Source organism: Salvelinus fontinalis, chromosome 28, assembly GCF_029448725.1.
Source record: "Salvelinus fontinalis isolate EN_2023a chromosome 28, ASM2944872v1, whole genome shotgun sequence".
Classification (NCBI taxonomy): domain Eukaryota; kingdom Metazoa; phylum Chordata; class Actinopteri; order Salmoniformes; family Salmonidae; genus Salvelinus; species Salvelinus fontinalis.
The window spans coordinates 30,415,578-30,467,305 of record NC_074692.1 but is presented as its reverse complement, the minus strand read 5'-3'; the positions used below and the strand labels follow the sequence as shown (position 1 = coordinate 30,467,305).

Here is a 51,728-nt window from a genome sequence, read left to right as displayed (position 1 = left end):
TTTGACAAACATGAGCGCCGCTACTGTGTCACCCGGCGGGAGCTCTTGGCTGTTGTGGCTTCCGTCAAACACTTCAAGTACTACCTGGGTGGCCTGCCCTTTACTGTAAGGACTGACCACTCTGCTCTCCAGTGGCTCATGTCTTTCAGAGAGCCAGAGGGGCAGGTGGCTCGCTGGTTGGAGGAGCTTCAGCCGTATGACTTCACAGTGGTGCACAGGGCAGGGGCACGCCACTCCAACGCCGGCGCCATATCCCGTCGGCCCTGTACTGCAGACGGCTGCCGCCACTGTGAACGGAGAGAGGGACGGGAGAGAGCTGTGTGCAGAGGAGGGGGTCTGTGCCACAGTGTGTCGGGCGAGCGGGTCTGTCTGCTGTGAGCTGCAGACTGTCGACGTGGCTGAATGGTGGCAGCAGCAGGGACGGGACTCAGACCTACAGCCAGTGCTACAGTGGGTAGAGGCGCAGGTGAGGCCACCGTGGGAAGAGGTGACAGCGCTCTCACTCGAGACCAAAGGGTTGTGGTCAAAGTTTGCGGCTGGCTGATGGCGTGCATGGAAGGAGTCAGCTACGGGAGAGGAGAGGTGGCAGGTGGTGGTCCCGAAAGGACTGCGGGAGGCTGTGCTCCAGAGTACTCATGGGGGGGTGGGGACTGGACACTTTGGGGTCCCAAAAACACTGTGCCGCCTCCGTCAGGGCTTTTACTGGGGGCAGCACAAGAGGGATGTGGAGGACTTTTGCCGCCGCTGTGACAACTGCACAGCGAGAAAGGGCCCCCCAGGCCGCTCTCATGCTCAGCTCCAACAGTTCCCAGTGGGGGCTCCCATGGAGAGGGTGGGAGTGGATGTAGTTGGGCTGTTCCCCACCACAGACAGTGCTAACCGCTGGGTGCTCACGGCAATGGACTATTTTACAAAATGGCCCGAGGCTTATGCTCTGCCTGACCAGGAGGCAGAGACCATCGTCGACGCCCTGACAGCGGGGATGTTCAGCAGGTTTGGAGCCGCGGAGTCCATTCACAGCGACCAAGGCAGAAACTTTGAGTCCCGTGTGTTCGCCACCATGTGTGAGAGGCTGGGTATGCACAAGACCTGCACTACTCCTCTCCATTCTCAAAGTGATGGCCTTGTGGAGCGCTTCAACAAAACGCTTGGACAGCAGCTGGCCATCGTTTCTGCCAAACACCAGCGTGACTGGGACAAGCACTTGCCTATGGTCCTCATGGCATGCCACTCTGCTGTTCAAGACTCCACCTCCTGCACGCCTGCCCTCCTCATGCTGGGGAGAGAGATCCGCACCCCTGTGGAGATGGCGTTTGGTCGGCCCCTGGATAACCCTCATGTTCCCCCGGGGCCGGAGTATGCCTGGAGACTCCAGGACCGCCTGGAGACAGCCCACACCTTCGCCAGAGAGCAGCTGGTGAATGCAGGTGTGAGGCAGAAGAGGAACTATGACGTGCACACCCGGGGAAGGCACTTTGTGGCTGGGGAGCTGGTCTAGGTCTACAGCCCCCTAAGGAAAAAAGGCAGATGCCCCAAGTTGGACAGTCACTGGGTGGGATCCTGCAGTGTCCTGGAGAGGGTAGGGGAGGTTGTTTACTGGGTGCAGCTTCCTCCCAGGTGGAGAAAGGTGGCACTGCACCGGGACAGGTTAGCCCATACAGAGGGGCCTCTTCACCCCAAACCCCAGGGACCCCCACAATTCCCCTCTCTGGCAATGACATTATCCAGGCACCCACCCCCAGGTGCCGCAGACAAGGCTCCAGACAGCCCACTCCCCCTGTCTCCCTCCCTGTGTCACCGCGTGGTTCCCAAGAACCACGGACTGTATTACCCGTTCCCGCTTCCTTGCCCCCCATATCCCTGCCTTCATCCCCTGGTTCCCAGAGGGGCACTCTGCGACCATCACGGCCACGCAGGCAAAGGAGACCTCCGGGTCGCTTCAGAGACTTTTTTTGTTCCCTCGGGGTCGAGGGACTTTGTGGTGGGGGGGCTGTGTAGCAACCCGCACAGACAGCTGTGTGTTATGTGTTAGTAGGTGATTGTGTTGTACTTACCAGTACCCAGTGTTCGCGGGGTTCGACATGCCAATCAACCTGCTATCTGCCAATCACGGGAATGCCTGGAATGTTCTGATGCCGGGCATCCTGGCGGTTGGCGGAGTGGCGTGGAGGGGGGTTGGGCAGGGGGATGGAGCATTGGAAGTTAAGACCAGGTTTAGCCTTTGTTCTCTCTCTTATGTCTGGTCTTCACAAGAGAAGGTCATGGTTGGCTTGTGGTTATCTTTCATTTATTTGGCGTAGGCTACGGCCAAACAGTAGCCTGTGTAAAGTAGGGTTAATAAACCGTCAATTCGTAAACTCAACCTTCTGTCTGGACAATTGTTCTTTTATGATCTAGTCAGGTCATGACAGTATATTTTAGCAATTAAATGTATTGTTGATACTTAAGTATATTTAAAACCAAATACTTTTAGACTTTTACTCAAATAGTATTTTACTTGGTGACTTTTACATGAGTAACTTGTTATTAACGTATCTATACTTTTACTCAAGTATGACAATTGGGTACTTTTTCCACCACTGCTGGGTGCACGTTTTGGTTTTTAGCCTAGCACTAAACAGCTGATTTAAATGTGGGCAGGACCGAGTTTTGGAAACCCTGCAATAAAAAACATTTCCTCAAGTTCTATATACTACCAACAAAAGGTTACACCCCTTTTTGGGACTATGACCCTTTTTTATGGTTCTTTATAGAACCTTTATGGAGAATGGCTCTCTAAATAACTTTTCTCAATCTCAAAGGTTTTTTATAGAACCATACAGTTTTTAAATTCTGGTTTAATCAAAACAAATAACATTTTATTTGTCACATGCGTCGAATACAACAGTTACAGTGAAATGCTTACTTACAAGCCCCTAACCAACAATGTAGTTTTAAGAAAATACCCCCAAAAAAGTAAAAGATAAAAATAACAAATAATTAATAAAGAGCAGCAGTAAAATAACAGTAGAAAGGCTATATACAGGGGGTACTGATACAGAGTCAATGTGCGGGGGCACCGGATAGTCGAGGTAATTGAGGTAATATGTACATGTAGGTAGAGTTATTAAAGTGACTATGCATAGATAATAACAGAGAGTAGCAGCAGCGTAGAAGGGGGCAATGTGAATAGTCTGGGTAGCCATTTGATTAGGTGTTCAGGAGTCTTGGGGGTAGAAGCTGTTTAGAAGCCTCTTGGAACTAGACTTGGCGCTCCAGTACCGTTTGCCATGCAGTAGCAGAGAGAACAGTCTATGACTACGGTGGCTGGAGTCTTGGACAATTTTTAGTGCCTTCCTCTGACACCGTCTGGTATGGAGGTCCTGGATGGCAGGAAGCTTGGCCCCAGTGATGCACTGGGCCGTACAAACTATCCTCTGTAGTGCCTTGTGGTCGGAGGCCGAGCAGTTGCCATAGCAGGCAGTGATGCAACCAGTCAGGATGCTCTCGATGGTTCAGCTGTAGAACCTTTTGAGGATCTGAGGACCCATGCCAAATCTTTTCAGTCTCCTGAGGGGGAATAGGTTTTTATCTTGCCCTCTTTATGACTGTCTTGGTGTGCTTGGACATGTTAGTTTGTTGGTGATGTGAACGCCAAGGAACTTGAAGCTGTCAACCTGCTCCACTAGAACCCTGTCAATGAGAATGGGGGCTTGCTCGGTCCTCCTTTTCCTGTAGTCCACAATCATCTCCTTTGTCTTGATCACGTTGAGGTAGAGGTTGGTGTCCTTGTACCACACGGTCAGGTTTCTGACCTCCTCCCTATAGGCTGTCTCATTGTTGTCAGTGATCAGGCCTACCACTGTTGTGTCATCGGCAAACTTAATGATGGTGTTGGAGTCGTGCCTGGCCGTGCAGTCATGAGTGAACAGGGAGTACAGGGGGGGGACTGAGAACGCACCCCTGAGGGGTCCCCGTGTTGAGGATCAGCGTGGTGGATGTGTTGTTACCTACCCTTACCACCTGGGGGCATCCCGTCAGGAAGTCCAGCATCCAGTTGCAGAGGGAGGTGTTTAGTCACAGGGTCCTTAGCTTAGTGATGAGCTTTGAGGGCACTATGGTGTTGAACGCTGAGCTGTGGTTAATGAATAGCATTCTCACATAGGCATTCCTTTTGTCCAGGTGTGAAAGGGCAGTGTGGAGTGCAATAGAGATTGCATCATCTGTTGGGGCGGTATGCAAATTGGAGTGGGTCTAGGGTTTCTGGGATAATGGTGTTGATGGAGCCATGACCAGCCTTTCAAAGCATTTCATGGCTTCAGACGTGAGTGCTACGGGTCAGTAGTCATTTAGGCAGGCTACCTTAGTGTTCTTGGGCACAGGGACTATGGTGGACTGCTTGAAACATGTTGGTATTACAGACTCAGACAGGGATAGGTTGAAAATGTCAGTGAAGACACTTGCCAGTTGGTCAGCGCATACTCGGAGTACACGTCCTGGTAATCCGTCTGGCCCTGCGGCCTTGTGTATGTTGACCTGTTTAAAGGTCTTACTCACATCGGCTGCGAGAGCACGTGATCACACAGTAATAGCTACATTGTATTGTTAAAATCCCATAGGTTTCATTATTATGTTTATTAATAAGTTGAATCAGATGTGCTATCTCTGGAACAGCTGGGGATCCCTGAGGAGAGAATTGAGAACTACTGATTTAATAAACCATCCTCAACAAGGCCATACATAAGTCTTTCACAAAACACCATCATTGGCCATAATCATATATAACATGAAAAAGCATAACACAACAGATTAGAGAAACTGGAATGACACTCTCACTGATGGCTGCACAAAAAGAGCTGTGCACAAACAACGCCCCAAAATATTATAATGAGCCACCGCCCCTACATTTTACTTATCACATAATCAGGAAATAACCCTTTTTTGAAATGTGAATAACCATTAAAGGGCTCAAAGGGTTCTTTGGGTCAGTATGGTTCCACATAGAACCACCACCCTTCCCAAAGAACCCTTGAGGAACCCACATGTTTTAGTGTGTAGAGGTTGATCTGATATAGGCATATACACATATAGATATATTTGATTTCTAAAATGTTTATTTGTCTAATTTGGAACGTCTTACTTTAGGAAATATTTTAAAGGTACTAAGGTAGGCTACTAGCATTTTGGAGCGCACACGCTCATGCATGTCTCACTCCACCACAATAGATGGCGGCATTGGCATTGAGTTGCGTTAGAGTTCACTGCCGTAAAAAAAGTAGAACAATTATAAGATTCGGGTCACATCCTGTTTCTCCTCAGCTGGAGGAAATAACAAAACAACGAGACTTTTCATTGTTCTCATCTTTGAAATACGCTACGGATATATCGGTATGATGTGAAACACTAATAAATTCAATCTGTATTAGCCAACCTATTCGACAGGAAACTGTTAGATTGCGATCAGATATTATCTTCGTTCTGTTAGCGTGTTAGCTAGCCAGCAAGCTAGTCATTGCTTTCTAACAGACGATTTTTCCAATCTAATGTAGCCAACAATCTAGCACGCTAACTAGCTATAACATAGCCGCAGTTCAATCAAAGTTGAGAAGATGGCTAGGATTTCACTTAATTACATTCTGATGTGCGGGCAAGTTCTCTTGCTATTGTCAGTGTTGCTTTTGCAATGTTTGGAAGGAATATACTCCCAGAATTCATCAGACTCACCCGGACAGAGGGCAACAACAGCTGCATTCAGTTCCAGTGAGCAGCCGCAAGATAACGTGACGACGTATCACATCATACCAGTTGAACGCGTGAATTATACTGAACTGTATGAATACAGGCCTCCGTCACCAGTTGTCCTCTGTAGCTATCTGTAAGTATTTTATTTGTGTTTCAATAACAACAGTGCAACATCAATTTGCTTTCAGAGACTGCCCTCTCAAAATTGGTGTGTCACCCTCTTGGTTTTATTTTTCGGGGGGCTTAGGGCACTGTTCACCCTGCCTGTTTTCTAAACGCCCATATACAGTTCTTCACGTGCTACACAAAATACACAGAATAAATACGTAATTTCACCTTTTTCTGTGCATGTGAAGACCAGAGGAGTTCATCCACTGTCAAGATCCAGTGGACCATGCACAGAACTCCACTGCCATTCTGGAGATGGGACACGGTTGTTGGAAGGTATGTCAAACCGTAGTGGATAGGCCCCCCACCCCGCTCTGTGGCCTTACATTATGATCATTTGATAACTAGTCATACACAGATAGAATACAGGCGTAGTTGAACATTCAGGTCAGATTCTTGCTATTTCATGTGTAGACTTTGTGTCATCTCATCTGTCGTTTTTCTAAATCACCACCTTTATTTAGTTTGGCGGGCAGGTACACAAAGACGTGAATCACACACCAGTCATCTGCACGGCACTGGAAGACATTGAATGTGCTGGACCAAGGGAGTTCCTGAGAGGGAATGAGCCCTGCATCAAGTAAGGGAGAATCTAGCTACTGTACTTGACTCTGCAGTTTCTGACAAGCTCATGCATCATTGATTGTTGTTATATGACAATAGTCAGTCCCAGTTTACGGTACGGATATACACCATGCCTGACTTCACTAGCATTCAACAGGTTTGAAATACCTGCTTGGAGGTCAATACTATATACACTGCTCAAAAAAATAAAGGGAACACTTAAACAACACAATGTAACTCCAAGTCAATCCCACTTCTGTGAAATCAAACTGTCCACTTAGGAAGCAACACTGATTGACAATAAATTTCACATGCTGTTGTGCAAATGGAATAGACAAAAGGTGGAAATTATAGGCAATTAGCAAGACACCCCCAATAAAGGAGTGGTTCTGCAGGTGGTGACCACAGACCACTTCTCAGTTCCTATGCTTCCTGGCTGATGTTTTGGTCACTTTTGAATGCTGCCGGTGCTTTCACTCTAGTGGTAGCATGAGACGGAGTCTACAACCCACACAAGTGGCTCAGGTAGTGCAGCTCATCCAGGATGGCACATCAATGCAAGCTGTGGCAAAAACGTTTGCTGTGTCTGTCAGCGTAGTGTCCAGAGCATGGAGGCGCTACCAGGAGGCAGGCCAGTACATCAGGAGATGTGGAGGAGGCCGTAGGAGGGCAACAACCCAGCAGCAGGACCGCTACCTCCGCCTTTGTGCAAGGAGGAGCAGGTGGAACACTGCCAGAGCCCTGCAAAATGACCTCCAGCAGGCCACAAATGTGCATGTGTCTGCTCAAACGGTCAGAAACAGACTCCATGAGGGTGGTGTGAGGGCCCGATGTCCACAGGTGGGGGTTGTGCTTACAGCCCAACACCATGCAGGACGTTTGGCATTTGCCAGAGAACACCAAGATTGGTAAATTCGCCACTGGCGCCCTGTGCTCTTCACAGATGAAAGCAGGTTCACACTGAGCACCTGTGACAGACGTGACAGAGTCTGGAGACGCCGTGGAGAACGTTCTGCTGCTTGCAACATCCTCCAGCATGACCGGTTTGGCGGTGGGTCAGTTATGGTGTGGGGTGGCATTTCTTTGGGGGGCCGCACAGCCCTCCATGTGCTCGCCAGAGGTAGCCTGACTGCCATTAGGTACCGAGATGAGTTCCTCAGACCCCTTGTAAGTCCATATGCTGGGTTCCTCCTAATGCAAGACAATGCTAGACCTCATGTGGCTGGAGTGTGTCAGCAGTTCCTGCAAGAGGAAGGCATTGATGCTATGGACTGGCCCGCCCGTTCCCCAGACCTGAATCCAATTGAGCACATCTGGGACATCATGTCTCGCTCCATCCACCAACGCCACGTTGCACCACAGACTGTCCAGGAGTTGGCGGATGCTTTAGTCCAGGTCTGGGAGGAGGTCCCTCAGGAGACCATCCGCCACCTCATCAGGAGCATGCCCAGGCGTTGTAGGGAGGTCATACAGGCACTTGGAGGCCACACACACTACTGAGCCTCATTTTGACTTGTTTTAAGGACATTACATCAAAGTTGGATCAGCCTGTAGTGTGGTTTTCCACTTTAATTTTGAGTGTGACTCCAAATCCAGACCTCCAAGGGTTGATAAATTTGATTTCCATTGATCATTTTTGTGTGATTTTGTTGTCAGCACATTCAACTATGTAAAGAAAGAAGTATTTAATAAGAATATTTCATTCATTCAGATCTAGGATGTGTTATTTTAGTGTTCCCTTTATTTTTTTGAGCAGTGTATATACTTACCTGTCCTGGACTTGGAAATTGTTTTGGAAGCTAACATGGATTTACCACTAGAGAGCAGTATTTACAAACCAATAGGACACATTCCTTTACATCATGTTACACTTAATGGCCCATGGCTGGATGGGATACCGCTTATGTCAAATTGACAGTTGTTTTTTGTGGGGCATTTTAGCTAACCCTAACCCCTTTCCTAACCTTTTTAAATTATCATAACCCACTATATTAATTATCCTTACCTACTGCGTACGTTTTCCTAACCTGATACGTAAAGTCAATTTTGGTCAATTCTGACATAAGCTGTGTCCCATCTGATCAGAATAATTTTAATTGGCTCCTAATTGTCTAATTGTCTTTTCTTCCGGTTATTGACACCTCCTCTCTGCCTTGTTGTAATTTCAGATACACTGGCCACTATTTCATCACCACCCTGCTGTACTCATTCTTCCTGGGTTGCTTTGGAGTGGACAGGTTCTGCCTGGGGCATACAGGCACAGCCGTGGGCAAGCTGCTGACCCTAGGAGGCCTTGGCATCTGGTGGTTCGTGGACCTCATCCTCCTCATCACTGGAGGCCTCATGCCCAGTGACAACAGCAACTGGTGTACCTTCTACTGAGACCAGAGAGCATGGGTTGAAGACCTTTCAAAGGCATACTTCGAGATTTTGGCAGAGAGGCCCTTTATCCACTTCCTCAGTCAGATTAACTCGAGGATACCATTTTTATGACTGTGTCCAGTATGAAGAAAGTCAGAGGTAGTTCTGCGAGCCAATGCTAACTAGCATTAGCGCAATGACCTGAATTCTATGGTTATCTACTAGCATGTTAGCATTGGCTCGCGAAACTACCTCTGACTTCCTTTATACTGAACACAGACATAACAATGGTATCCACAAGTATATTTGACTCTGCGGAAGTAGATAAAGGGCCTTATTGCGAAATCCCAAAGTATCCCTTTAAGGTGGGTTTGCGTTGCGGAGATGCGGGACGACTAAGTATCATCGCTTATATGTGAATTACAGGTCAGAGCAGTCTGACCACGTGTCGGAGGCCTTTATCTCCGATTCTCCTAGAGAATCATGTCACCTGACGGGGTATCACTTTATGCTTGCACACGCCATAGATGGCAATTATTCGCTTGTCTGCTGTTTCCGCAATTTCAATCCAGCTTTAGTCTTTCATCAGTCTTTCGTCTCTCATCATGGCATGACAAGAGGAGTATTTGTGAAAGATGTGTGATGTGGACCAGGGGCGTGGTTGGCGTGTGGCTGGTGGAGGTTTTATTTTGTTATAAAGGTTAGAGCACTGAACTGTTGAAGCAAAGGAAATGGGTTGTTGCTATGTTATCTATATGAAAGCTTAAATCTAGGCTATAAGTTTCATTATGCGATTTATACGTGCACAAACTGCACAACGTCTGAGATAATACCATGTCTGACCATCTGATGAGGAGTCTAAAAACATTTGTGTTCAATCCAATCACTGAAGCTTTGTAATGGCGTATAAATCAACCATTTGAGCTATTCAGTATTTGTCACATACGTTTAAGACTTTTCCAAGTCTCATCAAACCATTGTTGTGTTATAGGATTGAATTCCACTCTTGATTCCTAATAATTTACCCCACTTAACTAAAGGCCAAATTTCACATTTGACATTATATGTACATAGTACCTGTATACATATTGTTATTTTGGCCTCACCTTTTAGCTTTTGTACCCGTACTGGTTATAGAGATTACATCTCACCTACAGATACTGCTCACATAGCTTACTCCAAATTTAGTTCTGATTTAGTGTTCCAAATGAAAACAATTAGATTAAAATACATTTAGACGGAGTAATGCTGTATGTACCCTCAATTCTGTGATTGTTTTTTATTATTTTGTTATGCATTGAAATGTTTAACTTTATTTTCCCTATGTCCTTTCAATATAGGAAAAATGTGAAATGAGTCTTCTGTAAATATGGTCAAAGTCTACCAGTTAATTTTATGATATGTGTCTTGCAAAACTATGTAAAATGACAGGTTGAGAAAAACGGAAGAAGGAACGCAAACTGTCTGTGTGCTATCCCTGCACATCAAGTATTTGTAGTTCAACAAAATGTTTGGTTAAATGTATTTCTACTTGAATCTGATTTGTTGTCTGACATGCTAAGTGGAAAGATGGTTCCTTTTTTCTGTGCATGCTTCCATGTTTTTCAGATCGATTGTGTTTTTTCTGTACACTTTGACAAGCTAGTGCTACTATTAAAAATTCCAGTACACAGAAGAAAATAAAGGTTTCAAAGCCAAACACTATAAAGATTTTAGTTTAAGTGCCCACAAATGTCATTCACCACTTTGAGGTAAGGATGTTATTGTACATTAATAAAAACACAATTGGTACTTGCCTCTAACTGCCTATACAAACTGTATAGCTGAATATCCTCTCTAAACACATTGAATTCAATAGTTTTGGTCGAAAAATAGGCGCAGCACAGTTTAAAAGAAATGTTTTTTAACTTTATTTAGCAGACGCTCTAATCCAGAGTGACTTACAGTAGTGATTGCATACATTTTAGTACTTGCTCTACCAACTGAGCCACAACTATGGACTCCCATTACAATGTTGCATATTGTAACTACATATATTTTTAGGGCAGTATATCATCGCTAACATACAGTGCATTTGGAATGTATCCCAACCCCTGGACTTTCTCCACAGTGTTACGTTACAGCCTTCTAAAATTGATGAAATAGTCCCCCCCCCCCCCTCTCATCTATACACAATACCACAATGACAAAGCAAAAACAGGTTTTTAGAAATTCTTGCATATAAAAAAGGAAATATCACATTTAAATAAGTATCCAGACCCTTTATTCAGTACTTTGTTGAATCACCTTTGGCAGCGATTACAGCCTCAAGTCTTCTTGGATATGACGCTACAAGCTTGGCACACTGTATTGGTAGTTTCTCCCATTCTTCTCTGCAGATCCTCTCAAGCTCCGTCAGGTTGGATGGGGAGCGTCGCTGCACAGCTATTTTCAGGTCTCTCCAGAGATGTTCGATCTGGTTCTAGTCCGGGCTCTGTCTGGGCCACTCAAGGACATTGAGAGACTTGTCCCAAAGCCATTCCTGCGTTTTCTTGGCTGTGTGCTTAGGATCATTGTCCTGTTGGAAGGTAAACCTTCGCCCCAGGCTGAGGTCCTGAGCACTCTGGAGCAGATTTTCATCAAGGATCTCTGTACTTTTCTCCGTTCATCTTTCCCTCGATCCTGAATATCCTCACAGCGTGATGCTGCCACCAGCATGCTTCACCATAGGGATGGTGTCAGGTTTCCACCAGACGTGACGCTTGGCATTCAGGCCAAAGAGTTCAATCTTGGTTTCATCAGAATAGAGAATCTTGTTTCTCATGGCCTGAGAGTCTTTAGCTGCCTTTTGACAAACTCCAAGCGGGCTGTCGTGCCTTTTACTGAGGAGTGGCTTCTGTCTGGCCACTACTATAGAGGCCTGATTGGTGGAGTGTTGCAGAGATAGTTGTCCTGCTGGAAGGTTCTTCCATCTTCACAGAGGATCTCTGGAGCTCTGTCAGTGACCATCGGGTTCTTGGTCGCCTCCCTGACCAAGGTCCTTTTCCCCTGATTACTCAGTTTGGCTGGGCTTCCAGCTATTGGAAGAGTCCTGGTGGTTCCAAACTTCTTCCATTTAAGAATGATGGAGGCCACTGTGTTCTTGGGGACCTTCAATGCTGCAGACATTTTTTGGTAGCCTTCCCAAAAATCTGCGCCTCAACACAATCCTGTTTCGGAGCTCTACGGACAATTCCTTTGACCTCATGGCTTGGTTTTTGCTCTGACATGCACTGTCAACTGTGGGACCTTATATAGACAGGTGTGTGTATTTCCAAATCATGTCCAATCAAATGAATTTATCACAGGTGGACTCCAATCATTGTAGAAACATCTGAAGGATGATCAATGGAAACATGATGCACCTGAGCTCAATTTAGAATCTCATAGCAAAGGGTCTCAAATACTTATGTAAATAAGGAATTTTTATTTTTTAATATATTAGCTAATAAATCATTTATTTAAAACATGTAAAACCTGTTTTCTCTTTGTCATTATGGGGTATTGTGCGTAGATTGTTGAGGGAAGAATTATTTCATCAATTTTAGAATAACGCTGTAACGTAACAAAATGTGGGAAAAGTCAAGGGGTTTGAATACTTTCAAAATGCACTGTATGTGCATTTATGGCATGAAAAACATTTATTTGCATTCACCAGCAACATACAGAGTGTAGAGGGACAGCTACTTAGTGCCGGCTCTAGAGGGGTGCAGGGTAGGGCATTGCTAACCCAAAGTGATAAGTGAGTCAATGTTAAACTAAGATTGCAGGATATTACCTTAGAAACAACCAAAAGTGTTCTGTCTGCTCATCCATAAATATCATCCTGGAACCGACCCTGCAGCCACTCAGTACATTTTCTCAGGGACGACCGTTAGCATGACGTCTTCGTTAGCTCGCCGCACCACCATGGACAGCGTACTGCCTGACTGGACAGCATCACTCACCTCCTCTGTGGTCTGGATGTCCTGCCCGCTGATGCTGATTATAACATCATGGTTAATCATGCCAGCACTGTATGTGAAACATACAATGGAGACAACAATTAACATACTACACACCACCTAACCTGGTCCCAGACCTGTTTGTGTTCTTGTGCACTCTATTATACAAAACTCAACCTCAAAACCATTCTCTGACTTCTCATTTCATGCCCTGGAGAAACATGCATTGATTTTTAGACTAAGCTGTACATGCTGTGCCATTTTCAAGAGAAAGAGCGACAAAGAGAGAAAGAGTGAGAGAAGTCGGTGGCTTCAAATCCAACAGATCATAATTATTTCTGCACCATTCTCTACTTTTGTAGCGTTAGCCAGGCTAGCTTATTATTGGACCACTGGAACAAAATCTATTAGCCTTTGTTTGAGAGGGCTGCTGCATGCAGGTTTGTGTTCCATAGCTGTGGGGGCTACTTAAGGTTATGACCAACAACAACACAGCACACAGCCATTGAGACAGATGTAAGCTCCTGGCTGGCCTTTCTGCATGGTGTAAGAGAGGTTGCGTCCCAAATGGCACCCTATTCCCTATATAGTGGCAGGTTAACATTTATTGTGAGCAATTTCTGCTAGAAAGGACAGCTGCAAAGTCAACATTGGCTTTATTGTAACAATTCATGAATTCTTTCTTAGCTTTTTGGTCTTAATTTAAGGTTAGGCATTAGAGTTAGCATTGTGGTTACGGTTAGAGTCAAGGTTAGGTTTAAAATCAGATTTTATGCCTTTGTAGCAGTGCCAGCTAGTGACCACTCTGCAGAGCTGCCTCCACGACAAAAAACGCGAACCTGCGCCATTTTGGGTGAAGCCAGGAAGAGGAAGTAATCAGAAACCTGCTTGTGGGTGGCTGCTGGCTGGAGTGTAGAAGAGGTCTGGACCAGAGTTTAGAAAAACAGCCTTGATATTTTCCTTTGAAAATATCCTGATGCCTCCAAACCCCTTTGTGCACAGCACAGCTGATAATTCATTTGACCAAGACTCAATGGGTCTACAGACAAGTATCCAACTGCGCAGCAGATATCATACAGATTTGTTTCAAGTTTAGTCTAAAACCTTTTAATAGTGAGTATTGCTACTCTATTCCTATTATGCTAATACTTACTATTTACCCCATTTAAATTGCTTTGTTAATCTGAATTTCATAACTTTACAATTTCAAAAAGTGCAATGTGACTGTCAGATTCAGGTCAGTAGGCCACTCAAATTGACTATTTATTAACATAATACACAAAACTATTATCATCTGTGAATAACATAGTTATGGTGATATAATCATTTAATTAGGCCTACTAGGGATATAGGTCTTCGCACTATATGCCAATAATGAGAAATTGTCTAAACTTGACTCAGCTTGTGTACTAAATAGCACCCTATTCCCTAATAGTCCACTACTTTGACCAGGGCCCATTGGGTTCTGTTCAAAGTAGTGCACTATATTGTGGAATATGGTGCCAATTGGGACTCACCCCTGGAAAGGTGATACCTTCTGACCAAAAGCAGGTGTTTACTCACAGAGCTGAGAGTTAAAGCATCCACTCAATACATTTTTTATACAATACCAAATCATCAGAAATCTGAATGAGAAAAGCTATCACTAAATGCACATTAGGTGGTATATTAGTGAAATAGGTAGTGAAGAATTAAGTCATACAAACCCTTGATTTTTCTGTCGTATGAATCGGTAAGGAACTGGTGTACTCTGTCTGCAGGAATTGCAAAGGATATTCCTGCTCTGACCTTCAGAGTATTTATGCCGATGACATCCCCATCCTTGAAACACAAGTACAAATTGAAAATAACAAAGTTTGAATATAAACAGAACTGTAGCATTAAAATATTACATTTTAATTGAAAAGTTACTTTGAAAATGGCAAACATTTTCTGTTGTTCTGTTCTGTCATTTCCTGCTGTTCCAATAATTTGATGTTTTCATGTGTGACACTAAGCATAGTAATTCTTATTGAGTGAATAAACCGAATGGGACATTTGTATCCTTTGGTGAATTTGAAAGGAAAGCAGTATTTTTACAACATAAAGCTTGAGCCCACTGCCTTGATATGTAAGTATTTGTGAAGAATTGTGTTTCATATAAATGCACTGCACCATTGCAATGTAGTGTATTAGTCTTCTTTTTATATTCCACAAGGACTGGAAACATAATAATAAAGGGGGCAAAAAAGCCCTTAACCTTCGTCAAGGGCGACTGTAGGAGTATTTTTCTGCTTTGAGATCAATAGTCAAACATAAGTCTGCAAAAATCTAAGAATGACTTCCGTGGCAGATTTTAAAACAACAGAGATGTCGCAGCAAAACATAGAATAATGACCTTGAGCATAAAGCCCTATATAGAAAACATAGAATAATGACCTTGAGCATAAAGCCCTATATAGAAAACATAGAATAATGACCTTGAGCATAAAGCCCTATATAGAAAACATAGAATAATGACCTTGAGCATAAAGCCCTATATAGAAAACATAGAATAATGACCTTGAGCATAAAGCCCTATATAGAAAACATAGAATAATGACCTTGAGCATAAAGCCCTATATAGAAAACATAGAATAATGACCTTGAGCATAAAGCCCTATATAGAAAACAGAATTATGGCCTCCCGGGTGGCGCAGTGGTCTAGGGCACTGCATCGCAGTGCCCTAGACGCCACCAGAGTCTGCGCCACCAGAGTCTCTGGGTTCGCGCCCAGGCTCTGTCGCAGCCGGCCGCGACCGGGAGGTCCGTGGGGCGACGCACAATTGGCATAGCGTCGTCCGGGGTAGGGAGGGTTTGGCCGGTAGGGATATCCTTGTCTCATCGCGCTCCAGCGACTCCTGTGGCGGGCCGGGCGCAGTGCGCGCCAGCCAAGGGGGCCAGGTACACGGTGTTTCCTCCGACACATTGGTGCGGCTGGCTTCCGGGTTGGAGGCGCGCTGTGTTAAGAAGCAGTACGGCTGGTTGGGTTGTGCTTCGGAGGACACATGGCTTTCGACCTTCGTCTCTCCCGAGCCCGTACGGGAGTTTTAGCGAAGAGACAGGGTAGTAATTACTAGCGATTGGATACCACGAAAATTGGGGAGAAAATGGGATAAAAAAAAAAGAAAAAAAGAAAAGAAAAAAAAGAAAACACAATTATGACCTTGAGCATAAAGCCCTATATAGAAAACATAGAATTATGACCTTGAGCATAAAGCCCTATATAGAAAACAGAATTATGACCTTGAGCATAAAGCCCTATATAGAAAACAGAATTATGACCTTGAGCATAAAGCCCTATATAGAAAACAGAATTATGACTTTGCAAATCTCTTTCCTAAATGAAAACATAAAAATACTCAGCATATGTTGATTACATATTACATACCTCTCAAATACAATCTAAAGCAGTAAGTCCCCCAACAAGTGGTCACCCTGAGTTGCCATAGTGTAAAAGAACAGAGCAGTAAACAAAAGTTAATGGCCATTGTATTGCACTGCAATGTTTAATTCAAAACAGAGACAAGAAGAGACAATGGAGACATACACTCTTAGAAAAAAAGATTCCAAAAGGGCTCTTTGCCTGTCCCCATAGGAGCACCCTTTTAGGGGGCACCCTTTTTCTACCAGGAACCAAAAGGGTTCTTCAAAGGGTTCTCCTATGGGGACAGCCGAAGAACCCTTTTAGGTTCAGTATGTATAGTATGTACAGTATGTAATGATATGTAAAGAGATGCACATGCGGTAATATAATGCTCCAAATACTGCTGCTTGGCTGCCACATTTCACATGTGCATCCTAAATTGCACCCTATTTCCTATATAATGCACTAGTTTTGAACAAGGCTCTAGTCAAAAGTAGTGCACTATTCATGGAATAGGGTGCCATTTGAGTTGCAAGCCTATGACCTACATTGATGATGACGTCCGTCTGGATGTACTCCATGTGAGTCTTTGAGTGCCAGTTCCAGGCCGTTCCAATGGGCCCTGCTGATTCATGTCATGACAGTGTTCTGCAGGGAGAATAACGGTTAACCAAAGCTTCAATTTCAACTTATATCCAGTGCTGGCCTTTTTCATGTTTTTGTGATCTATTTGTGGTTCCAATCATTCTTTCATTTGTTCACACAAGAGGATAAGATTTGAGCATGTTCTCTCTCTTTACCTGCAGGGAGAAGGGACTGTCCACCGCCACCACAATCTCCCTCAGCCACAGGTCAGACGAGTTGCCCAGCAGGACTGGCAGTGTACTCTACAGAACAAGATAAACATAGAGATCATATAACTTCTAGAATTCATGTTTTTACTGACCAAGATGGCTGAGTTTTTCCTCATGCTAGGATATACATTCTAGTGTTATTTTTAATTCTGTAAAGATTCACACAATGGGAAAGACTTTTAGACCGCTCTGTTAATACATTGGCCCTTTAACAGAAGACAGTCCCTTCAGCACTGCATCATCAGTAAGGCCAACAAGGCACTCTCAATTTAACCTTCACACCCAGACTAATCCGGTCTCTGCCTACCTTCTCTTGTCGTGGGTTGAAGTATTTTTATTGCTGGAATCTGACACGTAGTGTTTATTGCCATTGCCAGCCCTTCTAGGGAGTAAAGCCTTGTTCTATCACAGCCTCAATTTGAAGGCAACTTTTAGGCTCTGCTACTCCCTATAAAGGCTTAACGTCTACCATCACAAATCCATCCTATCTAATCCTCTGCGTTTGTATTCCACACAAAAGTTTATAGTCTTCTATAGTATAGTGTGCAGAGTGATGGGCTGAATCAAAATGGTTGTCTTCCTTGCGTGTTTTGGCCCTGGCCTGGAGTGGGTTTTAGTTGACTGTGTTTTGGTCAGGGATCCCATAATGCCACACAGAGGAGCTGTTTACACAAGCGGCTGTCATCGCGGTGACAAATGTTTTAGTTACAGCAACATTTGCGAATACTGGAAGAAGAAAAAAGGCTGAAGCTTTGAATTTATAAGACCAGAACCAATAGCCCCTACAGGGAAACCTGACAACAAATTGATCATGTCAAGGAGTGGAATCTGATTTTAGTCAGGCGAAAGGCCCTCGCTCGCTGACTTTCCCCCTGTAGAACATCTGCCAGACTGTTTCTGTAGGATTAATTAACTCTCTGCCATTTCAATGCTAGTCAATGATTTCAAGCCAGCAGGCCAATGGAAAATACCAAGCAGAATTTAGCATGAGGACCTGTGGGATGAGAGAGAGGGCCGTTGGAACAGCCTCATTTTAGGAATGAGGAGGAGGAGAGAGAGGACTCACATTCGACTCAATTTTGATTCCATTTCCTTGACGGAGGCATCTTATTGAACACAGCTCTTCAGCTCCACTTTGATTCTCTGCTTGTAGGAGAGGACATGGGCTTTGGTGACTATCCAGCAATTCTCTGACACGATGAACTCTGAACCACTTGACACAGGGACCTCCTGGTATAAAAATGGGAACCTGAGTGATAAAGACACCAATCATGTTGCTGTCTAAAGTTACAACAACCATCATATGTTGCTCTCATGATACCGAAACACAGAGGAATCAGTTCCAACGAAGGGTTTAAAGGGTTTAAGAAAGAAAAAATCCATTATTGACTGTAACTGTGTTAGAGGAGTCACTTCAATATGTTGCTGCTGAACGCATTGAAGATTACATTAATGACAGAAAGTGTAAAGGACTCCAATACCAAGCTGCTTGTACCTTTTGAAAAGCTTTAGGTGTACAACAGCTGGGGCTATCTTATCCACCCCATCAGCAATGAAGCTGAATTTGTTCAGGGCACCTGAGGGGGAAAAATACAGAGAGACAGAAAGAAAGATTTATTCATGTGAAACAGAATTCCGGCGTAGACATTCACCTTGGAGGTAGAAATGACATACATTTCATACATGAGTATGTTAAAGCTGTAAACATTTCATATTTATTGGGATAATATTACTATATGGCATTTTTTAAATACAAAAACGCATAAATTCTGTCTGACTTTTTCAAGTTATAAAGTAGTGGCCGGGCAGGGCAAAGTGGTAGGCTGAAGCCCTCTGAGCCTGACATATGGGTATGCACATTTTGAGATAATGTTTTTATTACAGCTTCTTAAACATCTTTGGCAAAACAAATGGCGTGTTCACCACAAAAGTGCATAGCGTAAACGTACATGCCAGGGTAAGTCACTATCCTTCTACCTGTTTGCTGGCATGGCTTGTCAGGTTGGTTATCAGCCTCCAAATCAGCATGCTTGGCTGGCGGCAGACCACATGTGGAGCTACCTCTATAGGCCACCTTGCTCTCCTTTTCCACTTAAAGGTTCATTATGACTCTCTGTTACATCAGGGGAATTGTAAATCCTTGCCACCCATAGCTATTCCCCTGCAGTATCTTCTCCTCCTGTTATAGGGCATGTGTTCTCACATGAAGGCTACAACACGCTGCTCTCACACGCACATTCACATGTAGGCTACTTTTCCTAAAGCTTCTGTGCACTACACAGTTTTCTTTAATACATTCAGACACATGATTTTGAGATTGATATTTACATTGCAGAACAATGAAATAATCTCTGTGGAAATGCTAATTTGGACAGGTAACGTTACTCCTTTTGACATAGAACTGGATTGGCAGGACATCAAAAAAAATTCACACCACAAAACAACATCATCAAAGTTAATACTATACACTCTCTAATCTCTATGCCATTTTACTACCAGACCAAAATGTTGAACACTTTCTCCATAATATGACTATCAAAAGTTGGAGAACCTGTCCTTCCACTGGTGCTGTCAGAGACCTGGGCCCGTTGGGAGCCTGAGGTTGCGTCCAAAATGGTGCCCTATTCCCTTAGCAAAGCGCATGTCCTCCTGCCTGAGGATCTATCTATTTCAGCCATCTATTTCAGCCATCTATTTTCCACTTATAGAGGGGGCTGGTGGGAGGAGCTATAAGAGGACAGGCTCATTGTAATGGCTGGAATGGAATAAATAGAACGGTGTAAAACATGTGGTTTACATATGTTGGATACCGTTCCATTAATACCATTCCAGCCATTACAATGAGCCTGTCCTCTTATAGCTCCTCCCACCAGCCTCCACTGACCACTTGTCACTTAAATCTCGTTGGATTGATTGCTTTCATTTTACTCCTGCTACTCTTTCATACTCTTGTTTTTGCCTGTTGTTTTTCCCCGTTAACGTTCAATGACCCGTCAAACACACCTCGGTAATGGCTGAAGTGGGCTCAGTGGAATACATTGTCTTTCCGTTGCATCTATAAGAACACTTAAGCTTTGTCTGAGATTAAACACATCCTCTCGACGCTTACATCACAAGAAAGAGATGAAAGATAATTTTATTTTGATAAGTGTTCATTTTTTGTGGAATTGAAAAAGTAATAATTTTAATAGAGTGAATTCGGACTAACATCTATCCAACATATTGGCCTAACACACAATACATTTCTGAAATCCCCAAATGTTACCTTATCACACATAAAAACAAATGTTGATATCGTATTCACAGGAGACATGACACACCCATTTGTGTACAATGAGTCAAACATATATTTTCTGTTTACATTTGGAACAGCAGGTTAAAAAAACTGGCACACCATTATTATAGTCCTCATGGTAGCCCACTGACAATTCATTTAGGTTTTGTGTGACTAGGAAACATAGGAGGATTTCAGAAATGTTATCATGTGTTGGGCTAATATGTTGCATAGATGTCTGAAGAAGTTACAGAGACGGAAATGCAAAAGGTGTCCCATGTTTTCTGAATTCACTCAAACAGTACTAATAACAGTACTACAAGAAAACAACTAACAGGATATAGTACAACAAGAACCAGAGCCCTGCCTAACCTAACTACAGGGGGTCCCCAATATAAACTGGATCTCTATCCTCTGTTGGAAAAGCCTATAAGACTGTTCCACTTTAGTTACTCCATGCTGTCATACTTTAGCTAGCTATGGTTGGTAAAGCAGGACACCTAAAAACTGACTGGATTACAAAATGTAAACATAAAATTGGCAAATTTTTTATAACAGTTTTATAACCTTAACATTAAAAAACAGAAAATAAACTATGTCACTGATCTTACCTTGTGCTTCGCAGGGTCACACCAATGAAGTGATTTGATTTTGATCATGTTGGTTCTCTACAAGGGATTAGTAACAATAGTTTTGGTTTTCTCTTGTCACACCAAGAAATAAACGTGTCAGGATTACATTGTCCCCCCAAAAATTAAATATAATATTTTTTTAAATTAAAAAAGATGACATTGTCCCAGTTGATATGATGTCCCACCAGGGGTGAAAGTAGATTTAATTTCTTACCGGTCCGCGAGCGTCTAAGACACTCATCTCTGCCTTGACAAAATGTAAGTGTTCTCCTCAAACCACAACGCAATTTGGACCGTATACCACCCGGTTTCCAGTCAATTCACAAATGTTTTTTGTGGCTGACATGCAGTAATGTTTCATAATGGTGTAGTAGACTACAGTTTTTTGGGCATGTTGTAATAATTGTGATAGACTCACGTTTTACTGGTCCGGCGTACCCCCACTATTTATTTTACCGGGACGCCTTACCGTCTTACTTTCACCCCTGTGTCCTACTCTTTCCGAATTCACCCAACAGTTGAAATGTTTACAAATTAGACGCTCTGATTTGAAAGCAACTTCTGAAAATGAACACTGATTATAGTGATATTATGTATGATCTTGCAAACAATGTAAAATATGTATAGATATGTGTAATCTAGAGCGAAACTTTTAGATTTTTAATCCGAGGGTATCCTGCTATTGCCACACTTGTTGAATTATGCAGCAGAACATGACACCAACATTAATTAATGAGGCAGTCTAGACAGCACAGGTGAGTTAGGCCTAGACAGAGCAAGTTTTTGGTGGTTACAGCCCTGTCTCACCCCTAAATTATTCATATATGCAAATACATACATACTGTCTCCCTAGGGTCCACTGCCAAACCCTGATAGATGGCCAGAACTTGGAATGCCTTGTAAAATACGAAAATGCTGGGTCCACTGCACACATCACAAACAGAGCATTTCAGATGACATGCTCTTTGAAAGGATTCCTCTAGATATTATTTGGAAAAGGTTCTCAGCTAGTTTATTTGGCCATTTTGAAATATAATTATATTCAAATTTGTTATTTAACTTTAGTGAATGTGCCATCCATTACTGTGATGTTAGGCCATATTAAAAAGTTATACTCCTGTTTGTTAGGCTAATACTAAACTATAACCTCTGTAACAACCCATAGAGATATAAGCATAACAAAAACAGCTTTTGTACAGTGAGCACAAAACAGCACAAAAACAGTCAATAGATTCAGTGTGGCTACTTTTGTATGCTGGTGCTATTACTTCGAAATGCTCAGGAAAGGTGATTAAATAATGTGTTAACACCTTCCTTGCCTGTAGTGTACATATGAGGCTGTGTGGACTGTATCAAGCATCTTAGAGTAGGTGTGTTGATCTAGGATCAGGTCCCCCCTGTCCATTCTTATTCATTGTGATGTAAAAGGAACATCTGATCCTAGACCAGCATTCATACTCTAAGATACTATGAATTCAGGCTCTGTTTTTTTTACTGAATAAAGTGTTGAATGTTGCTGCAAAGGTACACAGCTCTGTTTTGTATGCAACTCTGGCTCCCATGTGGAGGAATCCTGTCATGCAGTGAAGTCTTTATCTTAACCCCTCCACAGAAAAGTACAATAATGCAACCATCTGCAATAGGATTGTGAGTTTGCTCAACAACATTTTCACACACAAAACTTTTTGTTTTACAGTGTATGGGCTGCTTCTCATTTTGGTGATTACTCAGTCCAATCACCTCATTGTTGTCCCAGTCTGTTAAACATGATCTGATACCTTCCAAAGCGTACAGTAATTGGAAGCCATGTGGTTTGCACACCTGCTTTTCTCAGAAGCCATGTGGTTTGCACACCTGCTTTTCTCAGAAACCAGGAGGGGATCTAATGCATGATGCATTTCTTTATTTCTCCATCCACATTCCACTGTGGCTATAGCAACAATAAGTAACCACTTGTTATTAGTAACAGGCCTAGATTGTGTTGCAATGGAGACATTTCCATATAGGCTTTCTTTCTTTCATATAGGCATAACAACAGTTTTGTTGAAAATAATGAAACCATCACAATGTTTACCACTTTTGTTACTTGGCTATTACAGAATGGAACAGCAAACTTTCATTGGTTATCCTCTCAGATGCGCCTGGTATGCGCCAATCCATACCAGATCATTCACTTCTGCTCTCTTTGACTACTATGACTGTGTCCAATTCACCCCAAACAGTGCTAGTAAGTAATAGTGTTCACCCCAAAATGCCACCCTATTCCCTATCTAGTGCACTACTTCTGACCATGGACCATGTAGGCCTGTAACAATGACCAAATATCAATTTAATATGCTCTGGATGCATGCTAGATGAGGCAAGAAAGAAACAGGGATTGTCTGATCATATTGTAAAGAAGACGCTAATCTGCCCCTACACGCTTTGTATTTCCTTATCATACGCTATGTTAACACAATCAACCGTAATCAAATATAGTTAAGCCCTCCTTTATTCAATGAAATACAATTTTATTGGTGCCCACTTGGCACAGGACGTCAGTTCAATGTCTACGTCGGTACAACAGAGCTGATTCAGCCCGTGTGTGCCCAGTGGGTGGGCTTGGTTGGCAGTTATGTAATGTTGTAAAGTTCTGCCAAGGGTCTGGCAGAGGTGTTTTTTCTCCATTGGAGAATAAAAACGGAATCAAGCTTTTCCTTACAAATTGGATCACAGAGCGAATGAAATGTGAAGTATTCCTCAGTAGACAGTAAGATAAGATGATGTCTTGACCTTAGAGAGAAGCAGCAGCAGTTTAGCCTTCATGCTTTATTCTGAAATAGGCTAATTACAATCTCTGACAGACAGGGCATAGGCTACATGCAGCATGGCTTACACATTGCAGCAGAGCATAAATACCCATGTTGGGCCATCTTGACAGGCAATTAGGGCTGTAAAATCCAGTCATTCAACAAGATATTAAGCAGCGTAGCAACTAAATATCTGTATATAATTTGACATACTTCTTAGAGCCTGCAAGAGTCTTATTCAGGAATAATATTTTATTTTTCTCCCTCATCCTATCAGTGCAAGGTGCAAATCTGAAAAAGGAACACTATCTGTCTCATATAAACGCCCAAATGAGTTGTGCATGTGACCAATTTAGATAGCAGTACTTGTTTTGGTTGTTAGGCCTATAACAAAATAACAAAACCATTCCAATAGCCTAATTATTCAAATTATTTGAAGTAGTTTATAAATGAAGTTGCGCTAAGCAGAAATCGCTCTGCCATTTCCTAGTTGCAAAATGTTAATAGTTTGCCTAATTTCAGTTTATGTGACAAAATAAGATCGTATAGTGCAGAGAATCATTGTACCATCTAAACCGCTGTGAAATATATTTTATGTAAACAAAAATATTGTATTTTAAGCTGTTGGAAGCTGGTGTACAAAACCAAAAGTAGAAGATGCAAAAATGAAATTTAAGAACGGGAAGCATAGAAATAGCGCAGATAGAACAGATCTAAAGCTTCAATGAGAATGACAGATCTATAACTCACATTTCTATGTGAAGATGGTCAGGTCAACAAAAAGTTACATATTGCCACTGAAACACACATGAGAAAATACAGAAACACATAAACAAATGTCTTTAGGCTACTTTGTATGATTGACTGGAAAATAAGAAATGTAGCCCTGGGCTATGAAACATTTCTTCCTTTGGCCCTAACCCACCACTAGGCTACTTACCCGCATCACAGTGACCTTTCTGAATCAATATGACTGAGGGCTTTTTACTGAGTTCTGCCAGATTGTTTTTAGTTCTCAAGCAGCACATACTGGGGTAAGTCCTTCCATCACTCCCACACACAGGCTCTGCAAGGGTGCAAACACATGAACCGCGAACTCCCTCTGGATATTCGCATGTCATCCCTTTGTCACAAATGTAAATTCCACGCTCCACGCCCAAGGTCACCTTCTCCAGACGCAGCTGTCCTTCAGGACATCGTAGTATTACCGCGACTCAGTTGCGGCAGGTCAACGGGAGGCATCACAGATCTCAGGATGCGAAGTATATACATTTGCATATAGTGTTATATTTGTTAATAAAAAAACAATATGCAAAAACTTATCATACAAAATAGTATACCAAATAACACATACAAACTTTATACACAGGAGTATATACATTTAAACAAAATCCAAAAGGCTTCACAGGCATTTAGGGTAGAGGTCGACCGATTATGATTTTTCAACGCTGATACCGATACCAATTATTGGAGGACCAAAAAAAGCAGACACTAATTAAATCGGCAGATTTGTATATATATATTTGTTATAATGACAATTACAACCATATTGAATGAACAATGAACACTTTTATTTTAACTTAATATAATACATAAATTAAATCTATTTAGGCTCAAATAAATAATGAAACATGTTCAATTTGGTTTAAATAATGCAAAAACACAGTGTTAGAGAAGAAAGTAGAAGTGCAATATGTGCCATGTAAAAAAGCTAACGTTTAAGTTCCTTGCTCAGAACATGAGAACATATGAAAGCTGGTGGTTCAATATTCCCAGGTCTTCAATATTCCCAGTTAAGAAGTTTTAGGTTGTAGTTATTATAGGAATTATGACGCGTCAACTATTTCTCTCTATACCATTTGTATTTCATATACCTTTGACTATTGGATGTTCTTATAGGCACTTTAGTATTGCCAACCTAATCTCGGGAGTTGATAGGCTTGAAGTCATAAACAGCACTGCGCTTCAAACATTGCTAAGAGTTGCTGGCAAACGCAGTAAAGTGCTGTTTGAATGAATGCTTACGAGCCTGCTGCTGCCTACCACCGCTCAGTCAGACTGCTCTATCAAATATCAAATCATAGACTTAATTATAATATAATAAACACAGAAATACAAGCCTTTGGTCATTAATATGGTCAAATCCGGAAAACTATAATTTCGAAAACAGAACATTTATTCTTTCAGTGGAATACAGAACCGTTCCGTATTTTATCGAACGGATGGCAACCTTAAGTCTAAATATTGCTGTTACATTGCACATCCTTCAATGTTATGTAATAATTATGTAAAATTCTGGCAAATTAGTTCACAGTTCGCAACGAGCCAGGCGGCCCAAACTGTTGCATATACCCTGACTTTGCTTGCACTGAACGCAAGAGAAGTGACACAATTTCCCTTGTTAATATTGCCTGCTAACATGAATTTCTAAATATGCAGGTTTAAAAATATGTACCTCTATGTATTGATTTGAACAAAAGCATTGATGTTTATGGTTAGGTACATTTGTGCAAAGATTGTGCTTTTTCGGCAATGCACTTTTGTTAAATCATCATTGGCGAAGTTGAAGTAGGCTGTGATTCGATGATAAATTAACAGGCACTGCATTGATTATATGCAACGCAGGACAAGCTAGTTAACCTAGTAATATCATCAACCATGTGAAGTTAACTAGTGATTATGTGAAGATTGATTGTTTTTTATAAGATAAGTTTAATGCTAGCTAGCAACTTAACTTGTCTCCTTGCAGCCACAAGGTCCTTTTGACGCTGCACTCGCGTAACAGGTGGTCAGCCTGCCACGCAGTTTCCTCGTGGATTGCAATGTAATTGGCCATAATCGGCGTCTAAAAAGGCAGATTACCGATTGTTATGAAAACTTGAAATCGGCCCTAATTAATCGGCCATTGCTTTATCGTTTTTCAGACTATGCAGGACACGGATATTGTCTCTTTCGAAGTAACCTCGCATTAAGTGCAGAGGCTAAGAGAATCCAAACTTTGTCATGGCCCCAAAAAGTTGATAGCCCCTGTACATTCGTAACAATTAATGAAAATGTTCAAGTAATTCTTCTGTTCTTGTTGCTTACGCCTGTCTATATCACCTACTTCCTGTCTTATCTAAATTGAACAATTGTGCCTTCTTTGGAAAGAACTCACTAGATTCAGACGTCAATTCAACATCTATTCCACTTTGGTCCATGGAAACATTGTTGATTCAACCAGTGTGTGCCGTTGGGAAAATGTCAAGGTCCAGCTTCCAGTTGGTCTATTTTGCAATTTAAATGTAATTGAAATTATGTTTCCAGTGGCAGCCTGATGATGTTGAGCTCCCTCTGTGTTGTTCAGTCCTCTGGTCGGTCCCCCCAGGTAAGCTCCCTAGAATGCAGCTGCGTGAGTATATGTAGAGCATTTGGAGAAGAGATCCACAAGAAAGAACCCTCTTTCACCACAGCAGTCTTCTGTGTGAATGATCAACAACATTTATAGTACTGTAACTCACGTGATGACATATTACAACCTAGGCCAACTTTTTTGGGATTGATGATTGATGATTTCAGTGGGTTTACTTAAACCTTTCTGCTTGAGTTATTGACCGGCATATCAGTATTAGATTATGTTTGATTGATCAGGACAAGGTATGGGCTGCATGATATCTGGACTTAAAAAAGGCAAACAAATACAAAAGCTTAAATAAAGTAAATTAATAATGCCAGTAACTTTACGTTATATTTTTCCACATAAAGCTCTCACTTTACCACTAATAGCCATCTATCAAATGTCACCAACCAAACAACATCATCAATCCATCATACACATCCACATGCATATTCTAACATGAGCAAGGACTATGTATTTATCCTAGCCTGAGGTACCTGCAGTGTCATTCAGCACAGGGCTGGGTTTTATCTACTAGGCAGCTGAAGATGGGTGTGGGTAGTCTTCGTCCTGTGTATTGTAGGAGACCCTTTACTCTGCAATAAAAATACACAGTCCTGGGTTTGATGAAAAGGAGCGAAACCCACCTGGTGTATTCTAAGCATGTAATCTTTCATGCCGTCCCTAGGAGGGGTGCGTCACTTGAGTGGGTTGAGTCACTGACATGATCTTCCTGTCTGGGTTGGCGCCCCCCCTTGGGTTGTGCCGTGGCGAAGATCTTTGTGGGCTATACTCGGCCTTGTCTCCGGATGGTAAGTTGGTGGTTGAAGCTATCCCTCTAGTGGTGTGGGGGCTGTGCTTTGGCAAAGTGGCTGGGGTTATATCCTTCCTGTTTGGCCCTGTCCGGGGGTATCATCGGATGGGGCCACAGTGTCTCCTGACCCCTCCTGTCTCAGCCTCCAGTATTTATTCTGCAGTAGTTTATGTGTCGGGGGGCTAGGGTCAGTTTGTTATATCTGGAGTACTTCTCCTGTCTTATCCGGTGTCCTGTGTGAATTTAAGTATGCTCTCTCTAATTCTTTCTTTCTTTCTCTCTCTCGGAGGACCTGAGCCCTAGGACCATGCCTCAGGACTACCTGGCATGATGACTCCTTGCTGTCCCCAGTCCACCTGGCCGTGCTGCTGCTCCAGTTTCGACTGTTCTGCCTGCGGCTATGGAACCCTGACCTGTTCACCGGACGTGCTACCTGTCCCAGACCTGCTGTTTTCAACTCTCTAGAGACCGCAGGAGCGGTAGAGATACTCTTAATGATCGGCTATGAAAAGCCAACTGACATTTACTCCTGAGGTGCTGACTTGCTGCACCCTCGACAACTACTGTGATTATTATTATTTGACCATGCTGGTCATTTATGAACATTTGAACTTCTTGGCCATGTTCTGTTATAATCTCCACCCGGCACAGCCAGAAGAGGACTGGCCACCCCTCATAGCCTGGTTCCTTTTTAGGTTTCTTCCTGTGTTTTGGCCTTTCTAGGGAGTTTTTCCTAGCCACCTTGCTTCTACACCTGCATTGCTTGCTGTTTGGGGTTTTAGGCTGGGTTTCTGTACAGCACTTTGAGATATCAGCTGATGTAAGAAGGGCTATATAAATAAATTTGATTTGATTTGATAATCCTTGGAGCAGATGCATAATTAGGAGACAAAACAATGCTGCATAGAGAGATCAGCTCAGTCTATGATTTTTATAAATATAGCCTGTTTCAGTTGTCATTGACAACTGGACAACAAATATTAAATTTTTTGTGTTATTATTTTTCACATTATTACATTTTAAAGAGGAAATGTATGATGGCGAAAGGAGTGCCTCTGCCTATCACACTCGAGCTCAAGTTCAAGCCCTGCTCTACCTTGCACGCTCTTGAGTAGCCTAAATTGTAATTGCAATATGCCTACTTGTGTAGGCCTGTAGCACGTGTCAAACTCATTCCACAAAGGGTTCGAGTGTCTGTGGGGTTTTGCTCCTCCCTTGTACTTGATTGCTGAATTAAGGTCACTGATTGGTAAGGAACTCCCCACACCTGGTCGTCTAGGTCTTAATTGAAAGGTAAAACCAAAAACCAGCAGACACTAGGCCCTCCATGGAATGAGTTTGACACCCCTGGCCTATAGAATACAAGGTCCCATGTTGCTAAGTAGGTAACCTAGCTTACCCGTAGCCTGTTTCCTTAGACCAAATACTGATATCCTGATGCCTAGTCATCTTACCCCTATACATATTTACCTCCATCACTCGTGTCCCTGCACATTGTAAATATGGTATTGGAACTGATCCTGTATATACAGTAGTATGCTTACTTACTTATTGTGTTCTTTATATTTCTTCTTATTTCTCTTTTTTTTAATAGTATTACATTGTTATTGATTATTGCATTGTTGGGTTTTGAGTTTACAAGAAATGCATTTCACTGTATTTTTGCATGTGACTTTAAAACTTGAAACTTGATAAAGTTCAGTTTGATTAAATTCATCTTTCCATTTTTTTGTGTCTTTTGACGACATCGTCAGAGAAACGGGATGTGAGTCATCTGATGTGTTTGCTGTGCCTGACTTCATCATACTAATACAGATCTGCGATTTGCTGGAAATCCTGCTGACCCAAATAGCACCGCAGGGAAACTACCAGCTTGGTCCAGGATGTTAACCATAGATATTACGCTTTTTCCATGTACATAAACCGCTGAAGACAGATTTTGGATTAAGACAAGTCAGAGCTGACCTAAATTCATGTCCCCCACACACCATGTATGCTACTGTACTTTTCTGCACCTACAATTAAATGTATATATTTTTATTTAAAATGTATACATGAATGTTGGATTATCTTGGTGATCTACAACATAACATTCTGTATAAAATGTGTGTGTGCACTGACAGATAATGTATAATTTTGACAGAGTGAAGCTTACTTTGCATAGAAACACATCACAGAATTTTTCGTCTTACAATTTGGCTTATAGATGAGCAGAGGTTGCGCTTGTATTTTCACATGGTAACCAATGGCCATATAGTTGTGTGTGTGTGTGTGTGTGATGTGAGGGCCCAGACAAAGGTGAATTTGGCTCCTATTACTGTCTACAGTGACTGTGCTGTGAGCAGGAGATAATTGGCTTAGTCATGGCACTGGCACGGTGGGTCATGTTCAAGGCTGAGTGCTCACATCGGGGACAGTTGAATTCAATTGTTTCAGTGTCAAAATACTGTACCGTGACCAAAAAAAATCACAATTTATACTTTCTGAAGGCACTGTACTGTAGCAGGGCTTTCTTTGTCAACAGATGAAGTCAAAACAGACAGTTACCACCAGCCAATGATCTAGTCAAGTCACTAAACCTCAAGACCGAGTCGTGTCCAGTCCGAGTCCTTTATACTCGAGCCACGAGTCGAGTCACAAGTCCCTTGGTAGTGCTAAAAGCTGTGGTCCAACAATTGTTGAAGCTACATTTCGTTACATTCGTGTTGAACATTTGTAAAGCATGACTCAGGCACATACTCTACACAGACCGGTGGCCATAACCAATCAGAGCTGCAGTAGGCCTATAATAGACTATTGCCATATATGGATTTGTGCCATTCACTTTGAACTGGACTCAGTATGATTACAGTATGAGCGGTTGTGAGTAGATGAGCTTGTTTTGAGATCAAAGCAAGAGCTGCATCTAGCCAAGTGTGCAAATTTGTTCATATTCTTTGCTAGTTAGTGAGTTATTAGCCCAGTGTCAAGAATGGGGGAGTGATTGCTTCCTACAAGAGCACAAAACGTGTACATTTCTAGACATCTTTGAAGTAAAAATAGCTTTTTTATCTTAAAGGGGAAGTGTTGTATTTTGAGACAAGCTTGAATAAGCTAAGTAGCCAATAGGCAGAGGGTAGCATAATTTGTCTGATTCTCTGTAATAATCGTATAGGAATGATAATGAATTTTATTTTGTAATGTTGTTTCTTGCATCAAACAACACAACATCATTTTAAATCACCTTGTCTGAAGGACAAGTGGACAAACAGGTTAATGTCAAGCCCTGCATGTTTTTTCTTTTTAAGTCTCATGGAATGTAAGCCTACATTGAACACCACACATTGTCTGTTACTGTAGGCTGAATGATAGAACAGCTATTTCCATGTTAAAATGTTATGGGATGCATTTTCTCCATTGTTTTTGATGGTAGGCTAATCTGGTAAGCCTACATTATGATCAAATAGCCACGTAGCCTACTTGGCCACGTAAAACTGTAACTTCAAGTGGGTAAAGGCTCAGAATTTTCACATTGTTCAAGTTAGCGCTCAGCAGACCTGAAAATATGCCCAGTGCCGAAAACAATTAGAGGGAACATTGCTAGTATGTAAAATTGTTCAACAAAGAGAGATTTCCTGACAATAAACTCACTACCAGTCGAGTCCAAGTTCGAGTCTCCACTTGTCGAGTCCGAGTCGAGTCACGAGTCATGAAAATCCTCCTGGACTCGAGTACTATAACACTGACATCAGCTAAGTATAGCTGAAAAACGTGATATTGTACATAAAATACTGTAGGCTTGCTAACTTAGTTGATTCCATCAGCAATAATGAAGAGAGGTTTAAGAATGTGTGCTGCTGTAAAGGGTGTCATGTTGGTTGCTTAGCGAGTACCACTTTTCCCTGATTCGGCTTATACCGAGGCTTGAACTCAGGACCTCTGCCTCGCAAACACACGTGACCGCCCTCCTGAAGCATCTCTACCCGTCGCACAAAAAGGCCTTCTTCATCTGCGCAAGGTGCAACTCTTCAGGCTTAGGAATTGAGTTTTACAGATCCCCATCTTCTACACTATTTGTTAGTCTCTTGCTGCATCATCATATGGTCAGACACAATATCATCCACACAACTGTCTGGTTGTGTAGGAATTAGGAGATTGACCCAATGGAGGATAGGAGTTAGTTCTATCCTTATACAATTTTGATTGGTCAGAAGACATTATAAGACGTTGCTTATTACTTTTATTATTCCGTGTTATTACTTTCCTATTATATCTACATTTTCTTTCTCTCTGCATTGTTGGGAAGTCAGCATTTCACTGTTAGTCTACACCTGTTGTTTTACGAAGCATGTGACGAATACAATTTGATCAGATTATTTTTTCATCGTTTGATGTAATTTCATCTTTTTTGAAGTAAGTAAACACTAATATAGACAGACACATGCTCTTCAAGGAGCTCCACTTTAAAGGCCCATACTCAATCGAGAGACTTTGATCATGTCCAGACATGGTTAAAAGGGGGAGACATGAAAAGCTAGATACTTGAAAAGGTTCTATTGAGACATGGGGTGGCAACAAAACCTGTCACAATGCCCTTCAATTTCACTTTGCCACAACCATAGTTTAGAAGTTCCTCTAACTTGTGTCTACAACACTAAGCAGGGGATGCATTATGCAAGAAATACATTACAATGGGGTGTAGATTTCTGTACAGTACAGTTATTCTTGTTAATCATGTTTATTGTGTGAATTTCTCAATTCGCCATACAATTGCGTGCGTTGAGTCTTAAGTTCATAACTATTTGAACTTGATTTGAACTTCTCTGGCTAGCAAGATGTCCAACATCATCAATATGATCTTCAAACCTCTGATAAATCAATGACAACAAGGATCAAATAAGTCCTTTTAACATGAATGATTCAGTATGCGCTGAGAAACATCTTTGATTTTGTGGACAATCATTATGACACGCTGTACTTCAGCTGTACACCTTTGAAGTACAGAAGCTTTCAACACTTTAATTTCCCCTCAACTTTTTCAGTAGGCTAAGCATATGATATGTGTGATGGCAGGCTTGTGATTTAACAATAGAAAGCAGTCACGCAACAGTTTTTAAATGATCAAATTGTTTGTCTGTTTGATGCTGAAAAAACGTAATTTAACTATTTACAAGTATATATATATACTGCTGTCTGAAGAAGAGTCGGTTGATACGTGACACTGCTCATTCTCTTACAGCTCTTTGTTCACTTTACCTATTTTGTACATAATGTATGCAAACTTTCTGTAAATTCCTCTGTCTTTAAATGTTGTCTATCATTAGCAGCACCATATCTTCAAGTACAATTTTGAGTATGTGTGAATGTACTTGGCGAATGAAGTTGATTCAGATTCTAAATATACCTATCATAGGCATGTCTGCTTCTATATGTATTCTCTGTATACAGTGCATTCGGAAAGTATTCAGACCCCTTGACTTTTTCCACATTTTGTTATGTTACAGCCTTATTCTAAAATTCATGAAATCATTTTTTCCATCAGCAATTTACAGACAATACCCCATAATGACAAAGCGAACAGATTTTTTTGAAATTTTTGCAAATGTATTAAAAATAAAAAACAGAATTACCTTATTTACATAAGTATTCAGACCCTTTGCTATGAGACTCGAAATAGAGCTCAGGTGCATCATTAAGAACCCACAGTTGACACTGCATGTCAGAGCAAAAACCAAGCCATGAGGTCAAAGGAATTGTCCGTAGAGCTTCGAGACAGGAATATGTCGAAGCACAGATCTGGGGAAGGGTATTAAACAATTTCTGCAGCGTTGAAGGTCCCCAAGAACACAGTGGCCTCCATCATTCTTAAATGGAAGAAGTTTGGAACCACCAAGACTTCCTAGAGCTGGCCACCCGGCCAAACTGAGCAATCGGGGGAGAAGTGCCTTGTTCAGGGAGGTGACCAAGAACATTGATCACTCTGACAGAGCTCTAAAGTTCCTCTGTGGAGATGGAAGAACCTTCCAGAAGGACAACCATGTCTGCAGCACTCCACCAGTTAGGCCTTTATGGTAGAGTGGCCAGACAGAAGCCACTCCTCAGTAAAAGGCACACGACAGACCTCTTGGAGTTTGCCAAAAGGCACCTAACGACTCTCAGACCATAAGAAACAAGATTCTCTGGTCTGATGAAACCAACTGTACTCTTTGGCCTGAATGCCAAGTGTATCGTCTGGAGGAAACCTGGCACCATCCCTACAGTGATGCATGGTGGTGGCAGCATCATGCTGTGGGAATCTTTTCAGCGGTAGGGACTGGGAGACTAGTCAGGATCGAGGGAAAGATGAACGGAGCAAAGAACAAAGAGGTTCTTGATGAAAACCTGCTCCAGAGTGCTCAGGACCTCAGATTGTGGTGAAGGTTAACCTTAGCGTTAACTTCACTAGGGTAGGGGGCAGAATTCTGAATTTTGGATGAAAAGCATGCCCAAATTAAACTGCCTGCTTCTCGGGCCCAGAAGATATGATATGCATATAACTGGTAGATTTGGATAGAAAACCATCTAAAGCTTCCAAAACTGTTACAATAGTGTCTGTGAGTATAACAGAACTGATTTGGCAGGCGAAAACCGGAGACAAATCCATTCAGGAAGTAGTTTGTTTTGGGGTTTTGTAGTTTTCTATTCAATGCCATTACAGTATCCATTGACTTAGGACTCAAATTGCAGTTTCTATGACTTCCACTAGATGTCAACAGTCTTTAGAAATGGTTTCAGGCTTGTATTCTGAAAAATGAAGAAGTAAGAGCATTCTGAATGAGTGGACCCTAAAGTGTCACAGAGCTTTTTCATGCGCGCCACCGAGAGAGTGCCTTTCTTGTTTACCTTTTAAATTTAAGACGTTATTGTCCGGTTGAAATATTAGCGATTATTTCGTCTAAAAACAACCTGAGGTTTGAATATAAACATTGTTTGACATGTTTCTATGAACTTTACGGATACAATAAAAAAAAAAATGTCTTCCTGTTTTGACTGCGTTTGAGCCTGTGGATTACTGAAGAAAATGCGCGAACAAAACGGAGGTTTTTGGATATAAAGAGACTTTATCGAACAAAAGGAACATTTATTGAGTAAATGAATGTCTGCTGAGTGCAACCATATGAAGATCACCAAAGGTAAGGGATTAATTTTATCTCTATTTCTGACATGTGTAACTGTTCTACTTGGCTGGCTACTGTCTGTAATGATTTGTCTAGTGGGCTATGTTCTCAAATAATCGTAAAGCATTTTTAAAATCTGACACCGTGGTTGGATTCACAAGACGTTAATCTTTAAACCTATGTAAAATATGTTTTGTTTTCTGAATTTTTATAATGAGTATTTCTGTATTTGAATTTGGCGCCCAGCAGTTTCACTGGCTGTTGAAGAGGTGGGATGCTAACGTCTCACGTGCCCAAGAGAGGTTAACCTTAAGGACAACAACCCTAAGCACACAGCCAAGACAACGTAGGCGTGGCTCCGGGACAAGTCAGAGCCCGGACTTGAACCCGATCGAACATCACTGAATAGACCTGAAAATAGCTGTGCAGCAACGTTCCCCATCCAACCTGACAGAACTTGAGAGGATCTGCAGAAAAGAATGAGAGAAACTCTCCAAATACAGGTGTGCCAAACTTTTAGCGTCATACCCAAGAAGTCTCAAAGCTGTAATCGCTGCCAAAGATGCTTTAACAAAGTACTGAGTAAAGGGTCTGAATACTGATGTAAATGTGATATTTCCTTTATATATACAGTTGAAGTCGGAAGTTTACATACACCTTAGCCAAATACATTTAAACTCCGTTTTTCACAATTCCTGACATTTAATCCCAGTAAAAATTCTGTGTCTTAGGTCAGTTGGGATCACCACTTTATTTTAAGAATGTGAAATGTCAGAATAATAGTGGAGAGAATTATTTATTTCAGCTTTTATTTCTTTCATCACATTCCCAGTGGGTCAGAAGTTTACATACACTCAATTAGTATTTGGTAGCATTGCCTTTAAATTGTTTAACTTGGGTCAAACATTTCGGGTAGCCTTCCACAAGCTTCCCACAATAAGTTGGGTGAATTTTGACCCATTCCTCCTGACAGAGCTGGTGTAACTGAGTCAGGTTGGTAGGCCTCCTTGCTCGTACACGCTTTTTCAGTTCTGCCCACACATTTTCTATAGGATTGAGGTCAGGGCTTTGTGATGGCCACTCCAATACCTTGACTTTGTTGTCCTAAAGCCATTTTGCCACAACTTTGAAAGTATGGTTGTGGTCATTGTCCATTTGGAAGACCCATTTGCGACCAGGCTTTAACTTCCTGACTGATGTCTTGAGATGTTGCTTCAATATATCTACATAACTTTCCTTGCTAATGATGCCATGTATTTTGTGAAGTGCACCAGTCCCTCCTGCAGCAAAGCACCCCCACAACATGATGCTGCCACCCCCGTGCTTCACGGTTGGGATGGTGTTCTTTGGCTTGCAACCCTCCCCCTTTTTTCCTCCAAACATAACGATGGTCATTATGGCCAAACAGTTCTATTTTTGTTTCATCAGACCAGAGGACATTTCTCCAAAAAGTATGATCTTTGTCCCTATGTGCAGTTTCAAACCGTAGTCTGGCTTTGTTATGGCGGTTTTGGAGCAGTGGCTTCTTCCTTGCTGAGTGGCCATTCAGGTTATTTTGATATAGGACTCGTTTTACTGTGGATATAGATACTTTTGTAGCTGTTTCCTCCAGCATCTTCACAAGGTCCTTTGATGTTGTTCTGGGATTGATTTGCACTTTTTGCACCGAAGTGCGTTCATCTCTAGGAGACAAAACGTGTCTTCTTCCTGAGCGGTATGGTGGCTGCGTGGTCCCATGGTGTTTATACTTGCTTACTATTGTTTGTGCAGATGAACGTGGTACCTTTAGGCATTTGGAAATTTCTCCCAAGTATGAACCAGACTTGTGGAGGTCTACAATTTATTTTCTGAGATCTTGGCTGATTTCTTTTGATTTTCCCATGATGTCAAGCAAAGAGGCACTGAGATTGTCTTTAAAAAGCTTGGGAAATTCCAGAAAATTATGTCATGGCTTTAGAAGCTTCTGATAGGCTAATTGACATAATTTCAGTCAATTGGAGGTGTACCTGTGGGTTTAGTTCAAGGCTTACCTTCACAGTCAAGTTAGTGCATGGTTACTTCTGACCCACTGGAATTGTGAAACAGTGAATTATAAGTGAAATAATACTTTTGTAAATAATTGTTGGAAAAATTACTTGTGTCATGCACAAAGTAGATGTCCTAACCGACTTGCCAAAACTATAGTTAGTTAACAAGAAATTTGTGGAGTGGTTGAAAAACAAGTTTTAATGACTCCAACCTAAGTGTATGTAAACTTCCGACTTAAACTGTATATATAAATTATCAAACATTTCTAAAAAAAAGTTTTTGCTTTGTCATTATGGGGTATAGTGAGTAGATTGGCGAGGGGAAAAAATGATTTAATACATTTTAGAATAAGGCTGTAACCTAACAAAATGTGGAAAAAGTCTAAGGGTCGTAATACTTTCCTGAAGGCACTGTATATTAGATGTAATAAGTTAACTAACGTTTTTCTGCATCGTAATGGCCGCCTACTTGCTTTCTTTCAATGCATTATATTTTACATTTTATTGTCGACATCCTGGTCAAATTAAGGTTAAGAGGAAAAAATATATTGCATTTATTTGACCAGGAAAGTCACATTGTATTTTACAACAACTACCTGAGACGACATATGGTTAAACATATTGTTTGTTTGATGAGGTCTATAGACTACACAGCTAGCTGATGGTGATTCTGTCAGGAAGAGTTTTATTCTGGGCTAGTTTTTAATGACATTGATGTGCTAAAAGGCATACAGGGAACTAGATATCCTCTTCATTAGGCCGCACCAGATGGACAGGATATTTTAATCTTCATCCGGTTCTAATTCGTCTATCAGGAGAGTTCTTTGATTGTGGTCTTGTGGTGAGTGGTCTCACTCTACACAAGTCATGACATGTTATAAATAGCCCGTTGGGCAGAACACTAAGATAAGCCTGCATTGGCTAAGTAAATTAGTATTAAATAAGTTTTTGAAATATCAAACTGTGCAATATCTCTTTCTCTGTTTGTTGTGTCTGAAGCACCGCTATAGCCCTAATGGAATTCCCCTAGGGCAGGCCTGGGCAAATGGAATATGGCCGCGGAATCATGCTCAGATCACATAAAGAATTTGCGATAGTAAAGTTTTAAAAACGTATTTGTTATTCAAATTAAATTTGTTTTTCAAAGAAAAGGAAAGTTAACAATGAATGTAGGGTGTTCCAGCAAGAGTGGACATCGACATATTTATTTATTGAGGCATCAGGGAAAGCTGTGTGCTTAGTGTGCAAAGAGGGCATTGCTGTCTTGAAAGACTACAACTTGTCCCGAAACTTCCAGACGAAGCATGCAGAGAAATATAGGAATATGACCCGCCAAGTAGAAGCCAACACTCTCACCCACCTTCCGACACTACTAGTCTGTTCCCTATCAGATGACCAACAGGAGAAGTATACATCTCCTCTGCGTGCTTTGAACGGTGACTTTTCTTGTCGTTTTGAATATTTCAAAATGCTGGAAAATTACATGCTGTTGGTTTCCTCCCCTTTCACCATCAATGTGGATAACGCTCCCACTGACCTGCAACTTGAGTTTATCAAAACAATGTCACTGACAAGGTTCTACCGAGTTAAAGACAGTTTCAAGTTGGATATTCCACGGATATTCGCACTTTCAAACCTCAATAGCTGTCAAACCACTTGAGCCACAGACTCCAAATAAGTGTCATGATGTTGTAAAATTGCGCACAACATTGCATAGGTCTTATTTTCACGATTTTGACATTAATTCACTTTCCAAAGCTAATAAACATGTGGAAATGTGAGCAGCGTTTTGTATTCCTAGTTGAATTAGTTAGGGAGCGTAAACAAAGTACCTTCTTGTTTTACATTCAAATTTCAATAGCTCCTTGGGCATGTTACCTACTTGACTCAAACAAAGTCCAGAATGTCCACTGACTACCCTTCTATATTGCACACCCGTTGGTTTGTCCATTTTCATCTCACACGTTTTTACATTAATATTTCAAACATTCTAATTTCAATAGCTCCTTGGTCATGTGACCTACTGACTTCAAACAAGGTTGAGAATATCCACCCAGTGGGCCTACACATTGCGCACCCTTTAGTTTGTCCATTTTCATCTTACAAGATTTGACATACATTTTTCCAAATTTCAAAAGCTCCTTGGTCAAGTGACCTACTGAAATCGAACAATGTTCAGAATGTACACTGACTACCCTTCTATATTGCACACCCTTTAGTTTGTCCATTTTCATCTCACATGATTTTACATACATTTTTCCAAATGTAAATTTCAATAGCTCCTTGGTCATGTGACCAACTGACTTCAAACAAGGTTCAGAATGTCCACTCAGTGGGCCTACACATTGCACACCCTTTAGTTTGTTTAGTTTGAGCTATGGAAATTTGGAAAAATGTATGTAAAATCTTTTGAGATGAAAATGGACAAACTAAAGGTTGTGCAATATAGAAGGGTAGTCAATGGACATTCAGAATTTTGTTTGAATTCAGTAGATCACATGACCAAGGAGCTATTGAAATGTAAAATTTGGAAAAATGTATGTAAAATCTTGTCAGATGAAAATGGACAAACTAAAGAGTGTGCAATGTGTAGGCCCACTGAGTGGACATTCTGAACCTTGTTTGAAGTCAGTAGGTCACATGACCAAGGAACTATTGAAATTTTAAAAAATTCATGTAAAATCATGTGAGATGAAAACGGACAAACCAAAGGGTGTGCAATATAGAAGGGTAGTCAGTGGACATTCGGAACCTTGTTTGAAGTCATGTAGGTCATATGACCAATGAGCTTTTGAAATTCAAAAATGTAAATAAATAATTTAAAATAGTGCGAGATGTAAATCAACAAAAACAAGTGTGTGCAATGTGTGTCTATGCCATCGGGTTAGCTACAACCAGTTTTGAAAGTTTTAGGAGTAATGGTTAAAGATCTATTGAAATTAGAAAAAATTGATTTGTCACTATGTCCCTAACTGCTGTTGGTGGACGTAAGGAAAACTACAGGCGAATATCCGTGGAATATCCAACCTGAAACTGTCTTTACCTCGGTCAAGGTTCTATGCATCTCTCGATGAACAAACTTTGCAAAGATTAGGAATCACGCTCAGAAGATGTTTGTAGTGTTTGGGTCAATCTATGTATGTGAATATACATTTTCAGTGATGAAATATATCAAGTCAAGGCACAGATCATCTCTCACTGACTTTCACCTCTCAGCAATCCTGCGCATAGCGACGTCAGCAACTATACCTGACTTCACTGCTCTAGTCAATGCCCATCAGAGACTTCACTCCTCACACTGATTGAGTAGTTTAAATGTAATGTTGAGCTCTCTCTCTTTCTTGTGTTTTGGTGTATACCCGTTAACAAGAGTTCTGTACGTGGTGCTGAATGCACAGTGTACTTTTCCTTCCGTGTAGTTCATTGCATGTTTAATAATGAAAATACCTACCAAAAGGAGAACATGGATGTGGTTTATTTCTGTGCATGTTAAAAAAGTAAAATAAGTAGCATATCTGGATGTGATTTACAGTAGATATATCTGTTAACACAGTCATACACATGATGTATAGTCCTGTAATATGATTCTGAACCGTGATGGCAAACATATATTCTATATTCGACTCTCTCTCTCTACCGCACCTGCTGTCTCTAACTTTGAATGATCGGCTATGAAAAGCCAACTGACATTTACTCCTGAGGTGCTGACCTGTTGCACCCTCTACAACCACTGTGATTATTATTATTTGACCCTGCTGGTCATCTATGAACGTTTGAACATCTTGGTCATGTACTGTTATAATTTCCACCCGGCACATCCAGAAGAGGACTGGCCTCCCCTCAGAGCCTGTTTCCTCTCTAGGTTTCTTCTTAGGTTCCTGTCTTTCTAGGGAGTTTTTCCTAGCCACCGGGCTTCTACATCTGCATTGCTTGCTGTTTGGGGTTTTAGGCTGGGTTTCTGTATAGCACTTTGTGACATCGGCTGATGTAAAAAGGGCTTTATAAATAAATGTAATTGATTGATGTGCCCCTCCATGGGAAATAATTGCCCAGGCCTGCCCTAGGGGGACAAATAAAGTTGTTTGAATTGAATTGAATGGAATTTACAGATTTTACTGTATTTGACATTAGTTTGGCCTGACAGGATGATTTTCAAGCACTTAAATATGTCCATGGATGTAGTCAGGTGTATTAAAGCCTACTCATTTCGCTGTTCTACATCCACAGTTTACATAAGCAAACTAACACAGGTTTGAAAGCTTGTACTGCGCATTATTTTTATGCTGATTGGAAGATGAGCCATAAAAGCCTACCGGGATGGAATGACATTTTATGATTATTTTGTAATGATTATAATTACTGTGTGTCCACGCTGGATAAAGGGTGGGTTACAGTTAAGAACATTAAAGCAGAAATCCGCAGTTGAAACTAAAGTGTTTTCCCCACCACTGTTTCGGTAAAAAGCTGAGGGATGGGGCTAGAGAAATGTAACCCCTCTCAAATTTATAGACAGAGCTTTGGATGCAAGATAACAGTTGTAACCATGTTTTGAGGCTATACAGTGTTTGTTTACATTTACTTTGTTTACAAACATTGGAGTAATACAAGCTTATATTTTGGGTTCGACAGTTGAACTACAGTTGAACGACAGTTGAACTAAACTCACGAGGCCTTTATAAATTATATTATTTAAGACCAGTGGATACATATAATTTACTTATATATTCCAAAATGTATGTAGCAACTGCAGATTCCCCCATTGACATCTGAGAGGAATGAAATGACATGACATTTCCAAAATGGGGGAGTGTGACTGCATAAGTCATTTTTTCATTTATAGCTGCTGTCATTCTGCCTGCTCGTTCTGCATACCAATCCATTATTTCCTCTAGAAAACTCATAATTCATAAGCTCATTATGGACGTTGTGGATTAAAAAGCTGTAAGAGGCCTTTGTAATGCAATTTCCTGATCAGAAGTGGCCTAGTTTAAAAAGTCAAGAACATTTTGAAATAAGTTTCTGTCTTTCTTCTGCTGTGGTACTTTTACTTTTAAAGTGGGTTTAAGTAGCCAAGGTTGTCCGTGTTAGTAAATGGACAGTTCAGATCAGAGCTTGGTACGCTCGGCTACATAACCTGTTTCCCAATGCATTTGGTATGTTACACAGCTCTGCTGTGGAGTTATCATGGAAGCCTTTTTCCCAAAATAGCTGTATCCTGTAGGTCAGGGCTGCCCAATCCTGGTCCTTGAGTGGCAAAACACTTCTGGTTTTCATCCTCTCCTTCTAATTAGGGACCTGGGACACCAGGTGAGTGTAATTAACTACCAGGTAGAACCCAAAAACAGAAGTGTTTCTGCCCTCCAGGATCAGAATTGGGCAGCCGTGCTTTAGGGCCTATTTCATTATCCTGGGTTGTTGCCTTTGCTTCAGATCCAGACCTGACTCGTTAGGTACATTGTTATCTCAAGCCACCAGTCACCAGTAGGGGTCAGAAGTAGTCCATGTTGTCATGCTTCTCCTTCTATTGCTCTCCTGGTGTTTCATTTATGAATTTGGGGACAAGGTGCAGAGCGGTGAAGTGAAAGCCTTTGACCTCTACTGGCTACACCTCTACAGGCATACATGCATGAGGGAAAGGCTACTGCTCCCTGCTAGTCCCCTGGTCAGCCATCTGGGGACTCTAACCTCTTTCTCTCTTTCTATCTTCCTGCAGCAGTGATGACCGCAGGACTAATTTGCTATGCGTTGCCTTGACACCCGGTATGAATCTGAACCCAGATGACTCAGCTGAGCTTGAAGGTCTATAGAATAGAACATTTGTATGTGTTATGGATGTCACGTTGCATGCTTAGCGAGGCAACTTCCCCTCGATTCGGCTCATACCTGGCTGCAACTCGGGACCTCTGCTTTGCTAACACACGTGACTGCCCTCTTTGACAACGTTCCAACGGATTCAGTCACCCAAAAGTTGCCACTTGCTTCAATCTATAGCTAGAGGAGTCCTGATATCTCCAGGAATGACACGTATAATCTTTGTCTTAATCTGTTGTTGTCTAGTACTGTCTTTTTGCTAGCTAGGGCCATCTACTTTAAGTCCTGTCTCTCTTCCCAGTAGCCTACTTGGTGTGTGAACTTGCAGATGATTGTTGACACATCAACCAGGTTTAAGGGGCAGGGAAATTTGTGACTTGTTGTTATCGTAATCAGTGGCTGCATTGGAGGGGGGAGTAGTTTCTCCTCTGCTAGGAAATTAGTGTTAGTACTTCACTCGCCCCTGTTTTCTCAGTGGCAGCTGTAAGCGTCGAAGACGGTTCTGCTTAGTTGGAGGAAGGAAAGAGAGGAAGGCTCCCCACCACTCTCTCACTTGAGTATCTTACCTAGTTATTTTCAGATTTCCTTTTTCTCTTTTGTAGCTTTGTGTGTTTTCTATACCTGTTCATGCCTGTCCCTGTAGGCTTTACAGATGCTCCCCACCTCTTGGCTGCAACCCTTCTAATTTAGTGTACCCTGCACGCACAACCCATGTGGAATTCCTGTTCTCTGACAATGTTTGGAACCGCGTTAAAGAACACTGAGTTCATCTCAAGCTGTGTTGCCCTTCAGTCCTTAGACTTTTTGGCCCTAAAGGAGAGATGGATCACCTCAGAGAACACTGCTACTCTCTTCATCTGACTATGTTTTCTCTCATAGTCTGAGAGCATCTGGTTGTCGCAGTGGTGGGACAGGGCTACTAATTTCTCCTAAATTCAGATTTTCTCCTTTCTCCCTCACTCACTTGTCCATCGCCTTATTTGAATTCCATGCTGTCACTGTCACTTGTCTGCTCAAGCTTAACATTGTTGTCATATATCGCCCACCAGGTGCCCTTAGAGAGTTCCTCAATGAGATTGACACCTTGATAAGCTCATTTCATGACGACGGCTCACCGCTCTTCGTACTGGGTGACTTCAACCTCCCGATGTCTGCCTTCAATTAATTTTCTTTCCCCTCGTCTTTTTTAACCTCACCCTTTCACAGTCCCCTCCCACTAACAAGGCAGGCAATATGCTTGAACTCATCTTTACTAGAGGCTCTTCGCCTACCACTCTCACTGCAACTCCCCTCCAGGTCTCTGATCACGACTTTGTTTCCTTTTCTGTCTCCCTCTCCTCCAACCTAGCCACTCAGCCCCTACCCAGATGGTCATGTGCCTTGTTGAGATCTTCACTCTCTCTCTTCCACTACTCTCTCCTTGTCTATCCTATCATCTCTCCCTTCTGCAAAAAATCCATCTCCCTTCTGTCTCCTGATTCTGCCTCTTTGACCCTACTCTCCTCCCTTTCCGCATCTAACCCTAGGAAACCCTTTCACCACTTCTGCCTCTAACCCTAGGAAACCCTTTTCCACTTCTGCCTTTAAACCTAGGAAACTCCTCTCCACTTCTGCCTCTAACCCTAGGAAACCCTTTCCACTTCTGCCTCTAACCTTAGGAAACCCTTTTCCACTTCTGCCTCTAACCCTAGGAAACCCTTTTCCACTTCTGCCTCTAACCCTAGGAAACCCTTTCCCACTTCTGCCTCTAACCCTAGGAAACCCTTTTCCACTTCTGCCTCTAACCCTAGGAAACCCTTTTCCACTTCTGCCTCTAACCCTAGGAAACCCTTTTTTCCACTTCTGCCTCTAACCCTAGGAAACCCTTTTCCACTTCTGCCTCTAACCCTAGGAAACCTTTTCCACTTCTGCCTCTAACCCGAGGAAACCCTTTTTTCCACTTCTGCCTCTAACCCTAGGAAACCCTTTCAAGACGGATTTCAAGATGGGTCACTCAACCGAGACTGCTCTCCTCTGTGTCACGGAGGCTTTCCTCACTGCCAAAGCTGACACTCTCTCCTCTGTTATCATTCTCCTAGATCTATCCGCTTCCTTCGACACTGTGAACCCTCAGATCTTCCTCTCCACCCTCTCAGGGCTGGTTGTCTCAGGGTCTGCATACTCTTGGATTGCATCCTACCTGGCAGACTGCTCCTACCAGGTGACGTGGAGAAGATCTGTGTCTGCACCACGTACTCTCACTACTGGTGTCCCCCAGGGCTCAGTTCTAGAACAAAAGGGAAAGACAACTGAAAGAATGATTATGGAAAACAGTATTCACTGAGTATACACACAGTTAAGAGCTTTACAGTGGCAGGTGCTGTATGCTCTTCCACAATCTGCATCCCAAACCATATCCCCTATTTAGTGCACTACTTTTGACCAGAGCCCAATGTATATGGCACAATTTAGGGAATATGGTGCCATTTGGGACACAGACACAGTCTACCTGATCACAGGGTTGATTTATGGCGGTCATAGTTCTGGTGACTTTTGTCCTTCCTGACTCGTCCTCTTCTTAAATGATCTTTGTTTATTACATATTTTGTATATGAGTATGTCAATTTAACAATCTCACTAGGCTAAGACATGGACTTGCAGTGTGAAATACTGGCCGCCGAGCAACTTGTAGGTTTCCTTTGGTAAATTTACAGGGAAAACCTTGAGCTCCAACAAGCAGAATTTATGTCTGAAATCATTTTATCTGACAAGCGGATGACTGAAGATTCATCTTTGTTGTTCCGTGGCTTATTGAATTTCACTTCATTTTATGTGAAAGGGTTCTGAACTGTTGGCTCCTAGACTTTGGTGGCTGTTTGATAAGGGGCAGCGATAATGATTTTGAGCTGCAATTACTCTTTGAGACTTGGCAACCCTGACAGCTGTAAAAGGACAAGAGAAGCCCCCCCCCCCCATTAATTTTGCTGCAATGCCAAGACATTCTGGCGTTTGTGGCAGAAGATTTCTGTAAGGAGGGCAGGACATCACTTGTAAAGAGGCAGGACCATAGAATTAGAATCAATAGAACGGAAAAATTCCCTCAGACCATGTCAATTTGACAGATTTATTCTATTGCTAGGATGTCACTGAGGGAAAGGGAGAGACTGCTCCAGTCAAAATGTCTCATTTACCAACAATTTAGTCCATGAATGGGGTACTAATGGAGGAGAATTAGCGTGCTTGTGAACTAGATGCACAAGTGACAATGGGCTCCTGAGTGGTGCAGCGGTCTAAGGCACTGCATCTCAGTGTGATAGGCATCACTGTAGTCCCTGGTTCAAATCCAGGCTTCATCACATCCGGCTGTGATTGGGAGTCCCATAGGGCAGGTCACGATTGGCCCAGCATCATCCAGGTTTGGCTGGGGTAGGCTGTCATAAGAATTTGTTTTTAACTGACTTGCCTAGTTAAATAAATAAATAAAAAACAGTGCTGGATGCAGCCCTATGGGCCCTGGTCAAAAGTAGTGCACTATATTGTGAATAGACTGGTATTTGGCATGCAACCTCAGAATTATAACTTTTGCTCCTGCATTCCAGTCTTTTTCTACTTCTAATGGCAGCAGATTTCATCAGACACTTCATAAATATAGATGAGGTTGTAAACATGACGTTTTGCTAAATAAAACCGTTACAGCCGTATGGGCAACATCTGCAAGAGACAGAGATTCTGCACTGAGATCAGCTGGAGCCGTATGTTTTGTGGGAGCTGGATCAGTATTTCTGTTATTTCACTCTGACCTTGATCGAGCTACACTCGCACCATAATTTACAGTATCTGCTAACTAGCGTCTGCCATGCTGCCATGAAGACTGCCTAAGGGCCTTAATTCACTCCTCACATCTGTGGAAGTTGTGGCAGGAGGAACCAAGCATGCATTTACATTGACTCCATATACCCCTGACACATCTATCCACCTGTCAAAGTGTGTCTGCATTCTGCAGAAAGACATCATATCGTGCAGTGGTACAAAACAGCAATTTAAAACTTGAGGAACAAGCAGGTTTACAGGCAGAGGTCCAGTACAGTAGGTGATCTTCCGGTGTCTGACAGTGTAGAAATTCCCTGACTGAGACCTCTGAACCAGAGTACAACAGGCTTCATGAGTCTCCACTGAGGCTCTGGATGCTGCCTCATCAATATTTCAGGATTCTATGGATGCATCCCAAATGGAATCCTTTTCTCTATGTAGTGCACTACTTTTGACCAGGGCCCTGGTCAAAAGTAGTGCAGTGTTTGGGAATAGGGTGCCATTTGGGAAGCAACCTGTATTTTACTGGTCTCTGCTGACAGAACCTGCTGCGTACCTTTCGGTGTGTCTCCACATGCAGAGAGTAGATCTAATGTAAAGAGAGGTGTTGAGATTTTATTTGTGTAATAAGGGTACTGAAAATTTGTCCAGTCTCAGAGTGTGTTGTAAATAATATAGAGAGCCTCTCATGAGAGAGAGAGGCACAGAGAGTGCTGGATGTAATTTGCCAACCAATTGAAAATGTCGGCAGTCAGACGACTACTGGTGGGGTGGTCCCTAAAACACACAGTGCCAACATAGCAGTGAGAAGTAGAGGTGCTGAGGGTGATGCACACCCCCCAAACAAAAAACAAATATATATATAGATTTTGTTTTCTTCACTAAAGTAGTACATTAGGCCTTTAATAGTCATTTATTAGCGGAGCGATATATCAGTCAGCAGCGCTGGCAAAAAGATTTGTCCATTACCCCCCTTCAACATTTATAGAAACCCTAAACTACTTCCTGCGGGTAATGCGGGCCGAAACGAAGGGCAGACCGTCATGTGTTTTGTCCTTTAGGAAGTGACAAGACTGTGCATTACTGTGTGTCCGCCCCAGGCTTCACAGCATGGGCTGGAGGAGGTGAGAGCAGAGGAGAGGAGACAGAACCCACATGCTGTGCGCTGTGGGGTGCGGGTTGTGTTAAGGCGTCAGCATGCTTCAGTTCGGCTGGCAAACTCCCTAAAAGTCCTTTGCTTGAAAAACAAGAAAAAAGCTGCAATAGTACATTTTTGTCTATTTTGAGATGACGTAGCCAGTCTGTCATTCATTTTGACGTTTCTGCAGAGGAGATCTTAGTTGTGCAGTTTTACATCTAAGATGTTGGGTGCAGTATTTTCAAATGGAAAAAGTGCGCATTTAAACGAGTCGTCGCTTGTTTAATGACAATAGAGACTTTATTGAAGAATCCCTACTGTTGACCAATCACCGACGAAGGGGTGTAGACTTCGGCTTGTCTCGAGATAAAATGTTGTGTGCCCGAACAGCCGAAAAAACCCTTACCGAACTCCAAAACGAACAAAACGTCACAAAATGTCATCATAATATTTGCACAAACTCTTCCGAACTGTTTCAGCTGGGAAGCATGAGGACGCCTTTACCAAGGCATTTCTCACAGGTATTTGCATCCCTCCAAAATCCAGCCCAACTTGTAGAGCAGGGGTCTCAAACTCATTCCATCGAGGGCCTAGCATCTGCTTGTTTCTGGTTTTTCCTTTCATTAAGACCGAGACGGCCAGGTGAGGGGAGTTCCTCACTAATCAGTGATCTTAATTTATCAATCAAGTTCAAGGGAGGAGTGAAAACCCGCAGACACTCGACACTCTGTGGAATGAGTTTGACACGTGTTGCAGAGTGTGAGGGAACTGTTAACCATTGTAAAACCTTCAGATCCATTATCTCAAAGGTGTTTTGCTCCAGTGAGTTTATCTGTCTCCTATCTGTTGATGTTATGAACTCAGACTGAATCACCACACCATTGATAGTCAGAGTGGGACATTTTTAAAAGAAAATAAGTATATTTAACAACTGTGACAAACACCTTTCTGCTGTGGCAGGGACAGAGATGTCACTGACCTTCTCATTAGACACAGATGCTGTTGTGTGTGTTTGTGTGTGTCTCTTAAAAGAAAACAAGTATATTTAACAACTGTGACAAACACCTTTTGGCTGTGGCAGGGACAGAGATGTCACCGACCTTCTCTCATTAGACACAGATGCTGTTGTGTGTGTTTGTGTGCCTGTGTTTTCGTATAGCTCTGGTTATTAGAATAGCTCTGTTGTTGCATTAGCTTTGACATTGTCCAGTACAAAGGTTGGGACTTTACATACAGTACATCTTCTTTTAACTTAAAGTATATCTCTTATAAGACTCGAGTCCTTTGTACTCTAGTTAGTCCTCCTATTACATGTTAGTAGACAGTCTTATCCAGATTGACTTGGCACATCGGCAGATTTGTCAGCTAGTCTGCTCGGGGATTTGAACCAGTGACCTTTCGGTTACTTGCCCAACGCTCTTAACCGCTAAGCTACCTACTGCCCCCAACAGGTTGAGTCAGTGTACCACAAATCACTGTAAAGACCATGGCAGATGTACTTTATGAATTCAAGTAAAGAGGGATCAAGAATGTGGAGCTGTGTTCTGCTGATGATTTAGTGTAGTGTGGATGTAGGGTGTGTAGTCTAGCTGAGAGAGTGGCTGTGTGTGTGACTGTGTGAGTGCATGAGCATCACTTTCTGATTGATAGCTGGCATGTCTGCTGAGACGGGAGTGGAGAGGAGAGCCAGTTATGGCAGCTACACAGCTCCAACAGATGGGAGGTGATTTAGAGATGCAGCCTCCGTTAAGATAGGTTAATTAGACTGATCAACAAAAATGTGCTGGATTTGATACTTTGTCTCTGATGGTTGAATATCAGAGCCTTCATATGGTCACCACCACACCAACAAACAACCCATCTTCCTCAACCTTGAATAACCTGTAAATGAGGTTTCTATTCATGTCCCCAGAGTGCCGTTGCAGCAACAGCATGAGTGAAAAGATGCCATCTCTGGGTGTGTCCCAAATGGCACCCGTATTCCCTATATAGTACACTACTGTACTTTTGACTAGAGCCCTAAAGGCCTATGGATGCCATTTGGGATGCAGCCACTCTCTCTGGGGATATTGACACAGAGACTTGTTTACAGGTTTAAAGTTAAGACGAAACCAGGATTGCAATTATTAGAATTATTGTGGCAAGGAAACAAAATATGAAGTCGATTTCATTTTCGTTACGAAACATGTTGGAAAGAAATGTCTTTATGTTGTCACCCAAAGTCACATTTGTATATTTTCCAAGCTATAGCACACACTATTTTACATAGAGTAGGTTTTTATAGGACCGAAGAGTCTGGTCTGTTTTGTGTTTTATTTTTTTCCCAGTAAAATAAATAAAGACAAGCAAGAGAGAAGATTCTTCCATAGTTGTTTGCGTTGAATAAATTGTCATCCGTGTTGAATACATTTGAATCATACTGTTCATGTACCATAGTCCTTACAGGGAACACATAGTACAACACTATTGAATTATAGGATCTGTATGTAAAACATATTCCGGAAAAACTAAATTGTAAAGTTTTGAAAGGTTATTTATATGAATACTCTGATGACATCACATTAAAACAGAGTGTGATCATTTTTTAAAAACTTTTGTACATATTAACCTTGAGAGAGGAACTACTGTGTCACGACTTCTGCCGAAGTCGTTGCCTCTCCTTGTTCGGGCGGTGTTCGGCGGTCGACGTCACCGGTCTTCTAGCCATCATCGATCCATTTTTCATTTCCATTGGTTTTGTCTTGTCTTCCCACACACCTGTTTTCAATCCCATCCATTACCTCTTGTGTATTTAACCCTCTGTTTCCCCTCATGTCTTTGTCAGAGATTGTTTCTTGTTAGTATTGTTTTTTATGTGTATAGGTGCGCGACGGGTCTTTGTACCCATATTTTGTTTGTTCGTTTCTTATTAGTGTTATGGAGCATGTATTTGGACTTTCATTAAAAGACTCCATTTTACACTCCGTTTGACTCTCCTGCGCCTGACTTCCCTGCCACCTATACACACGACTCTGACATACTGCTACTGTATGCTTCCCAAATGGCACCCCATTCCCCATGGGCCCTGGTCAACAAGTAGTGCACTACAAGGGAATAGAGTGCCTTTTGGGACACAAGCCCTGTGTTGGATGATAAAGGCAGCAAGTTAACTGAGGTGTTTTGTGTTTAAGATACTTTTATTACCTGCTGGAGATTTAGCTTTCCTGGCTTGCCGATTTGCATATAAATGTATTCCATTTCATAGTTGTATTGTGTTGGGGGGATTATTCCCAGCAGTTTTGCGTATTACACCTAAACACACCCTGACTCCATTATACACCATTTGGTCTCATCAGCGATATCTCTCCATGTTATTATTAAGACTTCAACTGCCAGCTACCGTAGAGCTAGAATGGGAGAAGAGATTAAATATATGCATGTGTTTGATGTTTGAAGCTTCAAATGTTTAAGTAAGCGAGTGTGATGTGAAGTAAGCAAGGCTTTGTGTGCCAGAAAACGTTAGTAAAGAAGTTATTTGTCATGATAGGGGGATGTAGCAGGATGTTGAACGATTGCATTGTCTTGAACACCTATTCCAGAGGAGGCTGGTGGGAGGAGTTACAGAAGGATAGGCTTACTGTGGCTGGAGTGGAGTAAATGGAACCCAGTCAAACATGTGGTTTGTGTACTGTCAGATAGAGAGCATGTCCTTGGATTATTTTGTCTTCATTGTCTTGTCTTCCTGATTTAGTAGTTTTCGTGTACAGTTGATCTTGGAAGTTTACATACACTGAGGTTGAAGTCATCCACCTCCATGCTTCACGGTTGGGATGGTGTTCTTGGGGTTGTACTCATCCTTCTTCTTCCTCCAAACACGGCGAGTGGAGTTTAGACCAAAAAGCTCTATTTTTGTCTCATCAGACCACATGACCTTCTCCCATTCCTCCT

The 51,728-nt window shown here is 42.1% G+C and overlaps 1 protein-coding gene and 1 pseudogene across 1 annotated transcript; one reads left to right on the top strand and one right to left on the bottom strand.

The window, feature by feature from the left end:
• Nucleotides 1-5,258: 5,258 nt before the first annotated feature.
• tm2d2 (TM2 domain containing 2) lies at nucleotides 5,259-10,513 on the top strand. The gene is made up of 4 exons (XM_055887486.1): nucleotides 5,259-5,854; nucleotides 6,078-6,165; nucleotides 6,354-6,469; nucleotides 8,622-10,513. The coding sequence occupies exons 1-4, from the start codon at nucleotides 5,589-5,591 to the stop codon at nucleotides 8,833-8,835; spliced, it is 684 nt and encodes a 227-aa protein (XP_055743461.1). The 5' UTR covers nucleotides 5,259-5,588; the 3' UTR covers nucleotides 8,836-10,513.
• Nucleotides 10,514-12,680: 2,167 nt separating this feature from the next.
• On the bottom strand, nucleotides 12,681-31,856 carry LOC129825769 (serine protease HTRA1-like; annotated as a pseudogene).
• Between the last annotated feature and the right edge of the window lie 19,872 nt (nucleotides 31,857-51,728).

What these genes read in the sequence shown, in the direction of transcription:
- tm2d2 (XM_055887486.1), top strand. Translation starts at nt 5,589, where the DNA reads ATGGCTAGGATTTCACTTAATTACATTCTGATGTGCGGGCAAGTTCTC. An exon ending in GTTGTCCTCTGTAGCTATCT is followed by an intron (nt 5,855 to 6,077) that starts GTAAGTATTTTA and finishes GTGCATGTGAAG; the next exon opens with ACCAGAGGAGTTCATCCACT. An exon ending in GGGAATGAGCCCTGCATCAA is followed by an intron (nt 6,470 to 8,621) that starts GTAAGGGAGAAT and finishes TTGTAATTTCAG; the next exon opens with ATACACTGGCCACTATTTCA.